At 43.8% G+C, this 72,089-nt stretch overlaps 1 protein-coding gene and 3 long non-coding RNA genes across 13 annotated transcripts; all 4 read right to left on the minus strand.

The window, feature by feature from the left end:
• Positions 1-11,320: 11,320 nt before the first annotated feature.
• LOC124703381 lies at positions 11,321-14,407 on the minus strand. 5 transcript variants are annotated; one of them, XR_007003094.1, is made up of 4 exons: positions 12,950-14,407; positions 12,340-12,384; positions 12,190-12,256; positions 11,321-12,089 (listed from the first exon to the last, which is right to left on the minus strand). It is a non-coding gene; the product is annotated as an uncharacterized LOC124703381 (long non-coding RNA). The 5 variants fall into 5 exon arrangements; XR_007003091.1 differs by lacking the exon at positions 12,340-12,384; XR_007003093.1 differs by having other exon boundaries at positions 12,190-12,384.
• A 59-nt stretch (positions 14,408-14,466) lies between these two features.
• LOC124703380 lies at positions 14,467-16,798 on the minus strand. 6 transcript variants are annotated; one of them, XR_007003086.1, is made up of 4 exons: positions 15,507-16,635; positions 15,043-15,430; positions 14,585-14,688; positions 14,467-14,491 (listed from the first exon to the last, which is right to left on the minus strand). It is a non-coding gene; the product is annotated as an uncharacterized LOC124703380 (long non-coding RNA). The 6 variants fall into 6 exon arrangements; XR_007003090.1 differs by adding an exon at positions 16,689-16,798 and having other exon boundaries at positions 14,473-14,688; positions 15,507-15,712; XR_007003089.1 differs by having other exon boundaries at positions 14,473-14,688; positions 15,507-15,588; positions 15,663-16,635.
• A 260-nt stretch (positions 16,799-17,058) lies between these two features.
• On the minus strand, positions 17,059-17,630 carry LOC124703383. Its single transcript, XR_007003096.1, has 3 exons — positions 17,367-17,630; positions 17,198-17,264; positions 17,059-17,107 (listed from the first exon to the last, which is right to left on the minus strand). It is a non-coding gene; the product is annotated as an uncharacterized LOC124703383 (long non-coding RNA).
• Positions 17,631-18,264: 634 nt separating this feature from the next.
• LOC124699404 (60S acidic ribosomal protein P0-like) lies at positions 18,265-21,798 on the minus strand. The gene is made up of 5 exons (XM_047231714.1): positions 21,535-21,798; positions 21,376-21,444; positions 19,187-19,285; positions 18,700-19,092; positions 18,265-18,405 (listed from the first exon to the last, which is right to left on the minus strand). The coding sequence occupies exons 1-5, from the start codon at positions 21,796-21,798 to the stop codon at positions 18,265-18,267; spliced, it is 966 nt and encodes a 321-aa protein (XP_047087670.1).
• Between the last annotated feature and the right edge of the window lie 50,291 nt (positions 21,799-72,089).

Consider the following 72,089-nt stretch of genomic DNA (forward strand, 5'->3'; position numbering starts at 1 on the left):
TTACTTGACGCTAATATAGATGTATCTAGAAACATTTTAGTTGTAGATACATCTATTTTAGCATCAAGTAATATGCATCGGAGGAAGTATTATTTTTTGGAAAACCAGGCAAAAGATTTGCCATTTCAATTGATAGAGAAGAAGTTTGAGAGTGTTACAAACCAAACATGATCAAGGCAAAAGCCAGGATCCAAATCAAAAGGTCTACTCTCGTGAAATTACATTACCCGACGCTTTCGCCCCGGCCAAGACCCACAAAAGGCATCTCATTTTTTTATCCTTGAGACCACCATGTGGAGTAGTTATTTCGGAAGACACACGCATTTATCTCTTTCCACATTTCCCACGACACGAGCATGGCAAGCGATGCCATCACCCTTTTGGATTGGTTGTTCTTTTGCACAAAGGACATCCACCACTCATGAACGGTTAAAGCTTCATGCCACATCTCCGGGTTGACATCAATGAGTCCAAGCCATCCCTTGATGTTGAGCCGAACTCTTTTTGTGAAACGGCAAAAGAAGAGTAGGTGGGCGGCAGATTCTTGAGTTTGGTTGCAAAGCTTACAATTTCCACAATTTTGACATCCACGGCGCTCGAGCCTATCCGCCGCCCACACTCTACTTTGGAGCACAAGCCAAGTGAAAACCTTACATTTGGGGGTAGCCTAAGGCTTCCACACCATGGCCGGCATGGTGGAGTTTGTGAGGCCCTCAAATTGCATGTTGTATGCCGAGCTCGAGGAGTAACAATCGTGCGTAGTAAGCTTCCAAGTGATCGAATCATGCGCCTCTTCATTGACATGAATAGTTGAAAGCCTCTCCCAAAGGTTGGCAAATTGGGTGATATGCTCCATGGTTAGGCCATGTTGCAAGTTGATTTTCGAGACCCAAAAGTTGTTTTCCAAAGCTTTCCGAACGGTGCAATTCTTTTTTTTAGAGATCTTGTATATTGGGGGAGAAATATCTTTAGGCTGGCCTCCATCAAGCCATAAGGAATCCCAAAAGAGGGTCCTCTCTCCGTTTCCAATAGTAACCTTTGTGGCCGCCGCAAAAAGATCTCTATCATTTGCATTGCAAGGGGTTCTGAGGCCTCTCCATGGCTTGGAGTAATCCGTCCATTCCAACCAAAGCCACCTCAAACGGAGCATCGCGGCAAATTAGGTCTAGGATTCCAAGGTCTCCTTAATTTTAGGCTTGCAAACAAGGTCCCAATTGAACTTACATTTTCCTCCCGACACCTTCTCACTAGCCTCCCAAAGGTAGGCCCTTCGAATACTCAATCTTTAGGAGAACCTCCAATGAAATTTCAAGGACGATGATGAAGTACATGACCACACTAGAGAGAACCACCTTAACAAGTACGGTGCGCCCGGCCATAGAAGTATGCTTTCCAGGCCAAGGGACAAGCTTTCCGGCAACTTTATCTTCAAGATATTGGAGGTGGATTATTTTCAATCTTGTGAGAGAGAGGGGCAAGCCAAGATACCGCATTGAGAAGTTGGTGAGCTTTGCGGGGAAACGTTTGAGAACATAGGTCAATATCATGACACTTAATGGGGGCAACTTGGCTTTTGGCGCAATTAGTAACAAGGCCGGTAACCTCCACAAACCGATCCAAAGTGGGGGCCAAGAAGGTGATATCTTTCTTATATGGTGCCATGGAAACGGCCGCATCATCGATGTAAAGGGATGCACGGATAGTATGAGATCTTCCTCTAAGAAGATGAAGATGACCTTGCGGAGTAGCTTTGCGAAGAATGTAGTGTAGAGGGTCGATGGAGAGCACAAAAAGGAGCGGCGAGAGGGGGTCTCTTTGACACAAGCCCCTCCCATGCTTAATAGGGTCGCGGGGTCGCCGGCAAGGCCATTGAGGAGCACACGTGAGGAGGCCGAGGCAAGGAGGGCGGAAACCCAATCTCTACAAGTGGGAGGAAAGCCAAGATGTTACAACATATCCATAAGGTAGTCCCATCAAACGGAGTCGAAAGCCTTCTTTATGCCAAGCTTGAAAATTAGCGTGGGAGTCTTTGATTTGTGGAACCTTCTCTCCAAATTCCTGACATACAAGAAATTTTCATGAATACTTCTCTCTTCTTTATGAAGGCACTTTACGCGTTGGAGACAAGCTTCTTGTTCATGTGAGGGGCAGGGCGGGTGGCCGTCATCTTGGCGATAATCTTGGCAATGGCATGAATGAGGCTTATTGGTCTAAAATCGGAAATGTCCTCGGCTCCATCCTTCTTGGGGATAAGCACAATGTTTGCGGAGTTGAACCAATGCAGGTTGTTGGTGCGCAAATTGGAGAAGTTGTTGATCACGGGTAAGAGGTCGTGCTTAATTATGCCCCAACAAGATTTGAAGAAAGCCCACGTGAAGCCGTCCGACCCCGGTGTCTTCTGACTATGAGACCCATGTATGGCATCTTTCACTTCGTCCTCGGTGAAGGGGTCCCCAATATCGGATAGGTCGTAAGTTGGGTCCAATTGAGATCCGTGGTTCGCGGGGGTGGGAGGGGGGGCTTTTTTGTCACTTCCTTAAAGTGGTCATGAATGATTGCCTTCTTTTTGTTGTGCAAGATATTTGTAGTCCCCTACCCTTTTAATTCAACTTTTTCCTCTATCTTCCATCTACTTCCTCCATACAGATTTATTGGGCTTATTAGGAGAGATGTGGCAACGGGCAAGCAAGGCGGTGTGAAAAAAAGCTCTAATTTTTCATTTTTTTTTCCTTTGTTGTGCCGATTAATTAGGGAAGGACAAACAATTTTCATGCAAGTCGCATCCATAGGCCATTGGTGTAAAAGGGTGAGGCAGGACACTGCTTCTATAAACTAATTCATGTGCCAAACTGCGCGTATTTCTCAGAATTTTCTAAAAACCATTAGAGGCCCAGTAAACGAGCACTACAGCAGAACTGGGCGTTGCCGTGCAGCCGAAACACACGGCAAAGGCCAAAATCTACTCGACAAAGCCTTTGCCGTGTGGGCATGCACGGCAAAGATTGCTCGGCAACAATCTGGACGGCAAAGCCGTCTTTGCCGTGCGTCGCACGAAAATCGCACGGCAAAGGATTTGCCATGCGGGTTAGCTTTGCCGTGCGCTGGGCCGGCTTTGCCGTGTGGCATTGCTTTGCCATGCGGCTTGGTTGTTTGCCGCGCGGCATTCTTTGTCGTGCCCTACACCTCCAACCCTCACGGCAAAGCCTCGGCTTTGCCGTGCGCTTCGCCTCCACCCCGCACGACAAAGATTCTACAGCTGTGTGACCTTCCTCTCTTTCGGACGATAACACTTGGAAGTGTGGTGGAAAATGTGATTCACCAAATGGTGCAAGGGATAGCTCCCCTGTGTGACCTTCCTCTCTTTCGGACGATAACACTTGGAATATTCCTCGACTTGTAGGCTGAAGTGTCCCGTTGCGTGTATACCAGAGGCTATAATGTGTCAAAGGGTGTCAAATCTGACTTTCCATGTGTATATGGACTAAAAAAACTAAACCTATCAAAAAGTATGTAGGTGGAACCTCGCGCGGTGAAATCTAGGGGGTAGACCCCCCGAGGCACGCAGACCGCCGTTTTCGGGGGGGGGGGGGATGACCGCCGGAGCACAGGAATGCCACCAAAACTTGCATGTGGACCTAGGATATGTGTGAAAGTTTGGTGGGAGGTGTGATTCACCAAATGGTGCAAGGCATACCTCCCATGTGTGACATTCCTCTCTTTCAGGCGATAACACTTGGAAGATTCCACGACTTGTAGGTTGAAGTGTCCCGTTGCGGTTATACCGGAGGCTATAATGTGCCAAAGGGTGCCAAACCTGGCTTTCCATGTGTATATGGCCTAATAAAAACTAAACCTATCAAAAAAGTATGTTGTTGGAACCTCGCGCAGTGAAATCTAAGGGGGTAGACCCCCCGAGGCACGCAGACCGCCGTTTTCGGGGGGGATGACCGCCGGAGCACCGGAATGCGACCAAAACTTGCATGTGGACGTAGGATATGTGTGAAAGTGTGGTGGAAGGTGTGATTCACCAAATGATGCAAGGCATACCTCCCATGTATGACATTCCTCTCTTTCAGGCGATAACACTTGGAAGATTCCTCGACTTGTAGGCTGAAGTGTCCCGTTGCGGGTATACCGGAGGCTATAATGTGCCAAAGGGTGGCAAACCTGGTTTTCCATGTGTATATGGCCTAACAAAAACTAAACCTATCAAAAAGTATGTTGGTGGAACCTCGCGCGGTGAAATCTAGGGGGGTAGACCCCCTGAGGCACGCAGACCGCCGTTTTCGGGGGGGGGATGACCGCCGGAGCACCGGAATGCCACCAAAACTTGCATGTGGATCTAGGATATGTGTGAAAGTGTGGTGGAAGGTGTGATTCACCAAATGGTGCAAGGCATAGCTCCCATGTGTGAAATTTCCCTCTTTCAGGCGATAACACTTAGAAGATTCCCCGAATGCGGTTTATTTGCTCCGAAACCCTGATATGTTGGAGGGGGGTAAGGACTTAGAGTACTTGTCGTATTGCAAAAGTATGGTATAAACATTGCATTAATTAAGATGTAGTACTTGTCATATTTCAAGAATAAATATAAGGATTAAAATAAGTACAATATAGAAAGAAAAAAGAGAAAATGCCACAAGGCACACGGCAAAGGCAAATTTGCACAGCAAAGCATCCTTTGCCGTGCGACTTTGTCTTGCACACGGTAAAGGATCTCTCACGGCAACGTCTTGTTCTCTTTTCCGTGCTGATTTTCATTGCCGTGCGCTTTCCCAAGGCTTTGCCGTGCGCTTCCTCTTTGTCGTGTGCCATAGGTCCTCATTGCCGTGCGTTCCTCATTGCCGTGCGTTTTAATTTTTGTTGCACGGCAAGCAAGTTTTGCCGTGCAACAAAAATTAAAACGCAAGCTTTGCCGTGCGCGAGCACACGGCAAAAGGTGGTTGCACGGCAGCAGCCGTTTTTCCCGTAGTGCAGTATGGAGGAAACACTTAATATAATCCTTCTGGTAGGATTTATAGGTTCTGAGTGTGTATCTAGACCGTTAATTTTACCAATAAAATATAAATTATGTAACATAAAACTTATACCATTAGAAAGTATAATATCCAAATATTTTTTTATAATATATATGCTTTATATTACGTTGGTTAAATTGATGACCTATGCATACCTGGAGGACCTATAAACCAAACCAGAGGGAGTAGTAGTGTCTCCACACACCAAAAACAACATGTTGAATACTTTATCATACCTTCTGAATTTAAGATGTATTAGTAATGTTGAAAGTTTTGCTCAACTCCGAAAGAACTTAGATTCAACATGAGGCTTGTTGTCATTTGGGTTGTAGGAGTAGGATCAGCAAGGAGCGAGCTATAGGGGTGGGCCCATTATTATGTGGGCTAACAATTTGAGTGGGAGCACATCTTGCATGAATTTAAAAAAATATTTTAAAATTTAAACATATCATGGTGAAATTGCAATTTGAGTGGGGCCTTGCCAACACATTATATATTCTCCTACTCCTTTATATTCATTTGAGGTTGGGGCATTTAGGAAGCTAAGTATGAACTAAAGTATTTTCTTTACCGTGACTAGTGCGGGCTTACGCCAGCCAGAACTTCATATATCAAATCATTAACCAGTTACAAGGTAGCATAATACAAATTTTTAGAGGACAACAAAGAGAAAAGAAACATCTGAGAGATCAGGGGTTCGAATATATTACACCAAAGAGTTAATGTAGAAGCAGAGGGGGTGTCAAAACATTGGTGGGTCCACAGGTGGACCTCCTCGATGCATCTATGGAGCATGAGCTGCATGGTCTCATCTTGAGCATTGAAGATGAAGGAGTCACATCTCTTCCATATGTTCCATTCGATGGATGTGTTGATCGCTGCTTCGACCATGCTTTGGGAACGCCCCCTCCCCCACCCCCATCCCCAAATCTCTTCCGCGCTAGCCGATGATCTAGGAATAAGTCGCTCCAAACTTTAGAAGGGTAGTGACATTGACCGATTAGGTGATCGGTATCTTCATCACAAGAACATGAGGGGTGGGTTGTTGAAGCCTATAACTGGAGTCCTAAGCGCCGGTCATTTGTGGGAAGTCATGGTTGGCATATAAAGACTTAAAATGGTTTTGGTTTCTCCATACCGTCATTGCCTGATTGACGCATGTCAAGAAAGCGTGGGCGCAAAACCAAACGAATATCTTACACTTAAAAGGGGTATCGTTTCTCCATGCCATCGTTGCGTGATTATCTACCTGCATATGCATGAAAGATTTGACATATAATTCTTTGTTTAAGAGGCTTTTGCTAGTGTGTCGGCTATGATCGTGTGTCAGGGACGCTATAGGCTGAAGGTCGATGATGGTCAGGACAGAGTTTAGGGTGGCCAGCTTGGCCGCAACAACGTTGGAGAAGCGGGGAGTGAGATATAGGCATACATGCCCATCTCCATAGAGAGGGTGACGCTAGTATTATGGGGACTGAAGTGCAAGAAGAGGGCGGGGAACCGCTCATGGAGGAGAGTAGAGCCCATCCAAGAATATATTAGTACGTTTTTAGGAAGCTAAGTATGAGCTAATGTAAGTATGTACAAACGTGGAAAAATAGCTAGACCATAATTAGTAGGAGACAAAGGTATAAGGATAGCAAGTTAGGGTTGCAAGCAGGATCCCACGAGTTCCTCTCCCCCTTCATTTTTTTCATTTCCAGTTTAACATTTTGCCCCACATTTTAAGCAAAAAATGACAAAATAAGTTGGAAGAGGAACTTTCGCCAGATCCCGCTTGCTACCCACATACCTCAGCGGAGAGGTGGGAGGAGCCAAAGATGTGTGGTGCACACGTGACGAGGAATGATGATATGTATTTTCTAGTATATATCTTGTGTATGTTGGTCAAATTAACGAAATAGGGGCACATACAGGACCTATAAACCGATACGGAGATAGTATGTGAAGCGTATTATAACATTGCCATGTAAAGTGCTGTATAAGATTGCTGCAAAGGCGGTGGCCAACAAATTGAAAAGAATCCTCCCCATTCTCATCTCGAAGGAGTAGAGCGCTTTTGTTCCCGGAAGATTGATTACAGACAACGTGTTTACTGCTTACGAGAATGTGTACATGCGATCATGACGAGGAGGAGGATGACAACACTTTGTGTAGTCAAACTGGATATGTTAAAAGCCTACAACAGGATTGAGTGGGTCTTTCTCGACGAGGTGATGTTGAAGATGGGGTCATGAGGTGTGTCCGTTTTGTACAAATTTTTTTTGTCAAGCTTAGTGGTATTGTCTCCCATTATTTCTTGCCCTCGAAAGGATTGCAGCAGGGCGATCCCCTCTACCCATACATTTTCCTTTTTTTTTGCATGGAGGGTTTTTTCCCTCAGGTGACGGAAGAGAGTCGAGCTGCCGGCGAGTGTTGTTCAGTTGGCGAAGGAAGTGGGAGTCTCGAAGATCGCTTTGGAGACGGATTGCATGGGCACGAGTGGGAAGCTGTTTAGCAAGGAGATCAATTGGTCGGTTCATGGCCCCCTCATCAAAGAGATTAAGTCACTTTCTGGGTGATTATGATGATAGGTTTTCGATTAACCACATGCTACGATCATATAATGAGGTTGCAAATATGTTAGCTAAGGATGGCTGTAGATATAAACTTTGTAAAACCTGGCTAGGTACTCCCCTGGTTATGTGTTGAACTTGTTGGCAACTGCCGCCGGTGGTTAATATGAACTAGATTTAGATGTGCGCCTTGGCGCACGACCCCGTGGAGCTCATATCCATTTTCATTTTTTGTAGTGATGACAAAAAATATCTGTCAAGATGACAATAATTTTTTTAGATTTTAGTGGAAACAATTATGATAACTCTTGAATCTCATATTCTTAGTTATTGAAAGCAATAAATTTTATTTTTATGATGTAACATGGAACTTTTTTTTGCATATTCTGGATGTGAGATTCGGTTATTTGTTTCGTTGTTGGTGTCGCTACTTTTGAGTTGTTTCCTTACAGACAGAGAAGTCAACACTGAAGGTGCACGTTTCCGGGCTTCATATGGATAAGCATTTTGCAGAACACACGCTGTACAATAATCGGTAAAATGGCAGAAGTGAAAATATAATAATCAACAATACAGCCGTAGGAGTTCATAACAATGTATACACATGCTCAAGGCCCTATATGTATCTGATAGTAGTACATCATGTTTTGCAATATAACTGAGATAAAAAAAACTCCTTGAGAGGAGATAGCCCAGATCGATGTTATATAAGTGCAAAGGAAATAGAGAAATACATTATATACATAGAAATGATTATTTTGTTTCAGATCATAGCACACGTAGATAGTTACCATCGAGCACACGTTCAAAAATGAACACATAGGACAAAGACGTTTCAAAAAGAAGTGAATGAACAACCAAGCGTGAAGGAATGACAAATACGGAAAGACAACATTGCAATAACATTCAAATCCAATGGCCAAATGCAAATGCTTTCATAAATAACAAAATCTTACTATTATTCATGGTTTTGGTTCCAAGTACATGACTAATAATATAGGTATGCACAATTATAGTGAAGCTTCTACTTGGCCCCTCCGTTGGATGTTGTATTGTCATCGCAATATCAACTCTCTTAAGGCACATACACCTTTTGTACAACACCAAACACAAGCAGGCAGCATGATTGCTCGTGACAATTCAAACAAGGGCAATATTCATAAACCTTGTCATAAGCTACACAAACCAAACCATACCACTTAGCACAACAATTATCAATTATCAGTTCTATTTTTTTGGATATAAAGAAAAATTATCAGCTGATGAAGAGGAGAAAATAGGGAAAATATATTACAAATAGATACAAATACATGGTTCCGAGATAACATGGAGGCATCTCATCGGGGTTCACAGAGAGTTGTTCCATTGTTTACATAGAGTTAGGACCAAACATTAAACACGAACAATTCAGACTCATTCAAATATAGAACAAGCACCTATGGTCTTGATCATGTCAGTTGACTCCAATGCTTATTGATTATGATCAGTAGCCGATCGCTTGATGCGTGTCATCCAAGGCGCTGTAGTTCGGAGAGAGGTTCCCTGAAACTATCTTGAATGCGAAGGGTGGAATCACACATAATATTCATGTAGTTACCATAGCATCTGGCAATTTCTTTCAGCTTATTAGACTTCTCCTCATTTTTTTGATCATTTTCTTTCACCTGCTAGAGAAGAACTTCGCTCGCCTTCTTCTGTTTTTTCACCTCAGCATAGTTGAAGTCCTTCAGCCAGGTATCTGATTGCTTGGACTGCATCCGCATTTTGGACGCGCCATGGCGCACCGACCCCGCCTTTCCCATTGGTTAATTGAAAAGAAAGTGCATCATTTTATTTTACAGGGTACATAGAAGAAGTATCAACTAACAAAGAGAACCAAAAGAACACATAGTTCGTACATCAGGCGTGGTTTGAATATTTGAATGCAAGCATTTCATATTGTATAATGTAGATGATTAGCTCAACTAATGTTAATATTGACATAGGTTGTCCATTCCACGATACTATAATGTAGATGACTAACTCAACTATATTTAGCCGCATGAGGTATACCGACCATTTATCGATTAAAAAGGGTGGTCTACTGCATGAGTACCTAATCCACGAGTACAAAATTTCCAACATATAACAGATAGATGCTGCAAAACTATTTGCACACAACATGGTTTTTGGAGTTTTGGTGCTTCAGTTTTCTCGGAACTTTTGTTCTTAGAAGGAGAGCCTTTTTTCATAATAAATCAAATCACTGTGAAATCAATGTCAAGCATATAGCTGCACACGAATAGTGTCACAATATCAACCTAAAGTAGAGAACTAAAATATCCGACTCCATCTAAAACAAAAACTGCATGCGTCAATCCTTTCAATCCATATCATGTCGCAATGTACATCTTTACCTAACGCCTTCAGAGTCGATGGCTTGTGAAGTGTGCAGCTGCGCTTCAAGTCGTGGTGCATCGTAGCCGGGGACTTCTGCTCATGTCGAAACTCCACGCACAGCCGGGGACACCTGCCACAATCTTTTGAGTTCAATCCATATCTGCCATAGATTTAGATGTGCGCCTTGGCGCACGATCCCATGAACTTCGAACCGGTTTACAATTTATATAACAACATGAAAATCAGGTGAAAAATGATAATAAGGTTTTTAGATTTTCAAACAAAATCGATATGATAAAATTAGGATTCCCGTGTGCACATTGTTTGTCCGAGCACCACTATTAATTAAGATAAATGGAAGGTTGAAAGTTACAAAAGTTGCAGCATCGAGTAACAGCCGTCCGTGGAATGGGGACATTGTATATATCAAGTGTAGCATTAGTTATACTGGAAATACTTTTGTATACCCACGCATGGGTGTAGGTGTTTCCATCAAAACTAATACTACCTCTGTCCATAAATAGATGTCTTAGCTTTATCAAATTTTGGATGTATATAAACACTATTTAGTGTATAGATTCATCCAAATTTAAATAAATATAAGACATCTATGGAGGGAGTATCTATTTTACAAAAGAATCAACAAAAAACATGATGCTGCCTATTTTACAAAGGAACCAATAAGACGTCATAATGAAAACAAAAGAAATGCTCTATGTTTCAAAAATTATATATGAAGGAAAAATGAACTGATACTTGGAGCAGGTTCCTAGTTCTACACTCGAATGTAAATAAGCTCCTTGATTCTCCGACCACTGAATATGCAGACTGATACTTGCTACTTTACCCAACCTGCATTTCAATCATGGAACATATTAACTATTATAGTAAAAGACTATGTATTTCAGTCTCGAAGAAGGTATAATGTCCATTTCTTGTTGTCAATGATGAAGCTAATATTTACAAAATGTATAAATGAAATTGCAAGTAAGTAACTCCTTTGGCCTAACAACTACAGGGTCTTAAGCTCAAATTTGAAACAACATAGCAATGAAAGCCGATAAATCATTTTATTATACAAGTATAATAGGCTTATAAGAATGAGGGGAATTAACATTATCATGCAATTTTTTTTTAGTTCAAGGCGCTGAGCCAGGTCACTTGGCCGGGCTCAATATCTGCACCACTTTCGTGCATGGCCAAGCTAGCACCCTCGGTCTTGCCAAGATGCTCACTCTATTGAATATTCAATGCCTTGATATCCAAAACTAAACAAAAAAACAGTACAGAAATAAGAAATTTTGATTTTTTTTTCATAGAAGATTTTACATAGCATGTGAATGCAAAGCAGTCCCAGTACCTCCTGGGTTAACATAAGGCAAAAGTGCATTTTGAGATTTCTATTTCTGTCAGTTCAACCATATATTCAACATCCCAAAAAATTCTACAATCCAAATACATGATAAGGGCACGCCTTGACACACATTCCCCAACTTTTGCAATGATAAATCTATTATGAAAAAGAGGCAAGTGAAGAACACACATGACTCAGTAGTTCCAAAATGAAGTACAGAAACAATCAAGAGTGACAAAAACAACGATCTATTTTGGGGTGCGGCTTGGTGTGTGACCCTGTCTTCTAAACATAGGCAGTCAGCTCCAAGGCATTGAAACTACATACTACAGTCAGCTCCAAGGCACAGTCCAATCTCCTGCAGTAGGATCAACTTCCAGTCCACCACCAGATTGGAGCAGTTTCATAACCAATCTATTTGGCCGTGACCCACATTCCACACGACAGCTGAGCCTGCACACAGGGCGGCAACCATAGCAACCAGAAACGTTGTTTTCGTGGCATGGAAATGTTAATACAGAACAGCCCAGATTGTCGTAATCCATGCATTGCATAATCTGACATGCTCACAACTATCCATGAGCTATGCTGAAAGATGACTCGGAGCTTTGCTTTCAGGTAGTTGAGACAGCCACACAGGATACATAAGGCCCAGCACCTTTCAGCTATTGCTGGCTGGCATCAAACTCACGAGTTTTTCTCACTGCAGTTATTAAATACCAAGTGATGCTCATGACTTCCGAAAAAACAAGTGAACAAGTACATCTTCAGAATCAGCAAACACTGCAGTTGGAATAAAGGGCAAAAGTATTAGAGAGAAACACACGAGTGGCTTTAGAAGAGATAAATAAAGGCAGCTATTTTTCATTTAACTTGAACGCACCCTGTCATTAGCCTAAAAACCATCCAAAACTGCAAATCCACAATCTAAGCAACAGTTGTATCTACACCTGATATCAAACAAAATTAGTGGATTTAGACTAATGTGAAGTGGAAAATGACAAAAAGTTTTTCAGATAGATTTACCACGCACATATTAACAGCCAAATTCAAGCAGATCGATATAAAAACATGTTGCCTGAAAAAACATGTACACCGGGTTGGCATTTATCACTGCAGCAAACATATCTAACGAAGTAATCATTCCACATCAGTGACAACAAACAAGCTTTGTGAAAAACTTATATCTGGAAAATAATTCTTGTTAAGGTATTGCGAATGCATGAGGCCTATTAAGTGAGTGGTTTAGAATCTCTGAAACTTAACAAAGGATGAAATAAGCAGCGGCAGTTGGAATTAATAATCCGTAAGACCATGGAAAGACATGCAAGACAATAATTCTTGCTTATGCAATGTTCATCCACCAACCAATAGTCACCTATAATTCTACCACCTCCGGAAAACAGAGAATGACATCATTCTGAACCTAATTTCAAAGATGAGAAATGCCTAACTGTAGTAAAAAAAAAGTAAAGCAATAATTCAAGTGAAATAACTGCAATGAGATGATTCTAATAAGTAATACATAGCATAAGAGATCCATCAACAGTTCTAGTCGCATTTAGATCTGAAATACAAAATTATGCAAGAAAGGACATACTCTAAGAGTAACAAAGATGGAAGTTCAACCTTTAAATCTTTACCTTACAGATGAGGTCCATGTCAGAGCTGCGAGCAGATCCACTTGATTCTTCCCATGAACCTGCATTTCCATCTTTATTCTAATGCAATCAGATACAGAATCTGAAGTAGTAGGTAACTATGTCATAACTAAAGCGTGTTTTTTTTGCATCAGCGTAACAAAGTCTTTTGTTCAGTACCTGATGAATTTGTACCAGATGAAAAGAATAAACTGGGAGAATACAGATGCAAGCAAATGTATGCAGAGAAATAGAAAGATCTTAATATGCTCTATGGTTCAAACCATAAAGTGCAATCACTTGCATGGTCAAAGGAAAGGAGAACGGAACCAACAAGTACAACTATTTGTTAGAGAAATTAATTAATTTGAGAGTATGAAAGAAACAAAGTGCATGAAGCAAAATCAAAGGAAGACACCTTCTGCGGTGAACCAACATAGCGCTATTCTACATGACCTAGCTAGAATTTCTGATAATAAGAACTAAAAGAACACCACAGCTAAGTTCAAAATGTAAAAGGGAGGTATTGGAGACTGGGATTAGAAACAATAGGTCACATATATTTGTGTTCTGGTTGTGCAAAATGTAGGCTGACTGCATCTTGGAATTACAATAGAAGTAGGTATTTTATCGATTATACATGTCAAATGCATCGGTTGCGAGCTCCAAAACAATACCAACAAAAATCAATTAAGCAACAATACATTCAACAGAACAGTGCACAATACAACCATACTTTGGTGAGCAACTATATCAATGCTCATGTGAGTCAATCAATCAAGACTTAGAGCATACCAATCATAAAGTGATGATGCAATATCTTTTCCTCTCACAATTTTATTGAACAATATAACCAAACAGAGAGTTCTAGTAAAGAGCACACCAATCATAAAGAGAAGATGCACAGAGACGAACTGCATATGAATAAACATACACAAAAACTTCCCTAACCAAATGGGAACTATGTCCCACTGCATATATTGATGGATTGAGAAGGAAATCACCGGGAGCTCCAAATTCAATCATTTTCTAGATCAAACAATTGGTGCCACTAACCGAATGAATTCAGTCCTACAGATTCATGACCCATGAGAATAAAAACAAAAACCATTACTTTATCCCTAAATATGCAAGCCCTCCTCCTCAGGAGGGTTTAACTGTTTAAGTAAAATATCAAACCAAGACCATTACTTTATTTCTAATCAACGAATGTAAGAGAAAACTTGATTTTTCTGAAAAAAGTACAAATGCCTGAACATAGGTACGTGTTTCCAATTTTACTCTTGCAGCTCCTTCTTGCAAATAAGCACACAAATAAAAATCAACAAATGGGCATGAAAATGAATATAAAAGGGATATGAAAAGAATGGAACCATTAATAACTATGATACTATGCCTACCAATTAATATTACGAAAAATGGGGTAAGTAAATGAAAATAGAGGAGAACTGTTGAGTGAGGGGCTCACTTTCTGCTGCAAAAGGGGAAGACAAAAACTACTTACTGAACTGACCAAAGCGAGTCAACATAGGCCAAAGTTTGTACCTTCAAACAGAAAAACAACATGAGTAGATCATTAACATCAGGTGATTTCAAAGATGCCGCATATCTAAGATAATTAAACTACCAGTATGGTACCAGTTCATGCTACACATCATGTGTCCATGCAAAAACAGTGATGAAAACTGGAGCCCATCGATCAACTTCCTGTTTGATGTTGACATATTTAGTGGTTTAAGAACCTGCTCACGAAACGATATATATCTTACATACATATACTACTGCATATGACCAACGTGAAGATATGTAAGATATAATCAACAAAAATTATAGAAAATAATATTAGAGCATCTGACAAATAAGATGCCATGATTTGTACACGAGATGGTTTAGTTGTAAATCATTAGAGAAAATCACATTGTTTTTTGTAAAGCACATATGTATTTTAGAAACTTTAAAGGATAAAAGCTAGATTTGTTTCAGTCACAAATAAATAATAGAAGCATGGCATCGATATGATTGTTCTTTCTGTGGAAGGAGTAGCTGCAATAGGAATTAACAAATTTTAGAAACACCAATCAATGAAAAATATTAACTTCTTGCTGCCATGTGCTTGCACTCCCTGGACGTGGGCAACGGCGTGCAACAGTGCGTACACGTTGTTGTGGTCCTCTGACCACATGCCTTGGCAGAAACATATTTCATCATAAAGGCACCCGAGCGACACTTCAGCATGGAGTTGTGGTGTTTCTCCACGGTTGGGCGTCCTCACGTTTCTCTTTGGTGAATCCATGAAAAAGATACAGATTTAGCTTTAAATTAATCATTTTTATCAAAACTAATATCCACTAAGAGGGAACGTTAATCAAATGTAGCTGAACAAAACTGAACACCTCTAGAAATTGAGAAGAGAGATGCACCATGGCCATTGATGGCTGAGTTGCTTTCCCTTGTTGGTCACCCCTGTCCTTGCATGCCAACACCCTTCAAGAAGTGGGTGGAGTGATAATCTGATTCCAGAGCCGAAGATGAACAAATAAAAGGAGATCATAAATTTAACCTAGGTAATTGGACTGAAGCAAATCATGGATGGAGGAATTGCCTGCTGCTTCTCCCCTTACCTTGGACTGCAGCTGCAAGAGCTAGTACATAGAGTAATCTTAGTTATAGGGCCAACTTCCTAAAGGAAAGTATAGAAACCATATAGACAAAAGACCTTTGACATGTAAAAGTTTAATAGCTAGCCACTCCAGTACCTCAGTGTTCCTACCATTTAAAATTTAGAGAACCTCAAATCAAAACCCTGCCATCGTAACTAACATACTTTGCGTGATAATTCTGAAAAATAAACAGCACAACCTAGCTACAGAAGCATGTTAAGAAATAATAAATACGCCAAGACTTCACTATACAAACTGAGAAGCGGAAAATGTACATATAATGATTTATCACCTTGCTTTACTGCAATAGAAGATAATTGATTTGACACTGGCAGTGAAAGCAAGGAGGGCATATTCATGGATCTGATGTTCCAGATTTGTCAAATGAGGCATGAATTTTTCCAATACAAATCCATCAAATGGGGAAAACAAAAGAATAACTAACTTGGCTTGTCTAGTACGAATGCAGCTATGCATACCCGACAACTCTTGTACAGCCTTACCAAGAAAACAAATCTCATAGAAGAAATAGTAAGTGCCTGTAAAATAGAAGGCTCAGATCTTTTCCGTCTTAATATGAGCAGTATAATTTATAGTAGTAGCTAATTAGTATTGGAAGATTGCGACCTATGCAAAATTACGGGAAGCTCTATACAGGGTGCAGCCAATCGATTTCCTTGACCCAACAAAAAAATTCAGTCTTCTGAAATGGTCTACACTTATAGCTCACGAATTATATTCTGTAATAGAAATCCGTTCTCTTCGAAAACTGCAATAGTCTAGCAGATTAAAGTTGTGCTTCCACCATGAAAAGGAACTTCAAATATTTGACCATGATGTGATGCGAGGAAAAAGTCGGTACATTTTCAATGTTTCATGTCAGACAGTTTGCAAGGAAAAAAAGACGACTGCCATAACGAAACCTTACATAAAAGGAACAAAACCAAGAGCGGAACACGACAACAATTTGCGAAACAAACATGGAAAGCTGTAGCCAACATAAATATGAGCAAAAATGGTGCCCAATACCAATGGACCTCTCGAGACAAAGGAAAAAGAGATTTATGTAACGAAGCTGAAACCTTAACATTCTCTTGTAATCATCGATGCTTGGATTGTATCAATGGATCATGTCCTTGTGTGCAGCAAACCTTTCTTGAATATCTTGCTCACATGTAGAAAGCAACACAACATCATCTTCATGGTCCCGCATTTTGCGCAAGATGAGATCTATGGCACTAATGAATGAAGAAAGCTAAGAAGACAGATAATAAATGAATGATGCACCTCCTTGTTCTATAGAGATAAATAAAAATCCATGAGATAAATATGCATTAGAAACTTCATGATCTCCATCAATACACGGTATGGAAGCTAACACGCTGATCTTTTTATTGCTGAACTGGGAAAAGTTTAGAAGAATACAAATTACTCCACATAAACACCTACAGACCTGATTGTAGTTCCATCAAACACCTCATAGGCATAGATTAAATAGAATCTGCAGAAACAAAAAAAAGAAGTTACATGTATGAAATCAAAAGAGGGGAGGTGAGTAGACAGATCAGGAAGAAGGGAGGAGTTTGGGCACCTGCGAGCGGTGTATCGATTAGAACCAAGCTCAGCTCATCAGCAGCCCATGCTCATCTGTTCAGCACCTAGGAGCCAAAAGAGCAACTTAGCATCATCCCTAGGCCAGCAATGGAGAGGGGGCAGTAGGGGGGGAAGGGAGGGGCCTATGTTGGCCCTCGCTCATCTACCGGTCTCCCACGCCTTGCGCTTCCCCTTCCTCTCCAGGCAGCCGCCATCCGCACATCAATCCCCACTGCTGGACGGCCGTGCTATGGCCTGCTTCCTCCATCCCGGTGGTCCAAGTCCCTGGTGCTGCTGTTCCGACCTCCAACCTCCGCCCGGTCGCCGGCTGCCATTGGAAGAGGAGGCTCATGAGGGGATTGGAGGAGGAGGCGTGGAAGGGGATTGGGTGGAGCGGGTAAGGCCACAGGGAACGAGAGAGGAGGCGCGGAGCGGGGGCGCGGAGCGGAGGCGGCGGCTGGGAGCGGAGGAGGAAGGGGAGAGGGAGCGACGGGATTGGAGCTCGCAGCCACGCGCGACGGGAGAGTCTGGGCCGAGTGGGCTTTACAGGACCCGTGGATAAAAAGTGGGTCTGCGGGAGGGCCTCGCTGCCCTGGACGAACGGCCGGCTGAGATCGCGCCACATCAGCTCGATCGGACGGCCGAAAATCCAAACGTCTGTGAGAGCCCCATGGGGGTGCAGCAATCATACCGTGGGAAGCCATTTGATCTCAAAATAAAAGAAACATAGTATATCATCCTTTTAATGTTCATATGTTTTTTTTTGTCCGTAGCATTCAATCTTTAAATTTGAAATTTTCAAATAGAAATTTAGAGCGGAATCTAAATGTGTGTTCCCGAAACGACATGGAAATGAATCACCACACAAAGTAATAACAAAGCAGAAAATCTAACATACGAGAACGCAGCGATACCAACATGACTGATCGAACGATACCAGCATTGTCGAATACACAGTACAGTCCAGCATGATTCTTTCTAGCAAAGATCTTAAGATGCCAACTAACATAGAAGAGCTCACTCATCATCTGTCTACGGTAGAACGGGTAACCTGAGATCAACTTCTTAGTCGTCGAACAGGCTGAAGCCCATTCCCTCACCGTCAGATTCGCCATCGGATTCCTCTTTCTCCTCCTCTGGAGCAGCTGCAGCACCACCAGACGGCGCAGCAGCAGCTGGCGCGGCAGCGGCAAACTTGCTGGGGTCCTGTAATCCGACAGAATAAGAATTAGATTACCAAAGACAAGCATCCCCAAAAGTAGAACCCCATTACTTGTCCATAAGACACAATATAGTCTGGGCATTCAGTATGTGTATGAGGGCTAGAGATTCAATGCACATTTAATCTAGAGTACATGATCAGCTTTATCAAAAACGACCCTAATCCTTGCAAGGCTCAATTAACATTGAAGACAGAAGAACATTTTGAAAAGCAGCTAGCATCTTACGCATTTCAGCTATATATGTTTAGGGAAAACATAGACCCAACACGAGATTTACCTTGAGGTACTCCTTGATCTGATCAGCATGAGGGAAAGAGTAATCTGTCTCCACAGCAACAGCGAGCACGTTCTTGTACCCATTGAGGAACATGTGCGGTGCAGCAGCCATGGTTGGGTACGAGACTGCCAGGGACAGTGACGCAACCATGGAGACACCAGAAGCAAACTTCTCGATCAGGTCTTCGTCAGTGAGGTCAAGAACCTCAGGGCTGAACACCGACCCATCGTCATAGACATTGGTGATCACAAGACCATAGGAGAACGGGCGGATACCGAGCTTGGCAAGCAAGGCAGCCTCGGACGAGCCCACCTTGTCACCCTTCCTGATGAGGTCAACAGGGGCAATGATTTCCACAGTGCCCTTGTTGATCTTGGTGGGGATGTTAAGCACCTGAATGAAGAAAAAAAACCAGCACAGCAGGGGTGAGAACTCTTGTTTAACATTGAGTACACTGCCGAGTGTTGTCACCAATGGTTCTCTTTACCTGGAAGAAAGAAGTCTGGGAGGGATCCAAACCAGTGTTGCCTGGGGGAACCACCACATCAATAGGAGCAACCAGCCCAACACGAGCAGGGGCCCCAACCTATTGTATGACAGAAACAATGATCAGTGTCACTGGCATACCAGGTCACAAAGATAAAACATGGCTATACAATAAATATTCTAAATAGTTCTGTGGGGTACTTGAAAAAAAAAATGAAGTGTAAATGCAAAGACTAGAAACTTTCAATGTCATTTTCCAAAAATAGAGTAGACAGCAATTCATTAATTTCCAGTTATTTTCCAAACTCCCTGAAGTATTTATGTCTACTGCACAAGGTATTAATGTATAATGCAGCAGAGTTCACAATAAAAATTCAAAGCACAAATCCAATTTGAGATGCAAAATAATATTTACACTCTCCCATAGAGTATATCAGTATACTCCATGACGACATTCACACGAAATAGTACTACTGCATACAAATATAAGTAAAATTTCAGACAAATAAGCAACAACTGCAAAATATCCATATGTGTTACCGAACCGTCCTACTGAAGTATTTACCAAAAGTTGTATACTTCATGCAAGAACGCAAGATTGCAGCAAGATGCCAAACTAGTAAAATTGATTCAAAGATTTATCTTAAGCAAAAGAGTTATGATGTTATGCATTGCAACGCAGTAACCACTTGAGATCTCTAACCTCCTTCCATAATAACCACAGTAGTACAACTTAGAAGTTTGTCTGAACTCTGAAGCAACATGCATGAAATTCATGCAGAATAAATTTTCTGCCACAAATGATCTAGATCTGGAACCGCCTCCCATATATCTACAGTAACAATGCTTGTGCAATTTTGGAAGACTTATCTTGGAGAGAATTACTATTACAATCACAAACCCAGCATTACTTTCCATAAATAGTAATTGCACAATTAGCTCACTGCAACCAGACATCAATCAAGAAAACAAGGTTTTAATTATCCACACAGCAGTGCTCGTAATACAAACTCAAAGGACAAATCCATACAGTATATCTGTATGGTACATGGCAGCATGCAAGAGGAAATACTAATGCATACAAAATTATAAATACAAGTAAAAAATCAATACAAATAAGCACCAACCACCTTTAACTATTGTTTGAATGTTCCAAACATTAGATGATCAATGGAAATATTCTCAATAGCTCACACAACAGATCCCACAACTCTAAAATTCAGACAAATAAGAAGATGGATACTTTTTATTTTTTTGCAAATTATTAAGATGATGGATACTTTTGAGACGTAAGCTACAACACTAACATAGAAACTTCCATGCCATTCCCACAAATAAGAGTAGGCAATACTTCATTAATCTCCAATTACTATCTCCTCAACTCCATGATGTATTTACATCAACGGCCCGAGGTTTTAATAAATCAAATGCAGGAGCTTCCACAATACATATTATTCAAAGGAGAAAGATACGTTTGAGATTCACAGTAAATATCTTACATGTTCTCCTCTGTCTAATCGAAACCATTAGGCTAACAAAATCTTCACACTCTGCCCAGACAGTACATCAGTATACTCCATGATGATATGCAAACACGAAAAAAATACTAGTGCAGACAAATGTAGGTAAAATTTCAGACAGATAAGCACCAACAATACTAGGCTTGTGCTGCTTGCATTATCGAAGACACAAGTTGTATCCCAACAAATAATCTGTTTTACTACTGAAGCAGCGTCAATTTCATGCACCCAAGTGGCCTTCCCGTGATTAAAACAAGACACCAACAAACTAGTACAAAATGAACTGCAAATTTATCTGTAACAGAAGAACTCTGCCTGCAGAGCAACAACAAACAATTACCACTTCAGATCTCTAACCCATACCATAAACCACATTAGTACAGCTGAGAAGCTTTGCGTTGAGCAAAATCATCTAATTCATATACAGAGCAATTTTCCTCCCGCAAATGATATAGATCTGGAACCGCCACCCAAATAATCACAGCAGGATGCATCGTCGTCAATTTCATGCACCCAAGTAGCACGCTTTGTCTTGCACAGAATAGCTACTACATCCATGCAACCCCAATAATCGTTCCCGGAACAAGTAATTACTGAACTAGCGCACTGAAAGCAGACGAGTTGGCAGTAATGAAGAACAGGGGGAGTGGTGGAATAGCTAGCTCCTCACCTTGTACTTGGCGACCTCCTCGCGAACCTCCTTGAGGTCGGCCTTGGTGAAGATGAGGCCGACGTTTCCCTTCAACCAGCAGCAGCGGAAGCACCAAATTAGATGAGAAAACGATGAGGCAGCAGGCAGGATCTGGTGGTGGAGGGGGAGCGGGCTTACCTGGAGCAGTGGTATGATGGCCTTGATCTTGTCGTTGCCGGTGGCCTCGGCGTGCACCTTGATGCAGCGTCGGATGAGGGTGTTCTTCCCCATGAGCATCTCCGAGTCGCCGCGGATGCCCCTGCGGACGGCGGCGAGCTGGGTGGAGCCGACGTTGTCCACCTCGGCGATGAGCACCCTGGAGTACTCCTCGAGGAACTTGCACAGCTTCCGGTCGTACGCCTGCTTCTTCTCGGCCTTGGTCTGGGTCTTCCTGATCGCCATCGCCGCCGGGAACCCTAACCCTAGCCGGATCTGCGCGCGCTGGGTGGATGCGGGTGGCGAGAGGAGAAGGAGCTAGATAGCTTTTGCGGCAGCGCGGCGGAGCGGGAGGACGTCTATATAGGAGCGGAAGGACATGGGGGTTTGCGTGCGGCGTGCGTTGCGGGGGCATTCTCGTCAATGTATCGCCCATGCGCCTAGCGCCTTCTGGACTCTTCCATTGTACTATGGGATGGGCATGGGCTGTACTGTCAGCCGGCGCGATGATAGACATTTGGGCCAGCCCATGAGCAAGCGCAGCGTTTGGCAGACGCGAGTGTAGGAGCCCAACATTTTCTCCAGCGTTTGGAACCAATGTGGGGCCCACTAGCCAGAATGGAGGACAGAGATTTGGTGCACGTGGATACCAGTGATTTTTTTATTAAAAAAAATCATATTTCTATGTTTCAATCTATACCCCTAATAATAAAGGAGCTAAGGTTTCTGCCAAAATTTTCATCCAACATTTTATTTTCCGGTTTTACCCTCCCACCAATCTACATAACACAGCAAAATGCCATCGTACCGATTCATTTTTCCTTTTCTTTTTGGCTCCTCTACTCCTCAACCGAAACGAGCCGCGCATCCCGCCGCCGGCTAGGCCCCCGTCGACAGCCCCCGTCCTACGCGCCTCCCAACGCCGCGTGCCTCCCGTCGCCGGCTAGGCCCCCGGCACCATCCCCCGTCCTGCGCGCCTCCCAGCGCCGGACATGCCCCCGCCACCAGAGCCCCTCCTTTTCCCGTCGACATTACGCCGGGCAGGGCTTGGAGCCGATGGGATCAACGGATGTTGACGCCGGGGACGGCCGCCCTCTTCCTTGCGTGCGGCCACATACGGTCTACATCGCTCCAACTCGCGCGCTTGGTGACCGCTGATGCTGTGAGATTTTCGACGAGGTGGTAATCGAACCACACAAACGAGATCGAGACCCCTGAAGCTGTCAGATTTTTCAGCGGACAAATCCCAGATCGGCGAGGTGGTAATCGATTCCCGGCGATGACGTTCATTCGTTGCTTTATTCATCGTGGATTTTGCTGCTGCCTGTGCCTACTGCGTGCTGTACGAGTACACGCGTATCTCCGCCGCCCTTCGCTTCTTCCCCCACCACGGCCATGGCTGGGCCTCTGCAATGACGGATCTCCACGGGCTAGCTGACTACCCTCACGCCGCCGCGCCTGGTATCTTCAATAAGCACTAACTCTCCAATTTCCCCAAAAATTGTTTTGGAGGAGAGCAATCAGGTGAGCTAAATCAATTTTGCTGCTGATGCAATGGCGTAGGGAGCAATACTCACTTCAAAAAAACTACGGAGTACTCCTCACAATACTGCCGATTGATTTTTCGCGGAGGGCAGCAGCTAGCAAGCTATGCACGGACAAAGCTGGATTTGTTCGATTTCTTCAGATGACAACAACGCAGGGTCGCACGCGACACCAATGAGAGCAGAGGAAGAGGAGCAATCCTCCAAAATTTAGGGATTTCATTAGCGATCTTCAAAATTCGACTGCACACTTTGAATTCCTACGTCCCTCTGAAGCCAATCTAGCCTCGTGAAGTCGGGGCTGCCTTATCTCAATTCCACTCTTCTGGCTGCATCCGCTGCCCGCGGTATGTATAGCGTTGAGAGCAGCTCAGCAATGTGGATCAGCAGAGCGATTGGTTATGTTTAAATTTTGCAGGTATTATGATTTGAGGTATTGCTCATTCACAATAGAAATGCAACTAGAGTACTACCGATTAATAGGTTTTGCCATGGTGTGACTCTGTCGGGTTTTTATTCTAGACTAGAGGAATTTTTCAGTCCTCGCTAATACAAAGTTTTGGAACTTACGCTTTATTCATTCAATATTTCTTTAAAAAAAATTTAATTTAATGAATAAACATTTTTAGTGTTCTCTTTTGCATGAACTAAACATTCTGTTTTTTAGTTTGATAAACAAATAAATATTTATTACGGTTCACATCTCCTGATAAGCTTGGCTAGATTGTGTAAAATATTTTTATTACTCTCTTTTCATCATTCTTTTCTCGGCCATGTGTCGCTGCAGTTTTTGTTTGTCTTTTTCCGTTGCAACGCACGGGCACTTTTGCTAGTAAATTCTGAAAACAAATCATGACGTACCCAGCCCGTAAATTTTCAATTGAAAATAATTTGTATTTCAGGCTACACAAAAATGATAAAAGTGTAAATCTAAGCATAGTGATTCAAATCTCTAGAAGAGGGCAGACTTTGTCATTTTTTGTAGCATAGAACAAAACATTTGAGATTGAGATTTTGCACGTGAGTGGGATACATCATTAGATACTTTTTGAATTTTGTTTCATAATAGCAATAATTTCTTGAATTTTCTAATATGCCGAGAGCACTGGTGCTCGGGAGCCAAAATGACTTTTCGAGATAAACAGGCTCGCATCACAAGTGAGCATGTATGGCCTTTCATTTCCACAGGGTGTGTTTGGTGCTCGCAACAATTGTCACGATTTTGGTTAGGGTGGCAAGTGTCCTCCGGTAATTCATCCCACGAATTCTAAATTAGAGCAAACTAGCCAAGGCTTGTATGATTAAAGTCGCATCCCGCATCACTTGGAGCCCTAATTCTTATACTTAACCTAGGTATAGGATGGATGGGCATGTGCACGCCATGGAGGAAAACACCTTTCCCCTGGCATGACATGGGCGGCGTTGGCGACGCAGCGCCCCTGAACCTGTCCCCCTGCGGCTTCGGGAACTGCATGGTGATGCCCTGGTGTGCCCTTTCCCACGGTATAGAGGAGGCAGAAGGTAAGCTGTAAAGGGTCGTGTGGTGCGACCTAGCGGTGATGCTTAGCTTGGCGGAGCGGGATGGCCTAGGAATGGGGTGAGACCTTGTCGGTAAGCGCGGTACGAGTATTCTCTGAGTCGACGACATACAACGTGGAAGAGGCACGCCGCTAGCGATGGGGAAGGGTAGCCACGAGGTGCGGATGGGTTTGAGAGGAAGAAAAGATAAACGTTGGAAGATACAATATATGGAGGTGTCATGCCACATCAACGTGGGCTCGTCTAGCCAGAAACACCATCAAACGATCTAAAGCTCGCCACCAGTGGTTTTTGCTAAAATTAAGACCTAAATTTTGGTGGTTTTTTTGCAATTTTTAGTAAGTGAATCAATTTCAAAATTGTAACTGACCGAGCTAGTGCGCAGTTTTGAACAGGCCCTTTAGTTTGGGGAATTTCACTGATGGCTATGAGATGTACTTATATGGGCCCATCTCTATGGGCTACTCGATTGGACCAGTACTTTAAAATCATACTTTAAAATATCTAAAAATTCTGAAAAAATATCAGGATGTATACGTGGACATTCTATGTTCGCACACGAAGTTTGACGGAATAATACTATTTTATGTGGCCAGTGTAAAAAAACAATTTCTAGGGCTTCAAAATGGCTTTTAACGAAACATTTTTTTTCTCTTTTACATAGTACACACAAAAAGAAAATTTCCTACCAAACTTTTGTGAGCTAACATAGAATGTGAGAATGCACACTCAGAATTTTTAAACATTATAAAATAAAATAATTTTTTTATAATAGGTGCATCTAGACCTATGAGCCAAAACACCATGTCGCATTTATGCGTGAAACTTTCCTTGATGAACATGCTCGATCTTTCGCTTCAGGCGTGCCCAAACGAAGCCTGGGCACGTGCCCGCACGGCGCAGGGATGCTGTATCCGCTCATGCCTGCTGAGAAACACAGTACAGGGCGGTGGCCTGAATTCCTAGTTCAATTCAAAATTTAACTAAAAAGGGGGATATAAGTGGAATCCTGCTAGAATCCCTGCTGACCACAACGTCTTTAACAAGGACATCTGGCGGATATTCTCAAAGTTCTAGACGATATATCCTAAATTTCAAGAACAGACATCATTTTTATACAAACAAGAAAGAGATAAGTGAATACTCCTACTGAATATAGTACTACATGGTCATATTCTGAGTGTGGCGCGTTTTGGAGCTCGGGCTACATGAAACTCTTTTTTCCAAAAAATTCAGAAATACTATTTCATAGTTCTAAAAAATTATGAACAAAAGTTCAGACAATGACGTACTCCCTCTGGCCCACCAAAAGTGTCTCAACTTTATCAAAATTTAATGTATCGTTGAGACACTTTTGGTGGGGAAAGGGGGAGTACTGTACCACTGTGAAAAAAATCAATACGAAAGTTAGGGCACGTTTCCCGCAAAGTCCCAACAACGGTTAGGGCATGTTTCCCTTCTGACTTCCCTCGGAGGACACGCGGGGCACGTGCCCGGGGCTACTGTGAGACTACCGGCAACCAGGGTGCCCCGTCTCTTAGGTTGCTGGGAGCCCAGAGGTTACAATCACTCCAGGAGGAAACTCCGGAGTGAGGCTCCGCGAGGGTCAAACCCTTGTGAACCATTCGGTGTCCCTCTAGGAGGGGTTGGGAGGGGCGCCAAGTCAAAGAAGCCTCGGATGCTCCTCACGCGGGCCCCGTACCAGATGGGCACCCAAGGATCTCTTTCCGGACCACCGGACAAACCAAGAAAGCATGGCATGCGTTATGGCTGAGCTCAACAACCTCCGTCCCAAGGAGGAGAGGTACCATTACCCCTTTGGTGATTAAAGCTGGCTCGACGAGGACCAGAAGACCAAGGCCCTGTCCTTGCCTCTTTAGTGCAAGGCCGGGTGGACGGCACTATCTGCCAACGGAGGTGTCGTTGGCGACCCCATCACCTGCCATGGACCGACGTTTTAATCGGCCATGGACTATGTCCATCTTGTAAAGGGCAGGGAGTCCCCCCCCTCGGTTTGGAGATGTGGGAACCCTTCCCCCTCAAGATATTTCGAGGGGAAGAGGATCAGATCCTCTATAAAAAGGCTAGCTTTGGTAGCGTAGAGGGGGACGATCCTTAGTGATCACAAACCCTAGACATATGTACAGTCATCTTCTCCATTGTGACCTGCAATACATACACCAAGGCAGGACGTAGGGGTTTTACCTCTCCGAGGTCCCTGAACCTGGGTAACTGATGTGTCTCTCTCTGCAGTGCCCAATGTCGGTGAGACGACGGCGAGATCTTGAGTCCCCTGTGTTCGAGCCTTTCGGGTTCAGCGATACCCGTGTTCCTTCACGGACATGAATATCCCGCAACATCAAAGCCACATCCGTCGGATCTAAGAGAATATCATCGACACCGGATCTAATCTAGGTTATTAGCAGCACTATATGGATCTTCCATCATTCTTTTCGTTCAATGCATCTGGTCTACCTTCCTTCTGATCTTAAAGTCTCTAGATCTGATTATCTTGGTTCATCTGATTTTATTGCTTGCTTTTAAAATACCATGGAGAAGGCCTGCAACCTGCAGGAGACGCACGGGGGAAGATGAAGGTGATGAGGACTACACAGCAGCAACATGTATGGCTAAATTTCTCTCATCTTGTCCTTCTGCAACGTGGTTTCTAGCACCTAAGAATTGGTTTGCTTTTCTGTGTCCTGATTTTTTTTCCTTCCTTAATTTCTCTAGTCCACGGAGAAGGACAATAACCGGAAGGAGAAGCGCCTGGAAGAAGATAAGATTGATAGGTAAGTTACTATTAGTTTTGTAATTTAAACAACCTAGAAGTTAAATATAGCTAGTAAATGGATGTTCTATAAGTTATTATCTTTTTTAAATATATTATGATATTCATGTAGCCGGTATATAGATCTTGCAAGAGTAAGATGATGATGATTATTGTATGTCTTCATGACAAGTAGAATTATAGGGAGGTTAATTATCTGATCCAACATGTTCATCACTATATATGCAATGTCCCTAATATTTTTATTTTCAAATATAGTTTCAAAACATGTGCGCAAGTCACTGTCTTCACTTAAAAGAAGCAGAAAGTAAGTTGTGCTGATTTTGAAATCTTATCACAGGTGATTGCTCCGCGCATGTTTGATGCGTGTGTGCATACATGAATTTTGCACTTTATTGACACATATTACCACATATTTGCATCTTATATATGTTATTTTCATATTTTATATTGTTTTCGGGGATTTTATAAATTATCCCCTCTCCTCCGGTTCTAATTTTGTTTGGCAGAAAACGTCTCTTTTTAGTGTTTTTGACTTTCTAGGAGCTACGGGACTCGAAAAAGGGCAGTCAGTGGCCACACATCGGAATTTTTGAGACGAAAAAAGTGAGCTAAAGTGGGACACCAGGAGGTCAAGGAGCTGAAAACTGGGGCAGGTGGCGCGCCCTCCCCCTCTGGGCGTGCCACCTGGTGTTGTTTCGCCATCGTCCATCTGATTCGCTTCAATCCAACAACAACCGGCTTGTTTTGACCTAAACCCCATGTATATAAGACCCCCAGGGTTTCGTCGAGGCTATGGCGGTGGAGATCAAAACACATAAACTGAGAGTCAGCAGGCTGCCACCGGCGGAGATCAGAGGTGGGAAACGTTGCAGGAATCTCCTCTGGTGGACTCCACCCCCCTCCGGTGTGGTCATCTTCATCAACATCATCATATCTATCACCATCTACAGCAGCACCATCTTCATCTACCCCTTGTAATCTCTTGGCAACCATGATGTATGATGCAATATATTGTTTTCCCATGATCTATTATATTTCTATGTTGATGTTTGAGTAGTGACTTGTTCTTGGCAATTGTTATATTAGTTTGTTGTTGGTTGCATACAAGTATATGTTATCTTCTATGATGATTTTTTGTACTGATATATGAGTGCACACATATGTTGTGGAATGCATGAGGTTGTCACTGTTGCATGATGATAGGAGGAGGGACAGCCGGAGCTTGACAAAAACCATGTCCCAATTCTTAGATCCATGTTGTATTAATTTATGGTTAATCAACGGGGGATATAACTATGGGTACCTTTAAGCTTACAGCGGTGATTGGACTTTACGTCTTAATAATTCCCTTGTTTGTTCTTAATTGGCCTTGGGATCAATCACTAGTGGTGTAATTGGTCATGTTTATGGCTACACATATCTATGGCTCCTCTCTAGAAGAAACTATAAAAATACTATCTTTGTGCTTCTCTAATTATGTCAACCACACAAATGAAGTAGCAATTTTCTAGAACACTTACTCACTTGAGTTACTTCACTTTAGTTCACTTCATCTCATTTACTTTATTGCACTTTAATTTATTGTATTAGTTTTACTCATTGCATTTTATTTTTAGCACTTGTATTTTCATAGTAAAATCTCTTCACACACACATATAGATCCTAGCTTTGCATAGAAGGCCATATAAGTGGATTATAGGGCTTTAGAGAATATATAGTTTAATTACCTTCGGCTCCTCGTGGGTTCGACACTCAAATACTTATCGAATTGTACTATGCTGACCCCCTGTACTTGAGGGTTATCATGTGCTTGCTTGCTGCCATATTTGGGTGCTCCCCACTAATATGGTTTTGAATGAAGGGAACATATGAACAACAAACACAATGAGCAAATCCCTGAGAAGTCCATCCCTGCTAATGAGGGCAATGAGTACATCCCTGCTGGCGAGGACGATGAGTGCATCCCTGCTGCTGAGGACGATGACTACATCCTTTATGGCAGTGATGATGATGATGACTGATGAGAAGAAAAAGATAAGTAGGAGGTTATATTACTAACTAGCTTTGTTGCAAAGAAATATTAGCTTAGTCTGATAGTAACACAAGAATATTTTGGAATGTAGGATCTGGTTATACAAGGGATGAATCATTTGATAGGTATTGAATCTTTGGTAATGAGTTAGAAATGAATCTTCACCAAATGATGCAACTAAGAAGCTATGTTGAAGACTTACCAAGCAAACCTGTGAAGGAATATCTTGATGAATTACCTAAACCACTTGTGAAGAGACATGTCTGCAGACTCTTGATGACCCACAAGTATAGGAGGTGTATCGTAGTATCTTCGATAAGTAAGAATGTCGATCCCAACGAGGAGCAGAAGGTGTTGACAAGCAGTTTCGATGAAGGATTCATTGTAAATGCTCACAGACAAGTATTCAGGGGGTTTTGATGTAACAGATGAATAAAGTACAAGTAAGTAAAATGCGAGAGAAATAATCGCAGCGAGTGGCCCAATCCTTTTTAGCACAAAGGACAAGCCGGTTTGTTTACTTATAATGACCAAACGTTCTTGAGGACACACGGGATTTTAGTCTAGTGCTTTCGCTACATGCAGCTGATTAATCTTCATTGTTTTGATAAGTGTTGTGTGGGTGAACCTATGCTAATGCACCGCCCTTCCTAGGACTAATACATACTTGTGATTATACCCCTTGCAAGCATCCGCAACTACAAGAAAGTAATTAAGATAAATCTAACCACAGCCTTAAACTGCGAGATCCTGCGATCCCTCCTGCATCGATATACCAACGGGGGTTTAGGTTTCGTCACTCCGGCAACCCCGCAATTGGCAAACGAGTACAAGATGCATTCCCCTAGGCCCATAAAGGTGAAGTGTCGTGTAGTCGACGTTCACACGACACCACTAGAAGAATGACACCACAACTTAAATATCATAACATTGAATATTACTCAACCATAATTCACTACTAACATTTAGACTTCACCAATGTCCTCAAGAACTAAACGAACTACTCACGAGACATCATATGGAACATGATCGGAGGTGATATGATGATGAATAACAATCTGAACATAAACCTTGGTTCAATGGTTTCACTCAATAACATCAATAACAAGTAGAAATCAGATCCGGGAGAGTTTCCCCTATCAAACAATCAAGATCAAACCCAAATTGCTACAGCGGTGACGATGTCCAGCGGTGGAGACGGCGGTGATGATGATGAAGATGATGGTGATGGCGATGGAGATGATGTCCAGCTCGATGGCGGTGACGATGGCGTCGATTTCCCCCTCCGGGAGGGAATTTCCCGGCGGATTCCTGCCCGCCGAAGAGCTCTTTTCTCTCCGGTGTTCTCCGCCCCGCGAGGGCGGCTGTAACCCTTCGTGAGGATCCCTCTGTGGCTTAGGTTTTCGGGACGAAGGGTTTCGCGAAGAAAAGGAGGCGAAAGGGGCTGTGGGGCCCCCACACCACAAGGTGGCGCGGCCAGGCCATGGGCCGCGCCGCCCTATGGTCTGGGCCCACCTTGGGTCCAGCTGGCTTCCTTCGTCATCTGGAAAAATAGGATTTTTGGTGAAATTTCCTTCCACAGTTGATCTTCCGAAATATTGCATCCTGACGGTGCTTTTTCCGACGAGAATCCTGGCTCCGGTGCGCGATCTCCAAATAATCATGAAACATGCAAAATAGATGAAATAACATAAGTATTGTGTCCCAATATGAAATATATCAATGAATAACGAGCAAATTATGATATAAAATAGTGATGCAAATTGGACGTATCAACTCCCCCAAGCTTAGACTTCGCTTGTCCCCAAGCGAAGCCGAACTCGGTAAACAGGACCACATGTTTATGGAGTGAAGAGTCGATAAATAAAATACGGACAAGAAGCATCATATTCATTCACACAAGACATTATAGTAAACAACTTCCTCATATACCTCAACTTGAAACAAGTATAAGGTAATCACAAATAAAGGTGCATAAGAAATCATAATTGGTGATGGCAAACTTTGTTCTTGGTCAGAGAACAGTTAACAGATTATACTTATCTATTGAGCAGCGCTCTCATATTAAAGCTTATGGTAAACTTGCATACTCAATCATATTAATCATTGATGACTTTCAAAGCTATATTCATTCAGGTAAAACTTGTACTAAACAAGAAAGAGTAAAGACATGATGAAGCAAATCACAATATAATAGTTTGATCACAACAACTCAAATGCTTGCTTGAGATGGAGGGAAATAGGTCTATCGACTCAACATAAAGTAAAAGACGAGGCCCTTCGCGAGAGGAAGCGAGGATTAAATCATGTGCTAGAGCTTTTTCAGTTTTGAAATCATATAGAGAGAATAAAAGTAAAGTTTTGAGAGGTGTTTGTTGTTGTCAACGAATGGTAGCGGGCACTCTAACCCCCTTGCCAAACAGACCTCCAAAGAGCGGCTCCCATGAAGGACGTTATCTCTACCGGCAAGGTAGATCATCCCTCTTCTCTTTTGTTTACACATGTATTTTAGTTTATTTAAGGATGACACTCCCCCAACCTTTGCTTACACAAGCCATGGCTAACCGAATCCTCGGGTGCCTTCCAACAATCTCATACCATGGAGGAGTGTCTATTGCAAAATTAAGTTGCTTACCGATGAATCGGAGCAAAACATGTGAAGAGAATTATTAATGAAAGTTGATTAATTGGAATTTGGGAACCCCGTTGCCGGCTCTTATTGCAAAATTATAGGATAAGTGGATGAAGCCACTAGTCCATTAGTGGAGGCTGCCTAACAAGACTGAAAGATAAAACACCACATACTTCCTCATGAGCTATAAAACATTGACACAAATAAGGAGTAATAAGTTTTGAATTGTTTAAAGGTAGCACATGAAGTATTTACTTGGAATGGCGAGAAAATACCATGCGAGTAGGTAGATATGGTGAACACAAATGGCATAGGTTTGGGTTCAGGTTTGGATGCACGAGAAGTATTCCCTCTCGGTACAGGTCTTTGGCTAGCAAGGTTAAATAGCAAGCATAGGAGTTGAGGGAAACAAACAAATATACATGTGATAGAAACAATCATGCATCTTACTTGTAAGCACAAACAGTTTTAACTTCACAATACCAAGCTAAGGACTGATAAGAAAGATAATAACATCTTCTACATGTATTTCCTCTATTCTTCTTGAACTCAAAGTGTTGTTACTATTGACCATTGCTAAGTTTGCCAAAACCAAATAGATTTACTCAATGCTCCCAAAGTGGTACCAATACTAAAATCAAGATCAATCATATAGTAGAAATTGCAAACTAAAGTAAAGTGTGCAATATGTAAATGATAAGACTTCTCATTAATATTCCATAACGATAACTCACACAAGGGATACATAGACAAACTAAAGGAGAGATACTTCCACATTGCAACCCATCTTATACGATAACTTCCCTACTCATGATATGACACTACTTGATAGTAAAAAGTAAAAGGTAGTGATAATGTGATACCGCGGCACTCCCCCAAGCTTGGAACAAACCAAGTGGATGCCAATACCGATGATGGATTAATCCTTTGACGATGGTGGTGATGAATTCCTTACAAGCTTCTCCACAAGCTCCTGAAGCTCGTCAATCTTGTACATGAGGTTGCGGATCATCTCTGAATTGTGTTCGACGCGATTAAGAAGTATGTTCGACGGCGAGTCCCAATTCTTGGAGTTATTTCCCCAACCTTCAGCTTCAGGCTCCGTCCTTCCTGCAGTGTTAGAACGATCTATATCCCAATTGCTAGGCAATGCTGCCTTGGGAGTCCTTTCAATTTGATTATTGTAGATTAGATTGCGGAAGGGATGGTAAGTGCCCGAAGAAGATGTCCTTGGAGCTAGGTAATGACGTGGAAATCCTCCTCCGGTCCTAATCCGTGCGCTCTTCTTGGCGTTGAACGGGTTTGACACCACTCCGATGCTTGCAATGGTGGTGCGCGGGCGCACTTGCGGAACTTCTTCGACTTCCTCTTCATCCTCCTTCACTTCTTCCTTCAACTCGGGGTCTTGCATACCTTCCTCCGAAGGCTCCTTGTCCTTGTTGTGGGAGACCATGGTGCTCCTAAATCAAAGACAAATCCTGGCAGAAACAGCTCGAAACAAAACACGTCGAGAAAACGATATACGGACCTCCAGGGGTCCGGGGGATTATATAATAAAAATTTTCAGAACAAACGGGAAGTACCAGGTCGAACCAGAGTCGGAAAGGGGCGACGAGGCGGAGCCCTCATAGGTCGGCGCGGGCCCAGGCCAGGCCGCGCCGGCCTATGGTGGCACGCCCTCGTGCGTCTTTTCCACTCCGTTTCGATCTCGTAATTTTTCATATTTTCCAAAAACAGCAAAAATATTGTTCGGAAAGTAAATCGCGAACTTTTCATTACCGATCGTTACCTATTCAAAGTCGAGTTACGGCGGATCTGTCAATTTGTCCTTTGATAAAAGCCTCCGGTGTTTCCACTTGAATAATATCAACATCAACATTATAAGAATCACACGAGATATAATGCTTGAGTCTTTGTCCATTCACCACTTGCGTAGCATTGCCTTGGAGAGAGCTAATTTTAATTGCTCTCGAACGATACACCTCCTCAACAACATATGGTCCTTCCCATTTCGAGAGTAATTTCCCTGCAAAGAGTCCGAGACGAGACCAGATACAATAGGACTTTATCCCCAATATTAAACTCTCTTTTGATGATCCTTCTATCATGCCATTTCTTAACTTTCTCTTTAAAGAGTTTAGCATTTTCATAAGCTTCACTTCTCCATTCATCTAGAGAACTTAATTGTAGCAACCTCTTATTACCGGCAAGTTTAGGATCTTTATTTAATTCTCTAACGACCCAATAAGCTTTGTGTTCTAGTTCTAAAGGTAAATGACAAGCTTTTCCGTAAACCATTTTATAAGGTGACATTCCCATGGGGTTTTTATAAGCAGTTCTATAAGCCCATAGTGCTTCTTTCAATTTACTAGCCCAATTCTTTCTAGATTTATTAACGGTCTTTCCCAAAATAGATTTAATCTCCCTATTTGATAATTCTACTTGACCACTAGTTTGAGGGTGATAAGCGGAAGCAATTCTATGATTAATACCATACCTAGCAAGAGTTTTTCTAAAACCTCCATGAATAAAATGAGAACCTCCATCGGTCATAATATATCTAGGTACTCCAAATCTAGGAAAAATAATATCTAAAAGCATTTTTAAAGAGGTCTCACCATCAGCACTTTTTGTAGGTATGGCTTCCACCCATTTAGTAACATAATCAACAACAACAAGTATATGAGTGTTACCTTCTGAAGAGGGAAAAGGTCCCATGAAGTCAAATCCCCAACAATTGAACGGTTCAATAACAAGAGTATAATTCATAGGCATTTCATTGCGTCTGGAGATATTACCAACCCTTTGACATTCATCACAAGATAAAATAAACTTCCTTGCATCTTTGAAGAGAGTTGGCCAATAAAAACCTGATTGTAGAACCTTTTGCGCGGTTCTATCTCCGGCGTGATGTCCTCCATAAGCACTACCATGACATTTACTTAATATCTCTTGTTGTTCATATTCGGGAACACACCTTCGCAGAATACCATCCACTCCTTCTTTATATAAGTGTGGGTCATCCCAGAAATAGTGCCTCAAGTCATAAAAGAATTTCCTCCTCTGCTGAAGCTGAAAAGGTTGGAGGCAAGTACTTGGAAACAATAAAGTTAGCATAATCGGCATACCAAGGATCTGTCTCGCGAGCTCACCTTTATTACAGCCAATTGTTCATTTGGAAAACTATCATTAACGGGAACAGGATCATAAGCAATATTTTCCAATCTAGACAAATTATCGACAACAGGATTATCAGCACCTTTCCTATCTACAATATGTAAATCAAATTCTTGCAAAAGAAGTACCCATCTAATAAGCCTTGACTTAGCATCTTTCTTTGTCATAAGGTATCTAATTGCAACATGATCAGTATGAATTGTAACTTTTGAATCAACAATATAAGATCTAAATTTATCACAAGCAAAGACTACAGCTAACAATTCTTTTTCAGTAGTAGCATAATTTCTTTGAGCAGACATCAAGAGTTTTACTAGCATAATGAATAACATTTAATTTTTTATCTACTCGCTGTCCAAGAACAGCGCCTACAGCAAAATCACTAGCATCACACATAATCTCAAAAGGCAAATTCCAATCAGGAGGTTCAACTACAGGAGCAGTTGTTAAGGCTTTCTTTAGGGTTTCAAAAGCTTCCTTACAATCATCATCAAAAACAAAAGGTACATCTTTTTGAAGAAGATTAGTAAGAGGCTTTGAAATCTTGGAGAAATCTTTAATAAATCTCCTATAAAACCCAGCATGACCAAGAACACTACAAATACCTTTAACATCCCTCGGATAGGGCATCTTCTCAATGGCTTCAACTTTAGCTCTATCAACTTCAATACCTCTCTCAGAAATTTTATGTCCCAATACAATTCCTTCATTAACCATAAAGTGGCATTTCTCCCAATTAAGAACAAGGTTAGTTTCTTCACATCTCTGCAAAACTTTATCAAGGTTTCGCAAGCAACTATCAAAAGAATTCCCGTAGACGGAAAAATCATCCATGAATACTTCCACAATACTCTCACAAAAGCCATGAAAAATAGCAGACATGCATCTTTGAAAAGTAGCAAGAGCATTACATAAACCAAAAGGCATACGCCTATAAGCATAAGTTCCATAGGGACAAGTAAAGGTGGTTTTCTCTTGATCTTTAGTTTTAACGACAATTTGTGAAAACCCAGAATAACCATCAAGAAAGCAAAAATGAGTATTTTTAGATAACCTTTCTAACATTTGATCAATAAAAGGCAAAGGGTAATGATCTTTCTTAGTAACTTTATTAACTTTTCGATAATCAATGCACATTCTATACCCTACAACTACTCTTTGAGGGATGAGCTCATCATTATCATTAGGCACAACAGATCATTCCTCCTTTCTTAGGAACGCAATGCACAGGACTAACCCATCTACTATCGGCAATAGGATATATAATACCAGCTTCAAGGAGTCGTAATACCTCATTTCTTACCACATCCTTCATCTTAGGAATTAGACGACGCCGAGGTTCAACAACGAGGCTTCGCATCATCTTCCATATTAATGGCGTGTTGGCAAATAGAGGGAGAAATCCCCTTCAAGTCATCAAGAGTATAGCCAATAGCACCTCGGTGTTTCTTCAATATTTGCAATAATCTTTCTTCTTCAAACTACGTAAGCTTAGAACTAATAATAACAGGATATATATTTTTATCATCAATATGAGCATATTTAAGATTATCGAGCAAAGGCTTTAAATCAAAAACAGGATCTTCCTTTGGTGGCGGTGTTGTACCCAAATCTTCCACCGGTAAATCATGCTTGAGAATAGGTTGGCGAAGAAAAATCTCCTCAAGCTCATCTCTTTTCTTTCCTAAAAACTTCACTCTCGCTATTCTCCAAATGTTGCTGCAAAGGATTATTAGGAACAAGAACAATAGATGCACACTGCTCCATTTTAAAATCATTACTAGGCAAATCAGCTTTATAAGGAGTTTTGGTACATTTAGAGAAGTTAAACTCATAAGATTCACCAGCAAATTTAGTCAAAATTTTCTCTTTCTTGCAATCTATAATAGCTCCACAAGTATTTAGAAAAGGTCTACCAAAAATGATAGGACAATAATCACTAGCAGCAGAACCAAGTACCAAAAAGTCAGCAGGATATTTAATCTTACCACATAGAACTTCCACATCTCGAACAATACCAATTGGAGAAATAGTTTCTCTATTAGCCAGCTGAATAACCACATCAATATCTTCAAGTTCACAAGAATCAATTTCGTGCATAATCTCCGTGTAAAGCTCATAAGGTATAGCACTAACACTTGCACCAATATCACATAAACCATAATAGCAATGATCACCAATTCTAACGAGATAGCATAGGAACACTAACTTGTTTGGGTTTATTAGGATGTGAAACAATATTAGAAGCATCTTCACGAGAAGATAATATGACCATCCTCCACATTTTCAGTCACAAGATCTTTAACTATTGCAACAAGCGAGGTTCAACTTTTATTTGTTCTTCGAGGTTCTATAGGTTTCTTTTCACTTTTATGAACCACACTATTTATAACGAGTACTCCTTCATTTTAGCGAGGAAAAGGAGTTTTTTCAATATAAGCTTCGGGAATAACATGATCAGCAGTTTCAACTACAACACACTTATTAATAGATGAATCAATTTTATCTTTATACGGTTCATGATACTTATCAAAATTCTTCTTAGGCAATTCATAATGAGAGGCAAAAGCTTTATAAAGATTTGCAGCAACTTGAGAATCAAGACCATATATAGCACTCATATTACGAAATTTATCAGTATCCATAATATCTTCAATGCATTTATAATCATAAATTATACCTGATTCTCTATCCTTGTCGTTCTCCCAACCTTCAGTATTTTCTTGGATCCGATCAAGAAGGTCCCTTTTAAACTCTTCTTTATTGCGCGTAAATGATCCGGAACAAGAAGTATCCAGCAAGGTCTTGTCTTGAAAAGAAAGTCTTGCATAGAAATTATCAATAATAACATTACCGGGAAGCTCATGAATGGGGCATTTGAGCATTAAAGACTTCAATCTCCCCCAAGCTTGGGCAATACTCTCTCCATCACGAGGCCAGAAATTATATATGCGGTTCCGATCTTTGTGAATTTCACTTGGAGGATAAAATTTGGAATAAAATAAAGGCACAATGTCCTCCCAATCAAGAGAATCACCATTCTTCAACAATTTATACCAATGCGCCGCTTTACCAGACAGCGATATAGAGAATAGTTTCTTTCTAACTTCATTCATAGCAATACCTGCACATTTGAATAACCCGCATAATTCATGCAAAAATAGTAAATGATCACCAGGATGGACAGTTCCATCCCCTTCATAGCGGTTATCCATAACACGTTCAATAATTTTCATAGGTATTTTATATGGTATTACTTCCTCACCTGGCGCCTCATCCACTACCGTTGCAGTAGTAGTAGATTTCCCAAATAGAAATTGAAGAGAAGATCTCTCCATAATGACTTATAGCAGCGAGCAGAAATAAAATCAGCACAAACGAGTAAAGGTTTTCCTTACCAATTCCACTTACCAATAGCGCTTCACTCCCCGGCAACGGCGCCGAGAAAATAGTCTTGATGACCCACAAGTATAGGGGGTGTATCATAGTATCTTCGATAAGTAAGAATGTCGATCCCAACGAGGAGCGAGAAGGTGTTGACAAGCGGTTTCGATGAAGGATTCACTTGTAAATGCTCACGGACAAGTATTCGGGGGATTTGATGTAACGAGATGAATAAAGTACAAGTAAGTAAAATGCGAGAGAAATAATTGCAGCGAGTGGCCCAATCCTTTTTAGCACAAAGGACAAGCCGGTTTGTTTACTTATAATGACCAAACGTTCTTGAGGACACACGGGATTTTAGTCTAGTGCTTTCGCTACATGCGACTGATTAATCTTCATTGTTTTGATAAGTGTTGTGTGGGTGAACCTATGCTAATGCACCGCCCTTCCTAGGACTAATACATACTTGTGATTATACCCCTTGCAAGCATCCGCAACTACAAGAAAGTAATTAAGATAAATCTAACCACGGCCTTAAACTGCGAGATCCTGCGATCCCTCCCGCATCGATATACCAACGGGGGTTTAGGTTTCGTCACTCCGGCAACCCCGCAATTGGAAAACGAGTACAAGATGCATTCCCCTAGGCCCATAAAGGTGAAGTGTCGTGTAGTCGACGTTCACACGACACCACTAGAAGAATGACACCACAACTTAAATATCATAACATTGAATATTACTCAACCATAATTCACTACTAACATTTAGACTTCACCCATGTCCTCAAGAACTAAACGAACTACTCACGAGACATCATATGGAACATGATCAGAGGTGATATGATGATGAATAACAATCTGAACATAAACCTTGGTTCAATGGTTTCACTCAATAGCATCAATAACAAGTAGAAATCAGTACCGGGAGAGTTTCCCCTATCAAACAATCAAGATCAAACCCAAATTGCTACAGCGGTGATGATGTCCAGCGGTGGAGACGGCGGTGATGATGATGAAGATGATGGTGATGGCGATGGAGATGATGTCCAGCTCGATGGCGGTGACGATGGCGTCGATTTCCCCCTCCGGGAGGGAATTTCCCCGGCGGATTCCTGCCCGCCGGAGAGCTCTTTTCTCTCTGGTGTTCTCCGCCCCGCAGAGGCGGCTGTAACCCTTCGTGAGGATCCCTCTGTGGCTTAGGTTTTCGGGACGAAGGGTTTCGCGAAGAAAAGGAGGCGGAAGGGGCTGTGGGGCCCCCACACCACAAGGTGGCGCGGCCAGGCCATGGGCCGCGCCGCCCTATGGTCTGGGCCCACCTTGGGTCCAGCTGGCTCCCCCTTCTGGCTTCCTTCGTCATCTGGAAAAATAGGATTTTTGGTGAAATTTCCTTCCACAGTTGATCTTACGAAATATTGCATCCCGACGGTGCTTTTTCCAGCGAGAATCCCGGCTCCGGTGCGCGATCTCCAAATAATCATGAAACATGCAAAATAGATGAAATAACATAAGTATTGTGTCCCAATATGAAATATATCAATGAATAACAGCAAATTATGATATAAAATAGTGATGCAAATTGGACGTATCAACTCACTAAGAGTTTGGTCAAACTAGGTGATGGAGAAATGGCTAGTGGCATTGTTGTACTTATACTTGAATAAATTTCATGTTTGCTATTAGCACAGTCCATATTTCTAGCACCTAGTTCCTCATAAAACATCTTACGGAAAATACAGGAATTTTCACAAAGGTATACAAAATCATACTTGATAAAGTTCCTCAAGACGCAGAATGCAATGAAGCGCGGTATTTCTGTTAGGTCTGAAGTTATTGGTGTGGTGGTGAACAACACTGAAAGCTCTTTGGACAAGTATTGCATGATGATCCTAGATATTTGTGGAATGACACAGATCACATTAGGATGGCCCAGAGTTGAGAAAGCACTCAACTTGAAGGAAGCTGACATTTGCATGTTTACATTCGAGGACGAGAGGGGCTGCTTCCACTGATGAGCAAGGATCAATTTGAAACTTGGCTTAGGTTAACTCTGATGAAGCTTGAGACACTAGAGTAATGGATTACTTAGATTGAGGCTGTAGATCTAAGTATTACTAGTTAGGGTTTAACTTAAGTGTCAAATCTATTGTGTGTGTATGACTGTTAGATGATTATATTATATCTATGACTGTTAGACTATTAGCGGGTGCTATATGCTTTTGTTGTTTAGTAGTTTGTTCAAATCCTATGTTTAGTTCGTTTTGACTTCAAACTACATAGGCACAAACTGGGGCACTTGTCAAAGTGCCTCAGTAGGTTGCTCACTATTAGGGCAATACTCCAAACTTCCCCAACATGTGTACACCTACAGATGCACTACTCCAAACTGCCCCAATAGATATACCTAGAGAGGCACTTATCCAAAGAGCCCCAATAGATACACCTATTGGAGCAGTCATTAGAGGCCATTTTGGCCAAAGTGCCCCTATTGGGGATATTTAGGGGCACTTTGAAAACTGCCCGAGGCACAAGCACCCCTAAATCCCTACCGTGTACTATTGGGGAGGACGAATTATCATCTGCTGTGTTTGGATGCATGGAAAGTTGGCATGGAATTGGAATTTGGGCAAATTCCATGAATTCCGCCTTTTGGTCTGCCCTCGGAATTTTCGCGTGGAAATGTATCTAAATTCCGCGCGCCGAATCGTCCTATGTAACGAGGCCAGAAAACTTTCCGAGGTCTCCACCTCGGAAAGGCTCGGAATCGACCTGCGCCCTCTCTCCCGTCTCGTCTCCCACACGCCTCCCTCTGTCTCCTCGCGTCGCTCCCATCTCCCTAGAATCCGGCAGCCGCGTGACCTGCTCCACCTCCCTCCCATCTCCCTAGAATCCGGCCACCGCGCACAGCTCCTCTCCTCCCTTCCCGTCCTCTCCAACTCCGGCGCGATGCCATAGACTGGAGACCCGGCGATGGGGAACGGCGGCGCGATGGAGAACGGCGGTGCAATGGGGAACAACGCACGATGGGGAACGGCGCGGCACTCCACCGCCGGCCACCGGCCACCGCCGGCCCCTCCCGCACTCCACCGCCGGCCACAGGCTCACCGACGGCTCCGCCTGCACTCCACCTCCAGCCCCTCCCTTCCCTTCCGTTGACCCAAAAAAAATACCACAAATTCATTTCCATACTGCAGTCCAAACAGGATTAGGAATTTGTACCACCATTTGATTCCAAAGGCAAATTCTAAGCACACCCAAACAACAGATTCGGAATTTTAGTCCAATTCATTTCCATCTTGGATTTAGAATCTTTGCCCAATTCAATTCCAAGACCAAATTATGTGCATCCAAACACAGCAAGTTTCACAATCACGTCAAAGATGGAAAATAATGAGGCAGTGGAGTTTAGCTTTAGCACCATCCACTAGTGGAAAACAGGGCTTTCGTGGGAGCCTTTTGTCGTGGGCGCGCCTGCACCCGCGACAAATGGCCTGGCCACGTCGCCCCGAAACCATGTGGAGCGGGCAGGGTCTTTTGTCGCGCCCTTTTGTCGCGGGCCGTATCACGACCCGCGACAAAAGGGGTCTGAGGGCTGGCGGTTCCTGCCATCACCCCTTTTGTCGCGGGTCGTAATACGGCCCGCAACAAAAGGTCCATGCCTATATATAGACGCGCAGCCAGCCCCCTCCCACCTCCCTACATTTTTTTTCCTTGGTGGGTGTATGCTGATACGTCCCAATATCTATAATTTCTTATGTTCCATGCTACTTTTATGATGATACTCACATGTTTTATACACATTATATGTCATATTTATGCGTTTTCCGGAACTAACCTATTGACGAGATGCCGAAGTGCCGGTTCTCGTTTTCTCGCTGTTTTTGGTTTCAGAAATCCTAGTAAGGAAATATTCTCGGAACCGGACGAAATCAACGCCCAACATCCTATTTTTCCACGAAGCTTCCAGAACACCCGAGAGCCACCAGAGGGGAGCCCTGGTGGGCCCAGATGATAGGGCGGCGCGGCCAGGCTAGGGCCCGCGCCCCCCTACTGTGTCGTCGCCTCGTCAGCCTTCCGACTCCGCCTCTTCGCCTATTTAAAAGTCCCTGACCTAAATCTTCGAGACGGAAAAGCCACGGTACGAGAAACCTTCCAGAGCCACCGCCATCGCGAAGCCAAGATCTGGGGGACAGGAGTCTCTGTTCCAGCACGCCGCCGGGACGGGGAAGTGCCCCCGGAAGGCTCCTCCATCGACACCACCGCCATCTTCATCACCGCTGCTGTCTCCCATGAGGAGGGAGTAGTTCTCCATCGAGGCTAAGGGCTGTACCGGTAGCTATGTGGTTAATCTCTCTCCTATGTACTTCAATACAATGATCTCATGAGCTGCCATACATGATTGAGATTCATATGAGTTTTGTATCACTATTAGTCTATGTGCTACTCTTGTGATGTTATTAAAGTAGTCTATTCCTCCTTCACGGTGTAATGGTGACAGTGTGTGCATCGTGTAGTACTTGGCGTAGTCTATGATCATAATCTCTTGTAGGTTATGGAGTTAATTATTACTATGATAGTATTGATGTGATTTATTCCCCCTTCGTAGTGTGATGGTGACAGTGTGCATGCTATGTTAGTACTCGGTTTAAATTGCAAAGATCTATTATGCTCTAAAGGTTACTTAAATATGAATGTCGAATGTTGTGGATCTTGTTAACTCCGGCATTGAGGTGCTCTCGTAGCCCTACACAACGAATGGTGTTCATCATCCAACAAGAGTATATGTAGCACAAAGGAAGAGAACTTATTTATTTATGTGATCAATGTTGAGAGTGTCCACTAGTGAAAGTATGATCCCTATGCCTTGTTTCCAAATACTGCAATCATCGCTTGTTTACTGTTTTACTGCATCTTTACTTCCTGCAATATTACTACCATCAACTGCACGTCAGCAAGCACTTTTCTCGGCGCCGTTACTACTGCTCATATTCATTCATACCACTTGTATTTCACTATCTCTTCGCCGAACTAGTGCACCTATACATCTGACAAGTGTATTAGGTGTGTTGGGGACACAAGAGACTTCTTGTATTGTGATCGCAGGGTTGCTTGAGAGGGATATCTTTGACCTCTTCCTCCATGAGTTCGATAAACCTTGCGTGATCCACTTAAGGGAAACTTGCTGCTGTTCTACAAACCTCTGCTCTTGGAGGCCCAACACTGTCTACAAGAATAGAAGCACCTGTAGACATCATATGCTAGCTCATTTTTTCTACATGTGCACAAGAGGTGTTTGATGGAATGCTTGTGAGGGATGCCACTTGATTTTATTTGATAAGATTTCTCCTCTTTGTGATCGTAAACAGTTAGCAACTATTTTCTCGTATATATATACATAGTCCGTACAATACTAATTTTAGCAAGGTGATTGCATCTGATACATAATTGTACTTACCGATGCAGATGAGTCATCCATGGATGTACGGTAACCGTTGTGCTCCCGCTTTCAGAGAGGCGTGAATTCTTTCCTGCTTGTGGCCGAGGCCAACAAGTCGAAGCAAGGTTTTATGTGCTGTCCATGTCTGAAATGTAAGAATGAGAAGGATTACTCTTGCTCAAGAGACATTAAGAGCCACCTGCTTCGGTTTGGATTCATGTCCAGCTATAATGTTTGGACCAAGCACGGAGAAGAAGGGGTTATGATGGAAGACGACGATGAAGAAGAAAATAACGATGACTAGTGCCGATCTATGTTCTCTGAATGCGATGATACCACAATGGACGACAATGAAGAAGAAGGAGGTGAAGAACAAGCAGCAGATGATCCCGTTGATGATGATCTTCGTCGGGCCATTTCTGATGCAAGAAGAGACTGTGCCACGGATAAGGAGAGGTTGCAGTTCGACAAGATGTTAGAGGACCACCACAAATTGTTGTACCCAGGTTGTGAAGATGGACATAGAAAGTCTGGGTAGCATATTGGAATTGCTGAAATGGAAGGCAGAGGTCGGTGTGATCGACTCGGGATTTGAAAAATTGATGATAATATTAAAGAAGCTGTTTCCAAGAAATAACGAATTGCCCGTCGAGTACATATGAAGCAAAGAAGCTTGTCTGCCCTCTAGGATTAGATGTGCGGAAGATACATGCATGCATTAATGATTGTATCCTCTACCGCGGTGAGAAGTACGAGAATTTGAATAAATGCCCGATATGCGGTGCATTGCGGTATAAGATCAGAAAAGATGACCCTGGTGATGTTGAGGGCGAGCCACCCAGGAAGAGGGTTCCTGCGAAGGTGATGTGGTATGCTCCCATAATACCACGGTTGAAACGTTTGTTCAGAAACAAAGAGCATGCCAAGTTGTTGCGATGGCACATGGAAGAACGTAAGAAAGACGCGATGTTGAGGCACCCCGCTGATGGTCGGCAGTGGAGAAACATCGGGAGAGAGTTCCTGGATTTTGCAGGTGAGGCAAGGAACTTATACTTTGGTCTAAGTACAGATGGCATGAATCCTTTTGGGGAGCAGAGCTGCAGTCACAACACCTGGCCCGTGACTCTATGTATCTACCACCTTCCTCCTTGGTTGTGCATGAAGTGGACGTTCATTATGATGTCAGTGCTTATCCAAGGCCCAAAGCAACCGGGCAACGACATTGATGTGTACCTAAGGCCATTAGTCGATGAACTTTTGGAGTTGTGGGCCAAACCAGGTGTACGTGTGTGGGATGAGCACACCGAGCAAGAATTTGACCTACGAGCGTTGCTATTCGTAACCATCAATGATTGGCCTGCTCTCAGTAACATTTCGAACAAAGGATACAATGCATGCACACACTGTTTAGATGAGACTGAAAGTAAATATTTGGGAAAAAGCAGAAAAGTTGTGTACCCGTTCAATCGTTGTTTCCTTCCGCGCAAGCATCCCTTGAGGAAAAAAGGCAAGCATTTCGATGGCGAGGCAGACCGCCGTCCGAAGCCTGTCCCCCGTAGTGGTGCTGATATATTTGACATGGTCAAGGATTTAAATGTTATCTTTGGAAAGGGTCCAGGCAGTCGACCTGTTCCGAAAGACGCTGACGGACACGCGCCCATGTGGAAGAAGAAATCTATTTTTTGGGAGCTAGAATATTGGAAAGTCCCGGAAGTCCACTCGCAATCGACGTGATGCACCTGACCAAGAATCTTTGTGTGAATATTCTAGGTTTTCTGGGCGTGTATGGAAAGACAAAAGATACACCAGAAGCACGGGAGGACCAGGAACGTCATAAAGGACGAAATGGCAATCATCCAGGGCAGTTTGTAGGGCCTGCTAGCTACGCTCTTACCAAACAAGAGAAGGAGATCTTTTTTGAAGCCCTATTCAGTATCAAGGTTCCGTCTGGTTTCTCGTCGAATATAAAGGGGATAGTAAATATGAAGGAGAAAAAATTCCAGAACCTGAAGTCCCATGACTGTCACGTGCTTATGACACAATTGCTTCCGGTTGCATTGAGGGGACTTCTACCAGAAAATGTTCGACTAGCCATTGTGAAGATATGTGCATTCCTCAACGCAATTTCTTAGAAGGTAATGGATCTAGAAACTTTGTCAGGATTACAGGAAGATGTGGTCGAATGTCTTGTCAGCTTCGAGTTGTTGTTCCCACCATCCTTCTTCAATACTATGACGCACCTCCTCGTTCACCTAGTTGAAGAGATTAGAATTCTCGGTCCTGTATTTCTACACAATATGTTCCCCTTCGAGAGGTTCATGGGAGTATTAAAGAAATATGTTCATAACCGAGCTAGGACGGAAGGAAGTATCTCAAAGGGCTACGGAACTGAGGAGGTCATTGAGTTTTGTGTTGACTTTCTTCCTGACCTTAAGCCGATTGGTGTTCCCGAATCTCGGTATGAGGGGAGGCTGACTGGAAAAGGCACACTAGGAAGGAAAGCAACGGTGTGCAGGGACAAGATTTCTTTCAATCAAGCACACTACACAGTTCTATACAATTCCAGCTTGGTGGCTCCGTACATCGAGAAACATAAGGAATGTTTTACGAGAAATAAACCCGGGCCAGCCCGAGTCCTTGATTACACGTCAACACATGAATACCTTCGGCAGTTGGTTGCAAAGACATCTCATTAATGACCCATCTGTTGTGGAGCAGCTGTACTTGTTGGCCAGGTTACCATCTTCAAACATATGTACATTCCAAGGGTACGAGATAAATGGGAATACATTTTACACGATCGACCAAGATAAAAAGAGCACCAACCAAAACAGCGGTGTCCGCTTCGATGCAAAAGACGAGAATGGGCAGACCACCACATATTATGGATACATAGAGGAGATATGGGAACTTGACTATGGTCCCACTTTTAAGGTCCCTTTGTTTCGGTGCAAATGGGTGAAGCTCAGCGGTATACATATTGACGATAAGTACGGTATGATAACAGTGGATCCCAACAATCTTGCGTACACTGGACGAGCCATTTGTCCTAGCCGGCGAGGTGGCTCAAGTTTTCTACGTGAAGGACATGTCTAGCAAATCAAGAAAAAGAAATCAACAAAAGAATACATCAACCGAGGAGCCAAAGCGCCACATAGTTCTTTCGGGGAAAAGAAACATCGTGGGAGTGGATGACAAGACAGACATGTCAGAAGATTATAATAAGTTTAAAGAAATTCCGCCCTTCATGGTGAAAATTGACCCAAGCATCTTGCTAAATGATGAAGATTCTCCATGGCTACGGCGTAGAAGATCACAACACTAGATGGCGATGTAATAATGTATTCTTCATATATAGTTCCCAAGACAATCTCTACATTTATGTAATAATGAGAACCCTCTCCCCAACACTGTTAGAGGAGACGGAGTCTTTGACGGGCTTGCAGGGAAATTTTTCCGAGGAGCAGCTTCCGAAGATGACGTAGGGCGTGTGCACCAACGACATCTTCGAGAAGCTGCACCACGGGAGATTTCCCAACCCTTTCCTTCATCCATGGGAATGAAACTGTGCTTGGCTTGTTGATCTGCTTGGCAAGGCGTATCGATGCTCCTTTTATAGGCACGACACCGCTTCTACTTTGTCTTGTTCCTTCGACAGGGCCTCGTGCGCTACATGCTTTATCTCATCGAGCAGTGCGTCCACCCACGCGTCCTTATCCTGCCGACAGCTTTAGTCCCGGTTGCAGCCACCAGCCGTGACAAAAGGTTACCGACACATCCTTATCCTGCCGACAGCTTTAGTCCCGGTTGCAGCCACCAACCGTGACAAAAGGTTACCCGCACATCAGCCCCCCAGATAAGGCCCTCCTAGATAAGCCTCCCCAGCTCTTTTGTCCCGGTTTGAGCCTCCACCCGGGATGAAAGTTTCGCGCGCCACTTCGTTCCCGCCTATTTTCTTCCCGCATTCCCGCCATTTTTCCACTATATATATGTAGGCTTGGACTCATATCTGCAAACCACATCACTCTCTCCCATGGCTTCCATCGTATGTCTAACACCCCGGGAGGCGGAGGCGCTTTGCGCCTCGAACTACCCCTCGCCCGCCCGGCTACCGCGTCCCGACCGGCTGGTTGCCGAGCGTCGGAGGCGTACCGGTCCCTCCTATCCCTCTAGGTGTGCCACGCGAGATGGCCATCACGAACCACTACTATTTCGAGCTCACGCCCGAGCAGCGGAGGAATCACCGGTGGCATCCCGACTACAGCCCGACTTGGGACAGCTTCTTCATCGGTCGGCGTGAGAGGGCGGTTGCCGGGTACGAGGAGGACGGCCCGCCTCCTTCGAACTTCAACGAGGCCGGCCGTCGGATGTGGTGGCGCGGCCGGACTCTCCAGAGCGTCATGGCCTATCGTGGCCCCCGCCTGCGCTACCCTCAATCCCAGCCCACGCGTGCTCACCCGCCGAGGTTCGACAACCGCGACCCCGATGCTAGCGAAGATGACGTCGGCGACTATGATGACTACAGTGGCGACTATTATAGGGCTAGGCACGACTATGAATCAATGGCTTCAACATTCGAATATGGCCATGTATCTTAATTTTCAGTTGAGCTCTGTACTTTAATTTCAGTTCAATCGTAATAAATTTCGTGTCAACCACTTTATTGAACAAAAACAACCGACGACGACTTTATAAACTAAATTTAAACTAATAGAACCGACAACGACTTTATTGAAATTACAATAAAATAGATAAATTACTAGTCTAGTCTCTACTCGTCGTCGAAGGTTGTCTCCGTCCAAATGTCATCCCACCGAGGGTCGTTTTCGGTCCAAGTTGTATTCGGGTTCTCGAGCTCGAAGGTGGCGACGGCCCGACGGTGGCGCCTGTTGGACCTGCGTTGTGCCCTAAGGTTAGCGAAGAACGCGTCGGTGTTGTCGACATCGTTGGGGAACTGCGCCCTCCACTGGCGCATCAACTGCTCGTCGCGCTTGGCGATGGCGATCCTGCGCTGCACCTGGCAGTGCCGGCGACGGTCCTCGTCGTCGACGAGGCACGGCGGTGGCGCGAGGAACTCCGCCTCCTCTAGCGATTCAACATCCGGGAAATTCATGTCGCGCCGTGGCCGCCGAAAGCGCCACGCCGCCGCGTCGTAAGCGCGCGCCGCCAGCTCCGGCGTGTTGTACGTGCCGAGGGTGAGGCGGAAGCCACCGGCGCGTATCTCGGCGTAGAACCTACCGCTCGGACGCACTCGAACGCCACGGAAACCGGACGCCCCTCGACGACGTGGATGCATCCCGAAGATGAATGAGCGGAGGCGGTGGCGACGTGTGGTTGCGCCCGCACTCGTCGCTCTATATAGCGCACGCGGGGCATGGCACGTGTAAGCCACGGCTACACACGTCGCACGCCGGCGTCGGCGGGGCGAGGCACGTGGAAGCGGTGGCTACACGTCGCACGACGGCGTCGGCGGGGAAGCGACACGTGTGGCACGGCGGTGAAACGTTTGATATGATGCGAGATGCAAATAGTTATATGGATGTCATATTCATGTTTATTGGATTTTTCTGATCAATTTTCATATATAAAACTTTTCTATTTGAGTTACCATTTAAAAGTTATTGAAATAATAGTTTTATTAAATTAAAATAGATAAATAAGGGTTTATTTTTAAAACAGAAAAAAACAGCTCCAGGGGCTGATCCGCGTCCAACGGCTCCAGGCCGTTGGATTCAAACGGCCGGAGCCGTTGGATGCACTTGGCGCGGATCAGCACCCACCACCTCCCACCCCCTTTTGTCGCAGGTGGTGCCACGACCCGCGATAAAAGACCCCCCCTTTTATCGCGGGTGGTGCCACGACCCGCGATAAAAGGTGGGTTGGTATAAAAGTTGGGCGCCGCGGGCGGTGCCTTCACCCGCGACACCCGGAGGCCAACACTTAGGATTTTTGCGCCGCCAGGCTGCCCAAAATTTCCGCCGCGCCGCCGTCACCGCCGTCGCCGCCGTCGCCGCCTCGAGCTGCTCTAGCGACCTCTCCGCGCCCGTCCGCGCCCGCTCCGAGCCGCCACGCCCGTTCGCGCCGTCGAACCCGCGTCGGCGGGGCCCTCTCTGCCGCGCGCGCCCCGCCGTGCCGACCCCCGGCGCCGCGCCGCCCCCGCCGCCGCGCCCCCTCCGCCCGCTGCGCGCAGGTAGCCACCAACCGCCGTCCGCCGGCGCTGGCGCCCCCGGCCCTCTCTATTTTTTTTAATTTTTGAGTTGATTAGTTAGTTAATTAGTTAGTGGGTTAATTAGTTAGTTCATTTTTTTGTAAGTATTTTAGTATATATATAGATAATTAGGTAGTTTAAATTTTGTTAGTATTTTAGTAAGTATTTTTTTGTAAGTATTTTAGTATATATATAGATTATTTTAGTTTTTGTAATTAGTTAGTTTAAATCTTTTTGTAAGTATTTTAGTATTTTAGTATATATATAGTTTTTGTAATTAGTTAGTTTTAGAGTTTAAGTTTTAGTTTAGTAAACACCCGCCGACACCCGCCGTCGACCCCCTCCCCCTCGCAAACAACCGACGTCGACCCCCTCTCCCTCTCGCAAACACGCGCCGACACCCCTCTCCCTCTCGCAAACACGCGCCCTCTCCCTGTCGCAAACACGCGCCGACACCCCTCTCCCTCTCGCAAACACGCGTCGCCGAGACCCTCTCCCTCTCGCAAACACGCGTCGCCGACACCCTCTCCCTCTCGCAAACACGCGCCCTCTCCCTCTCGCAAACACGCGCCGACACCCCTCTCCCTGTCGCAAACACGCGCCCTCTCCCTGTCGCAAACACGCGCCCTCTCCCTGTCGCAAACACGCGCCGACACCCCTCTCCCTCTCGCAAACACGCGTCGCCGAGACCCTCTCCCTCTCGCAAACACGCGTCGCCGACACCCTCTCCCTCTCGTAAACACGCGCCCTCTCCCTCTCGCAAACACGCGCCGACACCCCTCTCCCTCTCGCAAACACGCGTCGCCGAGACCCTCTCCCTCTCGCAAACACGTGATTAGGGTTAGGGTTTGGTTAGTGTTTGATTAGGGTTAGGGTTAGAACATGTACTTATCGATTTAATTTTTTGCAGAAACAATGGATCCATTCGAACGGGACGTACTTGGAACAGGAAGACATTTTCGAGAACATAATCCGCGATGGTGAAGACCGAGAAGACCGCGACTCCGGTGATGGAGAAGACCGCGGTTCCGGTGATGGAGAAGCCGGCGGCTCCGGTCATGGAGAAGTCGGCGGCTCGGGTGATGGAGAAGCCGACGACTCCGGTCATGATGAGGTATACGATTACTATAGAGGCATTAATGGAATTCTATATGTACATATGTATATAAATTAATTAATTTTTATTCTCTTAGGCCTCCGAAGATAAGTTGGAGAAACGAGGCCCGGCAAAGAAGTTGGGCAAAAAAGACCACTTCACAATTTAAGCTATATCACCGGAAGGCCAACCGGTGGCACCCGCGAGTGTCAGAGTGACATTTAAAAATCAGTGCGGAGTTCTGGTTAGAGATCGTCTCCCGATCACTATTAGAGAATGGAACACGACCAAGAATGTGTCCGAAAGTCAGGTTGCCGATAGGTACAAAGACACACTTTTTGACGACCTCATGGCACATTGCACTTTGCCAGATTTGGGATCGGAGTCTGAGAATGCCAAGCAGAGGGCGCTAGTGAAGAAATGGGCTCTTAAGAAGATGGGGGAACTTTTCCGGGCGTATAAGAACCGGTTACGGAAAGCTTAGATGACCGAGAAGAAGCCTCCATTATTCGAAAACTATCTAGCGAAGCAGGAGCATAACTGGGAAGAATTTGTGAAGTACAAAGAATCAGAGGAGGCTGTGAACCTGTCAAACAAAAACAAGAAGAATGCAAGCGAAAAGAAATATCACCATCACACGGGGCGAGGGGGCTACGAAGTAGCCATGCCTAAGTGGGATGCACAAGAGGCTGAGACGAAGCTGAATGGGATCACTCCAGAACCACAGCGAGAAGGATGGGACACTAGGGCTCGAAATTGGTTCCTTGGGCATGGCTGTGAGTATGACATGAAGACAGGGAACCTTGTTGAAAGTGACAGCAAAGTTAGGGTACCGAGGGAAAAATGGATTCAAGTGACTGCTGATATTAAAGCGGGAAAACTGAAGTTTGCTCCCGATAGAGAGAAAGACTTGCTGACGCTTGTCCTCGGTAATCCTGAAAAGGGAGGACGAACAAGAGGCTTCGGCCCTAGTGTTCCGTGGGCGCTTGGGTTTCCGAATGACGCGGAGACTTATAGAAGCCGAGCGAGAGCAAAACAACGCGACCTGGAGGTGCAGAATGACCGGATGGCTGAGTTCCAACGGCAACTAGACCAGCAAAAGCGGGAGATTCAGCAGCAGCTGGAGATTAATGAACTTAAAGGACAGCGCCAGCCAGATAATACCGCTGGCATATCTCAGCGACGAGATAGCAGCGTGGCCGACTCGGAGGCCCCTCCTACACGGATGATAGATGTGGCGGTCCTGGCGACCCCGTGGATGGAATCAAGGAGCAACCACCTTGTGATCTCCATGAGGTGTTCATGAACATGTCTGTTAAGGTGGCGGTCGGCTATGTCTTACCTGCATTTGGACCTGAAGGTGAGCCGGCAACATGGCATGACAATGAGATTCCAGCTGGCTATGCTCGTGTCGGGGTGGATTCAGTTGTACCGTCGTGGGAGACATTGGAGCTCCAGCTTCCCGGAGGTGATGGGGGGGGGGTTACACTCAGAGAGGTGCTGAGAGAAATCATTCTCTGGGAAAAGAAGAACATCAGAGCTGCCAGGCTGGGTAGCCCCTAGTACCGGTCGTCCCGGGTCACCATCACCTCCTCCGGATGATCGCAGGCCACCATTACCTCCTCCTACCGATCACATGTCGCCACCATCACCCCATGGGTACGACGTCGACCACGACATCTGTAGTCCATCTCCATCTCCAGCGCCGCCGCCTCCGCCCACTAAGACTCGGAATGCACCCAACCGGAAGCGTTTCAAGAGTCCTGTCCGCAAGATGTCGCCCCTCCCAAAAGTACCAAAGGTTCCTCCCCCGTCCTTACGATCGTACTGTCGAGGAAAATGAGACCATTGTTGCGAAATACAACTATGAGTTTTTTCATAAGCCAAAACCTCCAGCGCCAGAGCCATACACCGAGAAGCAAAAAGCATATGCTACTTCTTTTCTGAACACACCATCGCAATATGACTTACACGAGAAGAAGGATGACGATACACGCCACCTTGCGAGGGTAATTGATGACAAGAAGCAGGATGAAAAGGCTAAGAAGAACAAGGATGACAAGGCTAAGAAGAAGGATATTGTTAGCACGAGCAAATCATCAGCTAGAAGTGCAGCCGAGAAGAAGTCAAGTTCAACAAGTGCACCCCTCAAGGCCAAGCAAACGATAGAAGGCAAAAAAAGAAAGGAAGTTCCCCTGCTCGGAGATCAGCCCAAACAATCGATCCCAGCACTCAAAGTGCTTAATGTTCCCAAGGTGTACCAGGAACATGGTGGTTTCGTGTTGGAAGAAGCTGCAAGGCTAGCGGCTGCCTGTTCAGTTACCGTGGAGGAATTGCTGTTAGCAGCAGATGCTGCACTACCCACTGCTGATATAGCTCCTAAATTTGTCTACGGGGCCGACTTGGTCAGCAGAGAGCAGCTGCATAAACTGCCAACACATATGCGGAATTTGCATCAGTGGTACCTTGATGCATGCAAGGAGAACATAAGGTACATCGTGGCGGATATACCATTTGAATATTACTACCGAAAGGAGGAGATCCATATTGAGATAAATGAACTCTGGCAGGTATTCAATTTAGAAGGCCTCGACAAATCTCTCATGAGTTGCTATTGCTTGTAAGTTGTTAACTACATATAAGTTCATTTTCATTCAGTTCATGTTCGTTTTCATTGCATATACTCATTATATCTTATGTGTTCTCTTATGCAGACTGAAGATCAGTGAATGCAAAAGTAACAATATTATCAATATTGGGTTTGTTGACCCAGATAAAGTAAATGTTCAAACGGTAAAGCATAACCGCGAAGATACGGGGGGAAACCTACTAAGGTTTTTGGGGGAGCAATATTTCTGTGATTCAATATTGTTTCCTTACAACTACGAGTGAGAGTCTTAATGATCTTTTATGCACATTCAATTTTCCTTACTCGATGTTAAGTGTAATTCCTGACGTATATACATAACATGTGCAGCTTCCACTGGATTCTACTAGACATTCAAGCTGATAAGGGAATAGTTGAAGTAAGAGACCCACTGAGTAGAGGCGTGGACGGGTTCCGCGACTTGCAGAAGTTGCTCCAAGTGTAATTTCCTTCATCGCCGCGCTATATCTTTCGTGAGATATATCAATTAATTATCCACTCATTCAATCATTCTTTTGCCTGGCAGGGCTTGGAGATCTTTCAAGAACCATCATAAGGAGGGTACCTGGGCAGAGAAGCTAATATTTACTCCTGTACCGTGCCCTCGGCAGCCACAAGAGACGAATCTATGTGGATACTACGTTTGCGAGTCCATTCGCATGTTAACCACTGAGAAGCAGAACAACAATAAATTCAACGTAAGCAATAACATTCACAACTTTATTTATTATCGTCAATATTTTGTTATCAAGATTGATATAGTCATACTCATCTCATTTTCGTATATAGGTCGACTACATGCGGGACAGACTCCAACCAAAGGAACACCTACTAGGAATTGCGGAGGAACTGGCGGGACTTTTGGTTAAAGAAGTACTAAACAACAAAGGCTTGTTTAGTCCAAATAGATGCTCTACCTCCAAATAGACGGTCGTTAGTACCGCTTGTCGATCGTGAGCTAAATGTATATATATATGTCAGGGAAATCTACATGTAAGGGGAATCGACTTTTGCTTCCAATATTTGTTTGATCGATCTATATATATATAATGAATGAACGTGTACCACTTCTAGTAGCGTACAAATATATGCAACTTTTATTTTCGAATGAAAAAAATGAAATAACAGGCGGTCGGTGGGGGGGGGGGGGTGCTGCACCCCTCAAACCCTAAATAAGCAGCGTTGTGCGCGCGCCACGTAGAGGGCCTTTTGTCGCGGGTGGTAATACCGCCCGCGACAAAAGGGCCTGTCCCCTGCGCGCCCCGCGGCTGCCACGTGGTGGACCTTATGTCACGGGTCGTAAGCGACCCGCGACAAAAGGGGGACCTTTTGTCGCGTCTCCCTTGTCGCGGCTGGCCGCCCGCGACAAAAGGGTCATACGACCCGCGACATTAGGCCTGTTTTCCACTAGTGATCGAAAAGACATACAGAGTACATAATCATCGATGCATCTGCTTATTAGTCCCCATGTCCACCAACATGCAGCAGTATTCCTTCCTCATATCCATCGGGAGTGCCACGAGAGATCGGTACCGGCGGCGATCGTCGCATGCAAGAACGTTGTACGCTCTTAGCATCTCATCACGAGTCATCCCAGGTATCTCCTCCAGGGCAGATAAGATCACATGGTTAGGAGAACCTACGCAGTCTGTGACTGCTGGTGGCACTTGGATAACTCCAGTCTCCACCGCCCGCAGCAACCCGATGTCTTTGCGGCGGTGCCTTTCACTTGCTGGTGGCGTGTCGTTGCGAGTGCCCGGAGTGTGTTGAAATAGTTCGAGACCTGGCTGGGAAGCAATTCCTCGGCGAAGTACTGTTGCTCACACATGGGGGCGGATCCGACCAGCGACTTTGTTCTTGTGTCAATCATGACCACCCATGTCGTCTCGCTTTCGCCGGAGCAGCGGATATACCAGTAGTCGGACACGAAGAAGCAGATGACGTCTGGGTCGTCGATGCTCACAACGGGCAAATCCATGGGGACGCGAGGGAGGCACTTGTAGGCGTCGAGGGCCCAGAGCTCGCCGGAGTCGACCACGCTGTCCTTCTCCCACCCCATGCCACCGTCCTGCGTTGACCCCAGGGTCCAGGTAGTGACGGTGAAGGCGTGGCAAGAAACCGCGCAGGAGGTGACGCCAGGGCCTCCGCAGCAGCAGCGTGGGGAGACCAGGACGAATTTCACGGCGGCGTCGCCATCGGTGGCGCACAGGTTTCTAGAGCTATCGGGGGAACCCTCTTCGGTGCGCTCGCGGCGGAGAGGATCCGGTGGGAGAGGCACGAACCTCAGCTCGTGGCTCTCGCCGCACATGTCGGAGAAGAGGATGCCCTGGTGGAGGTCGACCCAGTAAATGAACCGGCCGGCAACGGGGATTACCCTGTCGGTAGGTAACCCACCAGCCGAAAGAGACCTCGCCTTTGTTGCCGTCGTGGCGGACCGGAAGGCGCTCGACCTTCCACTGCAACTCGCTGGAGCGGAGTACGTGGAACTCGGACTCCGCCTGCTCTGTCCCGCCATCAACATCGCACGCATTACTGGCCATCTTCAGGTTCGTCGCGACCACCAGCTCACCGTCGCCGAGGCGCAGGATGCCGGTGCCGTTCCGCTTCATTGTGAAGACGTAGGGATTCTCGTCATGTACTCGTATATAACAAGGAGGGAGAAGCGACAACGTCGGCAGCCGGTCGGTGCCGTCGCCAGAGCTGTAGACGAAGTGATCCGTCGTGTGATCGCGGCGGTAGTGGGCAACGAGGACGGAGTCGCCGTGGGCCGCGACGAGGACGTTATGGTTGATCTTGCTGCCCGAGAAGCCGTCGTCCGAATTCAGGTTCAGTTCAGGCGCGACACTGCCGGGGGCGTGGCGAAACAGAGGGAGGCGCAAACCACTACGTCAGGTGCTAGAATTGCCGGCACTTTCTTGCCGGCACTTCTCAAATGTGCCTGTATTTGTAATCTTTGCCGGCATTTTTTGGGTCTGTGCCAGTAATTCTCATCGATTTCTCGGCAAATTCTCAAAAGTGCCGGCAATGCTCAGTATTACCGGCACTTTATCGAGTGCCTCCAGATGTTTTCGTGGCAAATCTTCAAAAGTGCCGGCAATGCTCGGTATTACCGGCACTTTATCGATATGCCTCCAGATGTTTTCTTGGCAAATCTTCAAAAGTGCCGGCAATGCTCAGTATTACCGGCACTTTATCGATATGCCTCCAGATGTTTTTGTGGCAAATCTTCAAAAGTGCCGGCAATGCTCATTACAGGCATACATGTAACTGCCAGCAATTTCTTTCGCTGGCAAATCTTCAAAAGTGCCGGCAATGCATCACAGACATACAAAAGCATCACATACATCACAGATATAGCAGTAAAGATGCATCACAGATATAGCAGTAAGATGCATCACAGGCATAGCAGTAAGATGCATCACAGGCATCACAGGCATAGCATGTCAGGCATTACATACAAAAGCATCACAGGCATCTTAAGTAGCATGCCCACTGGTAGGCATCAAAAGTAGTTCAGCAGTTCAGCACTTACTTCAGCAACTTAGACAACTAACAGTCCATAGCAACTAAGACAACTAATACTCCATAACTAACTGGATGACTCAGGGTAGTTGAGCACTTACTCTGATGACTCAGATGAATCAGAGTCATCACAGTCATCAGGTAGACTGTGGATCATCAGAGCAAGCTTACCTTTCATGTCAACGTAGAATTCAAAGATGCAGATGGCTCCTTCTTTGATCTCATAAGTATTCATAGCCTTTGACCAACCAGTTGCTATGATTGCATTCTTGGCCTTCCCCTTTGCCATCTTCATGGTCACTTTAAAGCGTGCATTGCTCGTCGGTGTACTCTAGAGAAAGAGTAACGAGCATTGCCAGGAGCATCGTCAATGAACCTTTTCAGGTACTTGGCAGTGAACTTCATTCCAATATCCTGTCAACCATACAATGTATACAATCAGTTCCAATCAGCAACAGTAATAGCATTCTTATAGTACTCAACAGCAATGAAGGTTAGGTTTTGTATTTTTACCAGCTTGCATTTATTCTTTATCACTGCTGACTTGGTCATCCTGTAGACATAGTACTCAAATTCCTCTGTTGGAAAGTGGTTGCAGTGCTCATTAAGGAAATCGACTTGACCTTTTGTCAAGTACATGTCATTTCCAAACATGCGAGTGCTCATCAAAGTCATGGCTCCCACTTACCGAGTGGCCCTAGTTGTAACAAAGAGAAATGTGATTGTTAAGTAATGGAAGCCTACATTAGTAAAAATAAATAAATAACCACATTGATGTTAACCAACATTGATGTTAACCCACATTAGACTAGAGATGATGTTAACCAACAGGAAGAAGAAGGAATCAATTGCAATTTCATACCTCTGAAGACCCCGGGGATTGACAGATCACGATCGAGTTGTCACACATGGTAGCGTCCGAGCTTGAAGAACCGGAGTACAAGCTTGGATCACTTGTCAATTTCAATTGGATCGTCTTTTGTGGATCCCATCTAGAAGGTTGAAGTTATAATATTAATAGACAACTCAAATTAATATCAAAACAATATGAAGACAGACAGACAAGTAATGCATATTAACTGAAGACAGTAGAGCAACTAGATGGTTGGGCTTCATTTGCATGTACTATTTTCTAAGGCTAGGAGCTAAACCAACAAGATAATAGGAGGAACTGATCCAGACATAATTAAACCACTTCAAACGAGTTGCATATGTTTTTATACTTATTTGTCCTATGCTATCGCTTATGTATCCGCATATCTCAATACAATTATCACCGGACATTATCACCGGACAATTGGTAAACGAGAGACGGTTTCTATTGCTTTGTAACTCATCCAACAAGAGCAAATGCCATGTTTAACAAGTCATTATCACCGGACAATTGGTAAACAGAGACAGTTTCGATAGTGATGCACATGCCGATACATGCAATCAAAGACCACCCAATGAAACCCTAGATAATTAAACCATCGAAATCCTAGAAATTCTTCATAAGCATAATGGCTTTCATATGAACTATGATTCCCTATTATGCAAGCGAGAGATAGGCAGCCAACAAGATTAAGCCAAGTGTGTGAGCAACCAGTTAGTATCAAGGCTACTAAGGTAATGGATTTACCAACAACGAGATAACCATCACTATCGGTAGGAATCAAAACTTAATCATCTGAACCTCACTATTCAGTAATGGATTCAGACTTTATTTATTTCCAAAGTATCCATGGAAACATCAAATCATGCAAAGCAAAACACTTAAGCATCACTGCATATGCAGTTCATCAGTAATCCATTCATCCAGGATGGATTACATAACAAATCCATGCATGAATTATGCAAAGGTATCACTGTAAAGCAACAGGAACACATATTCGGATGCATAAGTAGCATCGGTAGCATGCATCGTTGAAGACAACAGCTAGCAATTCATCCATATAAGCGTAGGATCAAGCCAAGAAGTATAGGATAGCATCAATAAGCCGAGTACATGCAATCCAGGATCAAGATCTTGGAATTGGGATCAAGGATCAAGATTTGGAATGGAGAGTTGTACCTTTCCTCGCCGGTGTTGCCTTGGATGTGTTCGCCGGCGTTGCCTCCGACGTGTTCGCCGGCGTGGTCTCCTCCTTCCGGCTCCTCAGCTCCGTCTCCTCCTTCGGAGTGTCCAAGAAAACCCTAGCAGAGTGGGGGAAATGAAATCTAGATCTTGTCCGGGCGGAGAGGAAGAGACAATATATCCACTTCTTATTTTGCGGCGTGGTCCCTGCGTTCTTTCTCACTTAAACACTTTCGTCCTCCCACGTCGACGTTTATTTTGCAAAAAGCCATTCGTTATTTCTCACTTAAACACTTTCGTCCTCCCACCGCGGCGTTGCCTTAAATAACTCTCTCTTCCATTCGTGCTCTCCTTTCGACGGAAAAAAAACCCTAGCTTTCTCCTTCGCCACCGCCGCCGTCGCCGTTCTTCCTCCTTCGCCACCGCCGTTCTCCCTCGCCGACCGCCATGGATCCTTCTTATCCGCAATGGCCGTTCTCCTCCGGTCTTTCTCTCCGTCGCAAGCATGCGGAGCCATCGCCACCGGTGCAGCCACCAGCACCTTCACGCCGCAAGATCACGCCGCCGTCTCCGTCGCTGCCACCGGTGCAGCCACCAGGCAGCTTCACGCCGCAATATCACGCCGCCGTCTCCGTCGCTGCCACCGGTGCAGCCACCACAAGATTCAGGCCACAGGATCCCCAATCTTGGGTCGCCGTCTCCATCTCTGGCGCAACCACCGCAAGCTCCTCACCGCAAGATCTACCGCAGGCCCTTCGCTGCCCCATCTCCGTCACCATCTCCTTCGCAGGTACTGACATCATCTTCCTCTCAATTTTCTCTCTCGATTAGGTAGATTTAGAAGCTCTGTTTATGTCCTTAGAGGATAGACTGCCCCTACATTTCATCATCTCCGGCGCGAGGCACCACGGCCTCCCCTCCGCAGGACCGTCACCATTCCGCTCTCACCAACCGCCTCAACATTTCCCTCCCCGGAGTCCCCGCCACCGGGACAGATTCACAACATCTCCGTTTTACGACCCGCAACCACCGGAGGCGAAGGACACCGAGGAGTTGGTGCATCCCACGAGGTTTGTTTCATGAAAATTTTGATTGCCAACATGGTTTGCCATCATGGACACCGAGGAGTTGGTGCATTTCCGTTCCTAGGCTAGGCAGAATGAGGAAGTGTATATTGGGTTCAGTTAACTTACGAGATGCATACCCCTTTCTTAGTTCAAAAATTTGTGTCAACAAGGATAGGTTACTTGGTGTTACCATTGCTTGAATGAATATGTTTGCTTGTACAGTTTGTTTTAAGACAACCTTGGTGATAATCAAGGCACTGTGACTTCTTCAAATCCGGCACTTGTCTTGATCTCAAGGCTATATGCTAAGTTGTTCGAGGAATGGTTACTGCAATTTGCTTATGATTGTTTGTCCCTGTTGCATGTTTGAAATGTCTGTGCTGCTGCTTATCTTGAATTATTGACCCTAGTTTTCATCATCTTCTCTGAAGGAAGTAGTTGCCTGGCCTTGAGCATTAGCTTATTGTTGCTGACTAGTGATGTTCTTCAGCCTATATAGTGCAACAAATTCCAGTAAAATTGTCCACTTATGCCTGTCATTCTCTCTTTGCTACAGTGAGAAGAACAAGGAAGAGCCAGATTATGAGACTGAAGAAGATGATTATGAGACTGAAGAAGATGATCATTACAGTGAAGACGATGATCATTACGATGAAGACGATGATCATTACGGTGAAGACGATGATTACTACGAGTGCTTCCTCGGATGATTGGAACACGTGGACCATTCTTAGAGGTTTGTTCCTTAATCAAAGTTTTCTTTCAAATATGACAAGTGCTGCATTACCTTACTATTATTCTAACACCACAATATTTTGTCAAATAGGGCCAGGTTTATGTGGAGATGAATCATTTGACAAGTGCTGCATTTTTGGAAATGAAGTGCAGCTTACTTGTAATCAAAGGAATCAGCTACGTAGCATTGTGGAGGAGCTGCCAATGCCAGAAATGAAGCACTATGTCTGCACATTGATGAACAACAATGTAATACCAGGAGAAGGTAAAATGGTAAGTGATACTGCTTTCTTTTAAATAGCAACTGATTAATTCACTATCTTTTAAATGTTGCTCCTGGTTGATCTTGCTTAAGTTCCCATGTCTCTGGTTGGATTGACTTTGGTTGGTTTGGAGGATGATGCATGGTTCCATAACATTGTAAATTCTTATAGGAATTTTACTGATTTCGAATTTGTTCCATCAATTTCAGGAGTTTTCACAAGAGTACACAAGTGCATACCTTGTGAAATTTCTCATGTCACAACAGCACATTAAGTATGGTATTTCTGGTGGAGCTCAGGATGTTGTCTGTAGTTGTCAAGCTGTAGTACAAGCTCTCTAAACAGTGCTGCAGGATGAGGTATGATGGTTCTCGAAAGGCCAAGATCAGTGTTGGCTGGACAAAAACTGTTGAATCATTCAAACTCAAGGAAGGAGATGTTTGCAAGATAACCTTCAAGGATGAGAGGGATATTCCGTACCTTAGGAGGGATCAGTTTGCCTGGCTAAGGATGGTTATCACAAAACTTGAAGATTTGCAAGAATGACCTAATGTAGAAGTCCAGTTTTGGTTGGTTCAGTAGTTGTAAGTTAAGTGTTATTGGTTCTTGCTGTAATACTGGTCAAGACTATTATAAGTTATGCATGGATCTTATGAATTAAGTCTGATTATCCTGCCTGTATTGTTCTACAATGTATGAAATATTATCAAAGATTAAATCAATATCCTGTGTCATATTGTTAATGATTTTATTCCTTTTGTACAAAATGACTATCCTGCCATCAATGTTCTGAAATAATCTATATTCAGAACAAGGCAGGTAGCCAACATTTGGCGTTTACATTTTTTTGATTTGTTTTCTTCAAAAAGCAATTTAAAAAATGTCCATTCAATGTTTTTCTCGTTCTATTGGGCCTGCACATTAATTACTTATTTGCACAATGGGCTCGTGGGGCCCGTGGGCCTTTTCTGTTCTATCGTGGGAACGTGGGTAAGTGGTACCACTACGTGGAATCATTGCCTGGCACCTACATAAGGAGAAAAACCGGCCAGGGAAATCCAAAGAAGCAGTTCCTGGCGAGTTCTACTGTTTGGGCAGTTTGGGCAGTTTGTTCTCCTTCATTTGCGTTGCACTTTTGGTTGGTAAATTTCTTTACATGTTTCACATTCTTGCATGAATCTTCATGTTCATTTGTTCTGTCATCAACCAATGGATGAGATTGCAACTCATGTTCTTATCAGGGATGGATGCGGTTGGTTGTTTTTTCTGTCGTCAACCCCTGGAAAACTGTGGTCGCCGTTCTAACAGGCGTGCAGTTTCCTTCGAAGTTCAGATGATGCAGGGATTTGAAAATGGAGTGGTTAGTACCATTGCATTAATACCACTAACTTGTATTTTTTCTTCCCTCCTTGCCGTACTCGAATAATTTCTTGATGTGCCTTGCAATGCTCGGTATGACATGCTATTATTATTTCTTCCCTCCTTGCTATACCAAATTATGTCTTTATGTGCCTTGTAATGCTCAGTATGACATGCTATTACTTTTTCATTCCCCTCTCTCGCTCTTCTAAATTATTTCGATCCGTGCATTGCAATGCTCGGTATTATTTTTTCATTCCTATCTGCTCTTCTAAATTATTTCAGGCTGTGCCTTGCAAATTCAAGGAGCAAGTTAGTAAGCTTGCAAGTTCAGAGAACTGGATGGTGGCAAAATGCCCAATGAGGGTTTTTGACATGTATCTTGAGAAAGATGGTACCACTACAACAATTTGTGGTCCATACTGGAGGTCCCTTGTGAGGTTGTATGATATCCAACTTGGTGATGTAGTTTCTTTCACCTACATGGAAGAAGAGAACAGATTCCATCTCAATGTATACCAAATTGTGAACACCGACAAGGTAGAGAAACCTTATGTTAGAGAACAAGGTATGATACATTATTCACAAACATACCAGGGCATCAAATTGTTCATATACCAAATTGTGAACACCGACAAGGTATTCATTTTTATACCGACTTGTTTCTTTGTTCTCGCACTCGCTTGTTTATGATGTAATCCCAAGAATCAGGATGCAACTCCACAAGACAATATTCACAAACATCGAGCCATCACCGAGGAGCATATGGCTGCCATTACCTTTGGCCTGACCAAAGTTGTGTTGGCTGCTCCAAACCAGGAGCTTGATGAAAATGAGTTCTATGAGAGTACAAAGGAGTTGCAGTTCTTTGCTCATATTTATAATGAGGAAAATGTGCATTTTGATGCCCTGGTATGTTGTACATGTAATAAGACATGTGCTGTGAACTGTGAATACAAGTCTGTACTGACAAGTTTTTTTTTCCCCTCTTTCAGTACCTGAATCCAAAACCATTTACCCATGTCGGCTCCCCTGTCAATGGATTTGCACACTTGTGGAAGAGGGACCTTGAAGAGCCTGTTGTAGCCTGGTACCACATTGAAGGAGATGATCACATTGCAATTACCATTGGGTGGGATAACTTCAGGGAGCAATCACATATTGTTGAAGGAACTCTCCTTCTGATGATTGCAACACCAAGGGCTGAAGCAATTGTTCTGGACTTTGTGGAGATCATCAACCCATGAAGTATAGGGTCTAGTTGTTAAGTGGTCATGTGTGACTTGCTGTTTAATCTATTTTCTACCAATCTATTGTGATTTGAAATGTTTAGACTATTGTGGAATCTATTGTGATTTGTAATGTTTTAGACTACTCGTGGAATGTACTCGTGATTTGCTTGATGATATTAAATGTGTTTTGAATGTGCTAAGATTCAATTTTAAGACTACTCGTAATCTATCGTGATTACTACTATATATGTGAAAGCAAGAATTCCCGAGGCACTTGTGTTTTTATCACATTTGCATGGAATTTTTCTTGCAACATGTCGTTGTTCTTTTTGCCATTTCTAAAGGAGATTTCACAAAAAAATCAGGATTTTTAAGTTTTACCATGCAAGAATTCCCGAGGCACTTGTGTTTTTATCACATTTGCATTGAATTTTTTCTAGCAACAATAGCTGCACATCTTCAAAATTGTTTTGGCTAAATTTTGTTGTTCTTTCCGCCATTTATAAAGGACATTTCAAAACAGAAGTTTCTCTCGCATCGTGGGCTAACATTAACCAGATCCGGGCCTTCAATTTCATTTTGGGCCGGTCGCCAGCCCATATATAATTAATCCTGGGCTGGGTTGTTGGAAGTCATACCGTCCCCCTACTATATTAACCAGTTCATCTCTCTCTCCGTCACTTTTTCCACTTCATCTCTCTCGCTCCACTTCTCCTGTAGCAGTTCCTCGACGGTGACGACTGGAAGCGGTTATCTCCTGTAGCAGTTCGTCGACGGTTCTTCTTCAAGTTCATCTAGATCTTGCAGTCGCTTCTTCTGCAAGGTGAGTTCGAAACAAGAAAAACCCCTCTCCTGCAAGTTTAGTTCGAAACAAAAAAACCCCTCTCCTTGCTTCCAGTTCTTGCCATCTTTTCTGCAAGGTGATTTTTTTGTGCCACTTCTTCTTGATTGATGATGTGTTCGCATGGGTTAAATCTATTGAACATTCTTCATTCCCTCTTTCTAATCTTCTCAGATCTGTTCGCATTGGTTCAATCTGTTTGGCCTTTTTCCTCCTTGCATGCGTTCATTTGCTTGATTTGACTGCATGGTTCCAATCCATTTAACCTTTTTCATCCTTGCATGCGTTCATTTGCTTGTTTTGACTGCACCGGTTCAATCTCGTTTAACCTTTTCATCCTTGCATGTGTTCATTTGCTAGATTATATATCATGGTTTCAACCCATTCAACCTTTTTAGGGTTCATTTGCTAGATTAGATCTGTTTCCATCACTCGTAAACAATTTTTTTAGGGTTCATATCAATTAATATACCGACATTTACTTTGGGATAGGTTCAAATGGATCAAGGCAATCGTCGGTTCTCGCCATCGACCTATGGCCAACCGCAAATATTCAAACAAGCGTGCTACATCATTCAAGATCATCATGCAAGAGGACTATGATCACTCTGCGGTATGCAATTCCTTGTACATTGATTACTTGAATTTCATGCTTAAATTTCTATTTATCTCGCAAGACTAATCTCACATTGTGTTTCATGCTTTGAACATGATCTGTTCCTTGTTACTTCAAGGAAAAACTCGAACAAGTATGGGGACAAGTGGTTGCATGCTCTTGCCGTCGGCCACAAGCTGGACTTTTACTTAGAGAAGAGTACAAACTCCACAGACCATATGTGGCCCCCGGTGGTCTTATTTCCTCATGTCACACCTTGTTGATGTCAACGATGTTGTCACCTTCAAGTTACCTACTGAAGATGACAGTGAAGATGAGCTTGATGATGAAGATGCAGAAGGTATGGAGTATGAAGAAGAGGCTGGTGATGGCATCTTCCAAGTATCTGTTGCGGATCCCGATGGAAACCAAAAGCCCTTCTTTCTTATGAATGGTATGTACATTACTCTTCCGGAAACTTGTCGACAGCTTAGTTTGTTTAATAATTTGTGATCACTGTTTTATAAATTTGTCCAGGACCAATTTATGTGCCCGAAGTGATCGGAGGCACACTTTACAAGACAGCTTTTCACAAACATGCATGTCGTTGGTGAAGCGGACATGACCGAGATAGTCCGGGAAATGTACAAGGATGCCTCAAAAGATGTGGACTCAATTGATGAGCTTCAAGTACTTTGTTCACAGAGTTGATGCAGTTGATTGTAGATCAAAAAGTTTGGTAATCTCAAAAACATTGTTCATACAGTTCCTGCAGTTCATACAGTTCATACATTTCACATTCAGTATTGCTTAATGCTCTATTCCTGTGATTTCTATTGCAGGCACTGCCATAGAACCTTGTCCATGGTTACAATTACCCAAAGAGGGGAATTGCAAGAGTTTCTAGCAGGACTGTGAGTGAAGACATTGCTGGGCAGTACTTCATTCAAACTGGGGGTCCCGGGCAGTGCTGGTCGTCCGGCTGAATGAAGAAGACTTGGAAAAATTCCGTGAGGCCAACTCCATAGTTAAAGGCTCTCTTCTTCCGATCGTGGTTGATATGATGCAAGACTACATTGGTGTCTCTGTCCACAAGATAGAAGACATCTAAAGAAATGCTGATTCAAGCTGGTTGCCGATCGAAGATGCTTTAGTTTATGTTGGTGCTTTTGATCGTAGTTTGTGCAAGTATGTAATTACCGTTAGTTTGTGGAAGACATATGGCTGGTGGTTACTTTTGTTGATGTGCTGCAATGGCACACATCTTGTTGTTGGCTTATGTTGATGTTCTCGCTTATGTAAGACTACTCGTCATTATGTTGTCCAGTCTTTGTATGACCTGATGATGGCATTATCAAATATGTGTGCTATTACTATGTGTTAGGAAGTTAACTGATTTTGTATTACTATTTATGTCATTGCAAGAATTCATAAAGCACTTGTGCTGTCATCACATTTGCATTGAATTTTTCTTGCAACAATAGCTGCTGCATATTTTTGAAAATTCTATTGAAAATTATGTTGTTCTTTTTGAACAACATAAATGGATGAACTGCTTATGCAAGTAGTGATTCCCTTGACATGTTTACAAACATGGATAGAAGCCAACCTCTCGCATTGCTTTTAAACATCTTGCAATGTTTAATTTTTTTTACCAAAGGAGCATGTACCCTTTGATTCTCAATCCTTACATGATGGTTACCAAAGGATGGTTCTCAACCCTTTGGCTTATGTTAACATGGTTTCTTAAATGCTAAAATGTTTTAATGTTTTAAAAAATTTACCAAAACGTTTTGTTTTCAAACAAAAGAAAATGATTTGGTCCTTCCACCGAACCTCAAAACGTTTTACCAAATGGTCCTTCCACCGAACTCATTTTTACAATATGGTCCTTCCACCCAACGTTTCCTTCAACATTTTCCTTCGCATTTTTCCTTCGCATTTTTCCTTCGTCCTCCTCTGCCGATCCGCCGCCGCCGCCCTCCTCCGCCGCCGCCGCCCTCCTCCACCTCCGCCTCGGCCCTCCTCCACCTCGGCCCTCCTCCGCCGCCGCCGATCTCCTCCGCCGCCGCCGATCTCCTCCACCGCCGCCGACCTCCTCCACCTCCGTCTCGGATCTCCTCCACCTCGGCCCTCCTCCACCGCCGCCGACCTCCTCCTCCACCTCCGCTAGATCTCCTCCACCTCGGCCCTCCTCCTTCGCCACCGACCTCCTCCTCCACCGATCTAGATCTCCTCCACCGATCTAGATCTCCTCCACCTCGGCCCTCCACCGATTAGGGTTGCGGATTCTGCGTGGCGGCGGCGGCCTGAGGTTTCGCAGGCGACGGCGACCCCTAGGATCCGCGTGCTGACGGCCATGGTGGATCCTACTGGAGTTCAAGCCATGGTGGATCCTACTGGAGTTCAAGCCATGGTGGATCCTACTGGAGTTCAAGCCAAGGTGGATCCTACTCGGAGTCCAAGCTAAGGTTGATCCGCGGCGGTCCTTTCTCCGACGATTCACGAACTCAAACAACACGGAGGCGAGTTCGTCTCGGTACGTGGTGAATCGAACCTCCACCTACAAATTCCTGTATTACTCGGTTTGCTATGATTTGTCTGGTTTGCTTGGTTACCGCATTGCTCTATTACTTGCTCCCTTGTGATTGTTTGCTTGGTTAATGCATTGCTGCAAGATCGGTTAGTGGATTACCGCAATTCATAGTTACCGCATTGCTCTATTGCTTGGTTACTCGCATTGCTCTATTAGTTGTTCCCTTGTGATTGTATAAGATGGCTTAGTTCATTACTCGGATTCTATTTAAACTCTAAGTTTTACTAAAAAACAAGTAATAATGGATAAGAGTTGGATGGAAGCTTCAAGGTCTTCGGATGAGTATGCAACTGGAGTCTCCTTATTCTTAAAATTTGCCGTAAGAAATGAAGTGCAAGATAGGAAGATACTCGTGTCCATGCAAAAATTGTGGTAACAGGTTCCGGCATGATGTAGACATTGTGAATGATCATCTAGTCTCGTGGCTGGATTCATGCCCGGATATAAAACCCGGCTGTTTCATGGTGAACCAGCTTGTTAACAATGATCCCGACACACACTCTAGCTCTCCGTAAGATAGTAGTAATGCTAGAGATGAGATTGACCAGCTATTGTTAGATGGGTTTGACATGTACCCTAGAAGTTCTTTGCATTCGAAGAAGAAGAAGGCAATGAAGATGATAGTGAAGATGAAGATGTCGAAACATACAAGAGGTTAGTCAATGATGGTGGCCAGCAGTTGTACCCGGGATGCAAGAAGTTTTCAAAGCTGCAGCTTCTAGTAAGACTGCTCAACATTAAAAATGTCGTGGGAATGACAAATGCTGCATTTGAAGATATGCCGACACTCGCTCAGTGGAAGCACTACCCGAAGGACATTCTCTCGCCAAAGAAATTTCATGAAGCAAAGCAAGTACATCGAGGAGTTGGTCTTGCGTATGATACTTATGATGTATGTTTCAATGATCGCATAATTTTCGGAGGCATCCATGCCAATGCCAATGTCCGCCCAGCTTGCAAAACAAGCAGATGGAAGACCGAGAGAAGTGTAGTAGGTGGGAAGAGAATCAGTAGAGTTGCAAGGAAAGTTATCGGACATTTCCCATCGAAGAAAAGAGTCGGAGGCTGTTCATATCTAACAAAACAAGCAGCTCCGATGAGTTGGCACAATGATGGGAGAACCAAAGATGAAGTAATGAGGCATCCAACCGATTCACCCGCTTGGAAGAACTTTGACAAGAAGTACAGTGTCGTTCAAAGAAAGAACCAAGGAACATCAGATTTGGACTAGCTACGGATGGATTCAACCCGTTCGAGAATATGAACTTGTCATATAGCATCCGGCCCATAATTCTCGATCCCATACAACTTCCCTCCCTGGATTTGCATGAAGGAAACCAACTTCTTATTGTCTGTCATTATACCAGGAAGGAGATCACCAGGGAAAGACATTGATGTGTACCTGCAACTTGTAATTGATGAGCTACAGGAGTTGTGGCACCATGGTGTTCTTGTACATGATGCTCATTTTGGAAAAAAGTTTAGAGTCTATGCTGCACTTCTCTGGACCATTAGTGACTGGGCCGGGACGTGGAATATTGAGTGGAGAAAGTATTGTTGTCTCGTTCTCATTGCCTCTTAGGAACTTGCTCTAGAAGGTTGAAGCATGGGCACAAAGCATGTTTCTTAGGTCACGTAAGGTTCTTGCCAAGGGAACATGCATTCGAAGAGATGAGAAATCTTTTGATGGTACTACCGATCTCGTGGATCCTCCAAGACAGCCAACAGGGGAAGAAATTTCTGCTATGACAATGGATATCCAAACCGCATATGGAAAACTACGAAGCAAAAGAGGAGTGGAAGGAAGAAAAGGAAAAGAGGAGAAGGGGATGAGGATTTGGAGAATAAAGAGGAAGTACACACTCGTTGAATCAACTTTTAAGAAGAGGAGCATCTTTTTCCAACTAGAATATTGGAAATTTTTGCTAGTGAGACACAACTTGGATTCAATGCACATTGAAAAGAATGTGTTTGACAACATAGTCAACACTTTGCTTGATGTGGACAAAAGGTCAAAAGATAATGCAAATGCTAGGATGGATATGAAGAGAATGAAGATCAGAGAACATTTGCATATTGATGAAACACAAGAAAAACCTGACTTGCCAGATGCAGTGTACTACATGGAGTCATCAAAGAAGAAGATGTTCTGTGGTCTGGTGAAAAATGTGAGATTTCCAGACAACCATGCTTCCTCAATGTACAACAAGGTAAGGTTAGAGGAAAACAAGTTTGTTGGGCTGAAAACTCATGATTGCCACATTTTGTTTGAAGAAATCTTACCTCCGGCCGTAATGAAGACATTGCCTCGAAGAAGTTGCATTGCCCTTGGTGAAGCTTGCCAAGTGTTTCAAGGTCATTACTTCGAAGATCGTCGACAACAAAGAGATAGCAATTGTTGAAGACCAGCTTGCCGGAGATATTATGTGAACTTGAGAAGATTTTTCCTCCAACATTCTTCGATATAATGGAGCACCTGGTTATACATCTTCCAACTGAAGTGAGACTTGCTCGGGCCTGTTCAATTCAGGAACATGTGGTCCACAGTAAATGTTCATTGGCAACATGAAAAACTCGGGTACACAATAGAAGCCACCCCGAAGGATCCATTGCAGAGTCATATTTGTTCGATGAGTGTTTGACATTCTGCAGTAGATATGTGGATGATTGTAACACCAAGTTCAACAGACCACCAAGACATGATGATAATTTGACTAGTAGTGCAAACAAAAATTGCAGCAAGTACCTGACGATTTTTGGAAGACCATTATCAGCTTGCAGTATTTCGAACTAGATTACCTCGTCATGGACACAAGCACGTAAGTATGTACTCTTCAATTATGAGCACATCAGCTCTTACACAGAGAAGCATATGAAAGCTTTAGCTGCTGGGAAAAAGAGAAAAAGTAAAAGACAGTAGAAGTAGAACATCACAGATCATTCCATACTTGGTTCATTGACCATGTGCAGTCTTTGCTTCTTAAAGGCACAAAATTGCCAGAAGATATTGTTTTGCTAGCAAACAAGCCTTACATGATGGTCAAGAAGTACAACAGCTACTGCATTAATGGTTGTGTATTCCACACAAAGGAGTTTGCAGCAGGCAAAAGCACTCAATGTGATGGAGTTTCAAACTCATCTATGACTTCCAGTTATTCTAGTTCGAAAGATAAGAACCCATTAAAAGGAGAAGTAGAATATTATGGTAGAATAGTTGAGATTGTTGAGTTAAATTATTCCAACCAAGGAAGTGTTGTACTGTTCAAATGTGAATGGTCAAAACCTGCTGGAGTTAAAAACATCGCCAACTTTGGGATAACACAAGTAAACCTGAAGCAGTTAGAATTTGGATCGTAACCATTTATATTTGCAAGCCAAGCTAAGCAGATATACTATGTGAAAGATGTCGTAGATGATGATTGGTACTCGTTGTCTCGTCCTTCAATTAGAGATTACTTTGACATGGAGCCTAGAATAGACAGTTAGTTTGGGTATGACAGTCCTGTTTGACATGTTCTTACTTTTCTTTGAAGTTACTATTATGTGCAGCAACAACTAATTCATTTAATATATGTGCAGGAACAAATAAGTCAGATACTCAAGAATGGAAGGAAAAGATGATCAAAGTAGGTGAAGCTGTAGCAGCTGGAAGCAATGGTGATAATATGTTGGAAAGGTTCATACACATAGCAAAAGCTACTGGATACTTGCCAGGGAACCAAGCAAGTAAGTAATGAATTCTACATCTCAACACCTTTGTACACAACCAGCTTTGCAGGATTCCA

The sequence above is a fragment of the Lolium rigidum genome, chromosome 3 (genome assembly GCF_022539505.1).
Source record: "Lolium rigidum isolate FL_2022 chromosome 3, APGP_CSIRO_Lrig_0.1, whole genome shotgun sequence".
In the NCBI taxonomy this organism is placed as follows: Eukaryota; Viridiplantae; Streptophyta; class Magnoliopsida; order Poales; family Poaceae; genus Lolium; species Lolium rigidum.

Bases quoted from the DNA above. Each gene is read 5' to 3' on its own strand.
- LOC124699404 (XM_047231714.1), bottom strand. From the start codon at position 21,798: ATGGCGATCAGGAAGACCCAGACCAAGGCCGAGAAGAAGCAGGCGTAC. The intron at 19,093-19,186 runs GTAAAGAGAACC...TTCTTCATTCAG, and splicing joins CCCAGACTTCTTTCTTCCAG to GTGCTTAACATCCCCACCAA. The intron at 18,406-18,699 runs GTAAATCTCGTG...GTCGGATTACAG, and splicing joins AGATCAAGGAGTACCTCAAG to GACCCCAGCAAGTTTGCCGC.